Below are 70899 nucleotides of genomic sequence, written 5' to 3'. Positions count from 1 at the left end.
GAGGCGGCAGTTACTGGACTTTTTTATTAGTTGGCTTCAGCCAATGGGAGGTGGGAGCGGGAGGAAGGGAGATGTCACAATATTCCCCACATTGTTCCTTTCTCCGACATAGGTTGCATTTCTTCAGTGGTTCCAGCTCACCCTACCCTGACTAGACGCACTGTGGTTCCAGCTTCCTATGGGAGACCTTGGCTCCTGGGTTCTAATCATTCTGTCTCTTCCTAGGGATGGTGGTTACTTATTACCGTTCATCTGTCTTTGGGGTCTCAGCTCTTCCATTACTTGCTAATTCTCTGTGTTAAATTCCATGTTTTAAATTAATAGAGTAGTTTCTGTTTTTCTTGTGGGATTCTGACTGATATGGGACAAATCCTGTATATATCGACAATACTTCATATTTTGCCAAAAGTATCAAAGCTTTCAATGATAGGTCAATTTCCAAACTCAAATGGATAGTGGCTCTAAAGACCTAACTAACTCTTCAGGCTATAAATAAGTGTGAAGCTAGCCTGTACTCCCAGGCTGGTGTCACCCTTGGGTTGGAAATTATGTTTGTTTGTTTTTAAGAATATTTTGTTTTAGTTTTAGTTTTTATTTTTTTCTTGTTTGTTTGTTTTAGATATGCTAGTGTAGTGGTGACATCATGGCTCACTGCAGCCTTGACCTCCTGGGCTCAAGTGATCCTCCCACTTCAGCCTCTGGGATAGCTGGGACTATAGGTGCATGCCACCACACCTGGCTAATTTTTTGTATTTTTTTGTAGAGACAGAGTTTCACCATGTTGCCAGGCTGGTCTTGAACTCCTAGGCTCAAGTAAACCGCCCGCCTCCGCCCCCCGAAATGTTGGGATTACACGTGGGAGCACCATGCCCAGCCAGATGTTGCTTTTTTAAATCCAGTATTGATTTCTGGTAATATGTCAGATCCCTCAACATTAAGGTGATACTTTACCCACCCATCATATTTTCCGATCTTAGACTGTTTTTTTAAGCCTGTTATTCAAGGATGTTAGTCATCCTAATTTACCTCGGAAAATTGTCATTGCCTAATGTCTGGGGTGAACAATTTCTAACTTGTTCTGTTTTTACGGAAATAAAGGGGGAAAACCGTGGTTTCTTTCTGTTTTTAAACAGCTGCCATTTATTGAGTGCTTATTACATACCAGCCACTCTGGTAAGTGCTTTGCATACATTATTTCTTTTAATCCTTGTAGCAATCCATTGCCTGTCACAGTCACATAGTAGAAGCTCCATAAATATATTTTTTAACATTTTAGTTTGAAAAAAATTAATCATATTTCTAAGAATAGTGTAATGAACTCCCCTGTATCCCCCACCTTGATTCACTGTTGGGAGACAATTCTTCATGGATATCCATTTTCTATACATCTCACTTTTTGTACAAGTGGAAGCATTGTCAGCCTTTCCAAGACTTTTCTGGACTATCTTTTCAAGGTTATTCCACTAGTGAACAACCTTAGAAAACAGTGTCTCTGCTTGGAATGAGGGACAGGTGTGTTTACTGTTCAGTATAAGTATAATGTCTTAGCTGGTCCAGCGACTCACATCTGTAATCCTGGCATTTTGGGAGGCTGAGGCATGGCATTTTGGGAGGCTGAGGCAGGAGGATCACTGGAACCCAGGAGTTCAAGACAAGCCTGGGCAACATGGCAAAACCTTGTCTCTGCAAAAAAATACAAAAATTAGCCGAATGTGGTGGCACATGCCTGTGGTCCCAGCTACTCGGGAGGCTGAGGTAGGAGGATGGCTTGAGCCTGCGAGGCGGAAGCTGCAGCGAGCCGAGATCATGCCATTGCACTCCAGTCTGGGCAACAGAGTGAGACCCTGTCTAAAATAATGATAAGTATAATGTCTGTTTCTGGTGCAAAGGTGTTCAGGGTTGCTCAAAACTCATTATAAAAGATTGGGGGTCTTGGTCAGGCATGGTGACACACTGTGTAATTCCAGCACTTTGGGAGGCCAAGGCAGGAGGATTGCTTGAGCCCAGGAGTTCAAGACCAGTCTGAGCAACATGGCAAAACCTCATTTCTATAAAAAAATACCAAAAAAATTAGCCCAGAGTGGTGGCATGCACCTGTAGTCCCAGCTACTTGGGAGACTGAGGTAGGAGGATTGCTCGAGCCCAGGACGTTGAGGCTGCAGTGAGCCAAGATCACACCACTGCACTCCAGCCTGGGCAACAGAATGAGAGCCTGTATTAAAATAAATAAATAAATAAATACATACATAAATAAATAATAAATAAATTAGGGTTTCCTAAGCTCATGATTTCTCATTTGTGACCTAACTACACGGAATGTGCAATATTTAGTTGGGCCATTTTCCATCACTCTGATGTGACATGAGAAGTGAGAGCAACGGACATGAACAGAAGATCATGCTGCTTGCAGTGCCATGAATAATAAAGTCTTTAATCGGTGACCTAGGAGTCTCATGTCTTCTGCCAGTATTCAAAAAACTGTAGCAAGGCTGGGCGCGGTGGCTCAAGCCTGTAATCCCAGCACTTTGGGAGGCCGAGGTGGGCGGATCACTTGAGGTCAGGAGTTCAAGAACAGTCTGGCCAACATGGTGAAACCCTGTCTCTACTAGAAATACAAAAATTAGCCAGGCGTGGTGGTGTGCACCTGTAATCCCAGCTATTTGGGAGGCTGAGGCACAAGAATTGCTTGAAACTGGGAGGCATAAGGCAGAGATTGCAGTGAGCAAAGATTGCGCCACTGCACTCCAGCTTGAGTGACAGAGCAAGACTCTGTCTCAAAACAAAACGAAACAAAAAACAATGGCAGGCTGACTTTTTTTTTTAATTTTTAATTTTTTTTAGACAGGGTCTCACTCTGTCGCCCAGGCTGGAGTGCAGTGGTGCAATCTTGGTTCAGCGCAACCTCAGTCTCCTGGGCTTAAGCCGTCCTTCCACCTCAGCTTCTGGAGTAGCTGGGACTACAGGTGTGTGCCACCACACCCAGCTAATTTTTGGTATTTTTTGTAGAGACAGGTTTCCCCATGTTGCCCAGTCTGGTCTCAAACTCCTGGGATTACAGTTCTCCATGGCTGGGGAGGCCTCAGGAAACTTATGATTACGGCAGAAGGTGAAGGGGAAGCAAGCACCTTCTTCACAGGCAGCAGGAGAGAGAAAGGCCAGCCAGCAAGGAAGTGCCACACCTTTAAAACCATCTGATCTCATGAGAACTCCCTCACTATCACAAGCACAGCATGGGGGATACTGCCTCCATGATCCCGTCACCTCTCACCAGGTCTCTCCCTCAATACCTGGGGATTACAATTTAATATGAGATTTGGGTGGGGACACAAAGCCTAACCATATCATTCTGCCCCTGGCCCCTCCCGAATCTCATGTTCCTTTCACATTTAAAAACCAATCATGCCTTCCCAAGAGGCTCCCAAAGTCTTAGTTCATTCCAGCATTAACCCAAAAGTCCAAGTCCAATGTCTCGTCTGAGACAAGGCAAGTCCCTTCCACCTATAAGCCTGTAATACCAAAAACAAGTTAGTTACTGCCAAGTTACAATGGGGGTACAGGCATTGAGTAAATGCTCTTATTCCAAAAGGGAGAAATTGGCCAAAACAAAGGGGCCACAGGTTCTGTGCAAGCCCAAAATCCAACAGGGCAGTCATTCAATCTTAAAGCTCCAAAATAGTCTCCTTTGACTCCATGTCTCACATCCAGGTCAGGACGATGCAAAGGGTGGGCTCCCATGGTCTTGGGCAGCTCCACCCCTGTGGCCTTGCAGGATACAGCACCCTCCCGGCTGCTTTCATGGGCCGGCGCTGAGTGTTTTTTGCTTTTCCAGGCACACAGTAGAAGCTGTTGGTGGACTTACCATTCTGGGGTCAGGAGGACAGTGGTCCTTATCTCACATCTCCACTAGGCAGTGTCCCCACATTTCCCTCCTGCATTGCCATAGCAGAGGTTCTCCATGAGGGCTCCACCCCTGCAGCAAACGTCTGCCTGGACATCCAGGCATTTCCATATATCCTCTGAAATCTAGGCAGAGGTTTCCAAACCTCAATTCTTGACTTCCATGCACCTGCAGGCTCAACATCATATGGAAGCTGCCAAGGCTTGGGGCTTGCAACCTTTAAGGCAATGTCCTGAGCTGTACACTGGCCACTTTAGCCACAGCTGGGATGCAGGGCACCAGGTTCTGAGACTGCACAAAGCAGCAAGGCCCTGGGCCTGATCCACAAAACCATGTTTTTCCTCCTAGACCTCTGGGCCTGTGATGAGAGGGGTTGCCATGAAGACCTTTGACATGCCCTGTAGACTTTTTTCCCCATTGTCTTGGCAATTAACATTCAGCTCCTCATTAATTATGCAAATTTTTGTAGCTGGCTTGAATTTCTCCCCAGAAGATGATATTTTCTTTTCTATTGCATCATCAGGCTGCAAATTTTCCAAACTTTTATGCTCTGCTTCCCTTTTAAACATAAGTTCCAATTTCAGATCATTTCTCTCAATTTCAAAGTTTCAGAGATCTCTAGGGCAGGGGCAAAATACCACCAGTCTGTTTGCTAAAGCATAGCAAGAGTGACCTTTGCTCCAGCTCCCAATTAGTTCCTCATCTCCATCTGAGACCTCAGCCTAGACTTCATTGTCCATATCACTATCAGCATTTTGGTCAAAACCATTCAACAAGTCTCTAGGAAGTTCCAAGCTTTCCCACATCTTCCTGTCTTCTTCTGAGCCCTCCAAACTGTTCCAACCTCTGCCTGTTACCCAGTTCCAAAGTTGCTTCTACATTTTCAGGTACCTTTATAGCAGTACTCCACTCTCTGTTGTACCAATTTACTGTATTAGTCTGTTCTCAAACTGCCGTAAAGAACTGCCCAAGACTGGATAATTTATAAAGGATAGAGGTTTAATTGACTCATTTCTCCAAGGCTGGGGAGGTCTCAGGAAATCTACAATTATGGCAGAAGGCAAAGGGGAAGCAAGGCACCTTCTTCACAGGCAGCTGGAGACAGAAAAGCCAGTGATCAAGGAAGTGCCACACTTTTAAAACCATCAGCTCTCATGAGAACTCCCTCACTATCATGAGAACAGCATGAGGGAAACTGCCCCCATGATCCAATCACCTCTCACCAAGTCTGTCCCTCAATACCTGGGGATTATAATTCAAGATGAGATTTGGGTGGGGACACAAAGCCTAAGTATATCACCATTCAAATAATTTGTTATGAGTACTATTTATGTTTGGGTTATAGATTGGACAATAAAACCACATTTAGTGAAAATAGAGAAGGGTAGGCAAGTTGAATTTTAGTTCTCTGAGTTTGAATTATGAATATACTACAGAAAAGGGTTGAAGTCTATAAATGATGCATTCTTTTGAATAAAATTAATATTCAATTATGTAAGAAAGTTGGACTTCCTCTGGGCATTTGCTCCAGGGTAATAGCAATTTTATCACTTGTTTAAACATTATTCGTGTACTTAAAAAACAATAGTTGATAACCTCAGAGTGCCCTCCAGATTAACACTGGATTGAGGCCATATTATAGTCATGCATCACTTAATAATAGAGAAACATTCTGAGAAACGTGTTATTAGGCGATTCCATTGTTGTGTCAACATCATAGATTGTACTCATTCAGACCTAGAAGATATAGCCTACTACACACCTAGGCTACATTGTATAGCCTATTGCTCCTAGGCTATTAACCTGGATAGCCTGTTACTGTGCTGAATACTATAGGCAATTGTAACACTGTGGTAAGAATTTACATATCTAAACATATCCAAACATAGAAAAAGTACAGTAAAAATACAGTATAAAAGATAAAAAATGGTACACTTGTATAGGACACTCACTATGAATGGGGCTTGCAGGACTGGAAGTTGCTTTGGGTGAGTCAGTGAGTGAGTGGTGAGTGACTGTGAAGGCCTAGGACATTTCTACACACTACTGTAGACTTTATAAATATTATACACTTTAGCTACACTAAATTTATTAAAACATTTTTTCTCCAATAATAAATTAACCTTAGCTTACTGTAACTTTTTTACTTTATAAACTTAAAATTTTTTTTAAAGTTTTGACTCTTTTGTAATAACATTTAGCTTAAAATACAAAAACACAAAACCTTGTACAGATATACAAAAATATTTCTTTTCTTTATATTCTTAGTCAGTACATTTTTTTTTTTCCAGACAGGGTTTTGCTCTGTTGCCAAGGCTGGAGTGCAATGGTGCAATCACGGCTCACTGCAGCCTTGACCTCCCAGGCTCAAGTGATCCTCCTACTTCAGCCTCCTGAGTAGCTGGGAACACAGGTGTGGCCACCATGCCCAGCTAATTTTTAATTTTTTTGCAGAGATGAGGTCTTGCCCTGTTGCCCAGGCTGGTCTCAAACTCCTGGGCTCAAGTGATCCTCCTGTCTCTGTCTCCCAAAGTCCTGGGATTATAGGCATGAACCACTGCACCAGTTTTTTTTTTTTTAATATAGTTTTTTTTTCTTTAAAAACTTTTTTGTTAAAAACTAAGACACAAACACACACATTAGCCTAGGCCTACACAGAATCAGAATCATCAATATCACTGTCTTCTACCTCCACATCTCATCCAATAGAAGGTCTTCAGGGGCAATAACATGTACACAGCTGTCATCTCCTATGATAACACTACCTTCTTCTAGAATACATCCTGAAGGACCTGCCTGAGGCTTTTACAGTTAATTATTTTTATAAGTAGAAGGAGTACACTCTAAAATAACAATAAAACATATAGTATAGTAAATATATAAACCAGTAATACAGTCATTTGTTATCATTATCAAGTCTTATGTACTGTACATAATCTTATGTGCTACACTTTTATACAACTGGCAGCACAGCAGGTTTGTTTCCATCAGCATCACCACAAACATGTAACACGTAGTAGCTATGTAGACAGCTATGATGTCATGAGGTGAAAGGAATATTTCAGCCCCATTAAAATCTTCTGGGACCACTATTGTATATTCGGTCTGTCATTAACTGAATTATACAGTGCATAACTGTATCTGCATACTTTCTTTCCTTAAAATAATTATTGAAAAATAGTTTTTGGAGCTGGGTGGAAGTGGCTCACATCTATAATCCCCGTGCTTTGGGTGGCTGAGGTGGGAGGGTCACTTGAGCACAGGAGTTCAAGTTTGAGGATGTAGTGAACTATGTTCACACCACTAAACTCCAGCCTGGGTGACAGAGGGAGAGCAAAACCCTGTCTGTAAAAAATATAAAATAGGATAAAAAAATTTTTTTAAACTATGGAGCATATGGTAAATGTAGAGACATAAAAATAGGGGAAAATTTTCATTGCACCCGTTAATCACTGTTAATTTAATATATATTAGTTTCCTTTCAATCTTTTTCCATGTATTTAAAAAAGATATTGTATAGGGTATGTATCCAGTTTCGTATTATGAGTAACATAAACATTCGACATTAAAAAACATATAAGTGTAGTTAGTCTAATAGTATTTTTGAGTGTATATATCATTGTTTACTTAATAATTCCCTTATTATTTGATATTTTGATGGTTCAAACTATTGCTAGAGATATTTTTGTATGCTATTTTTTAATATATAAAAAAATCTATTTTCTATGCTTAGAATTATTTTGAAGATGCTTATTATACTGAACTAGACTCCCAGCTACTAGAGACAAGGGAGGCTTGCCAACATTAAATACTTTCATTTATTTAAAGTATTGCCTAACTAAATTGATCCAAATGGCTGTCTTTCATTTCCAACTTGCTTTTCTTTGATTACTAGACAAGTGTTGACCATTTTTTTCACATTTTTTTTTAACGCTTTTTAATCAATTACAAGGCAAATAGTGTGATCCTGTCCTTTGTCCATTCATAAACTAGGGTTTAGTGGAAATGATTTTAGTGAGCTTTCAATGTACTTAACACTTTGTCTTTTTCTTGCTGGCAATATTTCTGTTTCCCTTTTTTTTTTTTTTTTTTTTTTGAGATGGAGTCTCGCTCTGTCACCAGGCTGGAGTGCAGCAGTGCAATCTCAGCTCGCTGCAACCTCCGCCTCCCGGGTTCAAGTGATTCTCTTGCCTCAGCCTCCCGAGTAGCTGGGACTACAGGCATGTGTCATCACATCTGGCTAATTTTTGTATTTTTAGTAGAGATGGGGTTTCACCATGTTGGTCAGGCTGGCCTCAAACTCCTGACCTCAAGTGATCCGCCCGCCTCGGCCTCCCAAAGTGCTGGGATTACAGACAGGAGCCACCACGCCTGGCCTCTGTTTCCTTTTTTATTTTGGTGTTTTATGTTTATAATTTTTATGCATAGTTGAATCTGTTTGTTGGGTATCTGTTATTTTTAATTTTGGGGGGGTGGGTGTAATTTACCAATTTTTAGTTCAGAAAGTGTGCCCATGCTCAGAACTCTTCTGTGTTCTGTCAGTTTCTGACTAGCCTTGGATTTACCTAAGTTTATGCTATCACTAGAGAATTTACAGTAATAATTTACCTCAACAAAGGTCTAACACTATTACAAATATTTTTCTCAATAATTTGGGGTGACTCCTTTAAAAAGTATACAATTCTTACATGGAATGGGGTCTTTTCTGGAATAATTATGTTAATATGTGGATAACTGTTGATTCTTGTACCTCGTCTATACTTACAATGATTACAACTTTATAGAATGTGTTTCAAATTTGGTAAGGCTAGTTTCTTTTCACCTTTCCTTATTTTTAAATATTTGTTTGGTATTTTCATGTATTTATTGTTAAGGTGATCTTTAGAATAATTTTGTTCCAAATCTCTTAGGGATTTTGATTACAAACATGGTAATACAGATCAATTTGAGAGAAAAATGACATCTTTATAAACTTCCATCATGGAAAATCTTTTATTTAGGCCTTTTGTTTTTCTCAATGAGGTAGTAAAATGTTTTTCACATTGATAGCACACACTCCTGTTGAAGCTTCTGGCTATTCATTTTAATCAAGCTCTTAAGATTGCCAGGAATAAAGATTCACTTGGGCAACTTTTAGTCCTGGGATTAACTATGAGATTACTCATCATAGTAAAGAGACTGAACCTAGGGGTGGCTGTACAGCCAAGCCTCACAGGAATTTGAATGTGGGGGTGGGTGCAGTGGCTCATGTCTGTAATCCCAGCACTCTGCGAGGCCAATGTGGGTGGATCACCTGAGGTCAGGAGTTCGAGACCAGCGTGCCCAACATGGTGAAACCCTGTCTCTATTAAAAATACAAAAAATTAGCCAGGCATGGTGGCAGGCGCCTATAATCCCAGCTACTCGGGGGGCTGCGGCAGAAGAATAGCTTGAGCCCGGGAGGCGGAGGTTGCAGTGAGCCGAGATCGTGCCACTGCCCTCCAGCCTGGGTGACAAGAGTGAAACTCCATCTCCAAAAAAAAAGAAAGAAAAGAAAAAAAATTCTAATGTGGCCTGGGAACTGGAAGCATCCAGCTCTCGTTGCAGACTCATTTTTCTCATTTTCACTTCAGATGCAGAAGTTTGTTGATCATTTGTCATTAGAGTAATAAATCATTTCCCTGTCTAGTTCCACTATTCCTGCAGACAAATCACCTCAACCTCTACTTTGTTTAATAGTTTCTTCATCTTATTGCTTTGGCTTACTCAAAACCAACCTGCTTTCCCTTCACTCACAGTCCATTTTAGTCCTCCTGCCTCATTGCCTTTCTTGGAATATAAATTCTCTTTAATACTTTTAGGCCTGAGTGGTAATGGCTTCTGGCTATTGGGGCCACAGCGTACCGCCCCCTATTAGTTTCCTCCTACTTTGCTCACACGCTTGCAAACAGTTCAGTGCATTGCAATGTGGTACATGACTGGGCTGGCACCTGCCTCAGGCCTATCCTGCCTAGGATGCAGCCAGTCTTCCTTAGGTAAGACTCCTTATAATGCTGGAAGTGAGAGATGCAATCTCATCACTGTTCTTCTGGCCTGTGGGCCTGCCTCTCTGAGAAACAGAAATGGAATTAGTCTAATTGAATCAGAGGCAAATGGTTCTTCTTTTAAAATTATGACATTTTTACTTAAGAAAGTTACAAATATTCCTAATAATAGAAGTATATAAAACTTTAATGGCCAGTCACAGTGGCTTACACATGTAATCCCAGCACTTTGGGAGGCTGAGGCAGGAGGACTGCTTGAGCCCAGGAGTTTGAGATCTGGGTAACATAGCAAGACCCCATATTTACAGAACATTAAAAAATTAGCTGGGTGTGGTGGCGTGTGCCTGTAGTCCCAGCTACTCGGGAGGCTGAGGTGGGAGGATCACTTGAGCCTGAGAGATGGAGGCTGCAGTGAGCCATGATTGCACCACTGCACACCAGCCTGGGTGACAGAGTGAGACCGTGTTTCGGGGAAAAAAAAAAAATTAAAAGTCTACAATTTAAAGATTAATCACAGAAGAGTGTAAAATTTAAAGATCAATGGCGGGGCACAGTGGCTCATGCCTGTAATCCCAGCACTTTGGGAGGATGAAGCAGATAGATCATGAGGTCATGCGTTTGAGACCAGTCTGACCAACATAACGAAACTCTGTCTCTACTAAAAATACAAAAAATTAGCCAGGTGTAGTGGCGGGTGCCTGTAGTCCCAGCTACTCAGGAGGCTGAGGCAGAAGAATCGCTTGAACTGAGGAGGTGGAGGTTGCAGTGAGCTGAGATGGCAGCACTGCAGTCCAGCCCAGGTGACAGTGCGAGACTCCATCTCAAAAAAGAAAAAAATTTTTTTTAAAGATTAACAAAGATAAAATATACACTCATGCATCATTATCCAACCGAATTACCACACATAGAAGCACTGAGAAGGGTTCTCAGCATCAACTGAATGGCACCTCCATGCACTAGGACATGCTGTTTTACATATGCAGAGGTTTGCTCTTTTTTTTTGTTTTCTGAGCCTGTTGAGGTACTAGACTCCCAAAGTCAAATTCTATGATGCTTCAAGATCTAAAGAGGTTGGCCTAAATTGACATGAACAGGAGATGTAAGTGGCAACCAGACAGTGACATCAAACATATTTGCAATAGTCTGAATGTTTATGTCCCAGCCCAAGTTCTTATGTTGAAATCCTAAGCCCCTAAAGTGATGGTATTAGGAGGTGGGGCCTTTGGGAAGTGAGTAGGTCGTGAGGGTGGTGCCCTTGTGACTGCGGCTAGTGTCCTTATGAAATAGGTTCAAGGGAGTTCATTTGCCCCTTCTACCACGTGAGGACACAGCTAGAAGGCCTTATTTATAAATCAGAAATTGGGTTCTCACCAGATACTGAATCTGCCAGCTCCTTGATCTTGGACTTCCCAGCTTCCAGAACTATGAGATAACAGACTAAGGCAAGATTGAACCTTTGACTATTATTGATTCCGAATAGCTTCCCACTTTTTTTTTTTTTTTTTAAGACCGGTCTCACTCTATCACCCAGGGTGGGGTGCAGTGGCACAATCTTGGCTCACTGCAAGTTCAACCTCTTGGGCTCAAGCAATCCTCCCACTTCAGCCTCCTGAGTAGCTGGGACTACAGGTGTGCATGCACCACTATGCCTGGCTAATTTTTGTATTTTTAGTAGAGACAGGGTTTTCACCCCATGTTGCCCAGGCTGGTTTGAACTCCTGGGCTCAAGCGATCCGCCTGCCTTGGCCTTCCAAAGTGCAGGGACTACAGGTGTGAGCCACCATGGCCACATTCTTTTTAGGAAGGCAAGCAAGCGCCTGTCGGGGAAGTGGGCTGCTTCTGCTTAAATGTGGCTATTATTTAGAGTTTCAGCTTAGTCTGGGATTGCGCATACTCCTGGGCTCTGTGAACTGCTTTCTCTTTGAGTATCTCTCCACCTGTGGCCTTGCTCACAGTTACTGAGTGTCCTTGTATGTCTCACAGTCAAACTCCCCAAGAGACAAAGGATCTGTGTGTTCGGCTCTGGGGTGTTGTATGGCAGATGCATCTGCTGAGGCAGAGCATCACGGAGGTGGCCTCCACCACTGCTGCTGTGTCCTTGCTCCTGGGGGAGCTGGTGGCTTGATTGGCAGGCCCAGGCATAGCCTGGGTCCAATCAGCTGTCACAGGATGGTTGCATGGTCGGTTTTCCTCAGAAGACGCTATGAGTTTGGCAAGCCTTCATAACCTAATGAACTTCTCTTTAAGTTAGTGAATGTCTGAACATGACCTTGGATTTCTTTCTGGGTGTGGATAAACGTCTTTCTCCTAAATATACATTTTTTTCACTTGGGCTCTGAATCTCACCTCCTCCCTTTTTATCTTTGCTTTTGCATTGAAGTTTTCTTTCGTCAAACATACTGAGTCTGTTGTCTTCTTGGCAGGGATTACTAACACTTTTATTTATCGGAGCTGAACACCTTTATACCTCATTGAATCCTTAAAACAACTTTATGAGGTAGGTGTTATTATCTTCCACATTTTTCAGAAAATGAAACAGACTTTGAGAGTCAGAGTTACTTCCCCAAGGTCACTCTAGAGTTATGAGTAGAGCAGTGATTTTTGACTCCAGTGGTGCCCTTTTAACCTTCAGCAATGCTTCCCCACATCTGGTTTCAATGTCGATGTCTAGTTCTTCCTTAATAAGGAACTGGTGGTGATGACTCAACCCACGTGGCTAGGGGAACAGTTTAGGTGGTAGCTTGATTTTTCTGTTTGCAGCTACTAGGGATTTTCTAGAAGGTCCTACATTGTAGTCTCATTTCCCACTTACAAGGCTGGCATTCAGAAGCTTTTATTATTCATAGAGTTTTTCGGTTTTTGATTATGTATGTGTTCAACGTTAAAATTCAGAGTCTTTATGGATCAATGTTTCTGGAAAGCTTGGCATCCATCTTAGGTGCTCTGCAAGCTGCTGGCTGCCAGCTTAACCTAAGCCCATGCTATGGTTTGAATGTGTCCTCTCCAAAATTCATGTTGAAACTTAATCCCCATTGTGGTGGTATTAGGAGCTGGGGCCTTTTGGAAAGTGATTAAGTTATGAGGGCTCTGCCTTTACGAATGGATTCATGTTTTATGAAAGGGCTGGAGGGAACTAGCCTGGGCTCTTCTTGCCCTTCCTTTCTTTCCATCAGGTGAGAACACAGTGTTTCTCCCCTTCAGGGGATGCAGCAATAAGGCGCCATCTTGGAAGGAGACAGCAGCCCTCACCAGACACCAATCCTGCTGGTGCCTGAATCTTAGACTTATCAGCTTCGAGAATTGTGAGAAATAAATTTCTGTTGTTTATAAATTATTCAGTGTAGCAGCACAAATGGACTAAGACAGCCCAGAAATTGCTGCATGATGCTGTAACGTCAAGTTTGCTAAGGTGGGTCTAGGTTCCTATGTGGGTTCAACACTCTCTGAGTTCTATGGCCCCTGAAAGCTGCCCCTGGGCCTGAGATAATGTTGTTACCATAGGGATGTGCCACTGGAATGAGGGACAACACATGCTAGTCACTCAGAGGCTCTCAGGTTCTGGGTCACTGGCATTCCAGAGTCTTTTAAAAGGCTATTTGCGAAGGCTGCAATCCCTTCCTAAGCTCCTCGACTTCTGAGTGTGTCCTTATGGTCTACCTCCGTAGAACGATAAAACCTGGGCATGACTCTTTTCCTTGCAATCCCAATGAGCCTGACTAACCCACTCACACATCAAATGGTAAAATCTTCAATAAAGGAAATTAGAGAGCAATATGTCCCATAGAATCATTTAGTTTCTTTCAAAGATTTCAAAACTTCTTTCATTCAACAAAGAGGACATTCAGTTTACAACTTCAGGAAATCAAATGTGCAAAACTACCAAAAATAAGATTGAGTACTCCCTGGTACTTAAAAGGTGGCTAAATCATTTCTTGAACTAATTATTGGTGTTTTCCCCTTGTGTTCCTCTCTCCCTCCACACTTTGACAGTGATGAATCCCTTTAGGCTTCCTTGCCTTGGGAATTTTTGCAGGAAGGACAGAAAGAAGAAGCCATCTGATCAACAGCTCTTCTTGCCTCCTGTGAAAGCCCTCATTGCACTGAAGAGAATTTCCCAGGTGTCCCAGAGTGGGAGGATGGTGAGTGAAGGCTTTTGGGGGTCTAGGAGAGAGGAGGGAGCAGCTAATTTCCTAAACTGGGAAGGGATCAGAGAGAGAGATCTGTGAGTCCTGCAGGCAGTAAGGATCCGTCCCCTGTTCTGTAGGCTGTGGGGAGGCAGTGGCATCATAGAGAGGACAACCCTGGGGTGCCAGGAGGTACCGGAGTTCCCAACCTTGGCAAAGATTCTAATATCTGTCCGTTCTGCTACAGTGATCACATACATTTCCAGGACACTAGTATGACTCTCCGAAGGGAGACCACCAATAATGCCTGAGACAGAATTTTTCACTAATCCACTGGAAAGGGAAATGGAGTTGGAATAAAGTTACTTAAACATAATAAAGAATATAGCACCTTTGCCATAACCCAGCAGTTTCGCTCCTATGTATCTGCCCAAGAGAAAAGAAAATACATATTCAGAAAAAGACATGTACAAGAATGTATGTTACAGATTTGTCTATAATAGCTCCAGATTAAAAATAGCCCAGATGTCCATAAATAGGAGAACAGATAAACAAATTGTGATATATTCATACAGTGGAATGTTACAGAGCAATGAAAAAAAACCCTGTGAAAACACAAGATGGGTGAATTTCAGAAATATGCTGAATGAAAGAAGCCAGACAAGAGTACATACTATATAATTTCAATGATATGATGGTCTAGAAAAGACCAATCTAATCTATAATGCCAGAAAGCAGATGAGTGGTTGCCTTGGCTGTGGGTTAGGAAGCACCATGGTGGAAATTTTTTGGGTATTGTAAATGTTGAACATTTTGATTGTGGGTGGGTGAGTGTATAATTTTCCATACACTCATTGACTGTGCCCTTAAAATGGGTAAATATTATTTTCTGTAAATTATACCTTAATAAAGTTGATTTTTAAAAAGTGAATGAACTGCTGATACATGCAGCAATATGGATGAATTTTGAAGAGAAAACCCCAAAAGATTATGCTGAGCCAAAACAAAGCAGACACCAAGAATACATATCATATGATTCCATTTAGTGAAGTTGAAGGACCCGTAAAACTCATCCATGGTACTAGAAAGCAGAACAATTGTTGCCTAGGGGGTAGGTCATGAGAGAACTTTGTGGGGTGATGGAAATGTTCTCTGTCTTTAGGAGGGAGGTTACGTAGGTGTATATGTGTATTGAAACTCCTTGAATTATACACTTAAGATCTGTGCATTTCACCATCTTTAAACTATGCGGCTTATGAAAGACACATACAAATTAAGAACAATAGCCCTGGCGTGGTGGCTCACGCCTGTAATCCCAGCACTTCAGGAGGCTGAGGCAGGTGGATCACCTGAGGTCAGGAGTTCAAGACCAGCCTAGCCAGCATGGTGAAACCCTGTCTCTACTAAAAATACAATAAAATTAGCCAGGCCTGATGCCATGCACCTGTAATCCCAGCTACTCGGGAGGCCGAGGCAGGAGAATTGCTTGAACCTGGGAGGCGGAGGTTGCAGTGAGCCAAGATCACACCACTGTACTCCAGCCTGGGGGACAGAGTGAGACTCCGTCTCAGTAAATAAATAAATAAATAAATTAACCGGGCATGGTGGCGGGTGCCTGAAATCCCAGCTACTCAGGAGGCTGAGGCGGGAGAATTGCTTGAACGTGGGAGGCGGAGGTTGCAGTGAGCAGAGATCGTGCCACTGCACTCCAGCCTGGGGAATAGAGCGAGACTGTCTCCAAAAACAAAAACAAAACAAAACAAAGTGACTTTTTTTGCACATATGAAATTGTTAAGTCATTTCTGTACATTAACTCCCTTCATCATGGTTGTGTAACAGGCACTCCCAGTGCAAAGGGCAGAATGGATGACACAGCCACCAATATTGAGAAACTACATCCTGCTGGGCAGCCTGAAGCTCTCTACTTGCATGCTGCCGTAACCCAAGGTTTTGGAAAGGTACATAGTGAGCAGAAAAAAACATGAACACATTGTCAGCTCTGCCACATACAGAAAATAACTGAGAATCACACATTGTTCTGGAGGGGCAGAGCTACCTTTTCTCAAAAAAAAAAAAAAAAAAAAGAGAATCCTGGGAAAGGCTTCTCTTCTGAGTATGTGGCATAGGGGGCATAAAGCCTTGAACAAACTCTGAGCTCTGCCAACAAGAAAGAAGTGGGAGTGGGTTTGGGAGCAACCAACACTTTCGGTTACGCATCCCATTTTCCCCAGCTTCATAACTATTCTTTCCAAGTCTTATGTCTGAGTCACATGTCTAGATCCATAGCCCACCCACAACCACCACTAATTACCAGGTGAAATTGCTTCTTCCCCAATTACACAAACATCTTCTGGAAGACTGGGGACTGATGACCTATAGTCTTCTGTGCCCAGGGTTCTTTCCTCTTGGAAGTGCCTCATTATTCAAGGCAAGGGCCCAGATCATCCGAAAGCATAGTGGATTGCATATGGCATTTGTAACTGGGATGAGATGTTCTCCTATTATTCTCCCTTTGTGGGAGTCCTCACTAGTTAGTTGGTTGAGGATAAATTTACACCAATGCAGAGCTTTCCCTTTTATGTTACCACCATGTCTCTGAGCATCCTACGCCCCCACCTGCCCTGCCCTTGGCACTGGAGGAGTGCTGGGCAGAGTGCCAAGCCTCACTCCCACCTGGATGATCAGTGGTGAAGTATGGCTTGCTGTCAATTGGCAGAAACCCCGAGCTGAGCTGCCAAGCAACTCCCTGGAGTTTGGCAAGGTGGTGCTTGTTTCCTTAGAGCCTTGCAAGTTTCTTGAGGTCACGTTCTCCTAACTGCTCAGCGCCTCCCCCTTCCCTTCCTCAATACCAGCTTTATCTAGTTGGGGGTTGGGGAGGGTGCTGGAAAATTTCTCAGATGTGTATCTGAACTTTTTCTGTGTATCTGAAGTTTTTCTTAGACTAGATGCTTTGTATTTGCGGGCTTTGTTTTCCAGGGCTCCAAGCAGCTGACTTGTGTCTAGCTGTCCAGATTGGGAACATGGCTAGTGGGGGCAGTGATGGTAAATTGATGGAAAGAATTTGAACAAAGGAATTTGAGGGAAGGAGGAGGGGAAAGAAGGAGGGAGAGAGAGAGAACAAGCATATAAATTAATCCTTCTTTGAAATATTATCCAGCCCCATTCATACATGCAAGTCAAAGCAGGAACTTAATTCAGTATTTACTGCAAAAGTACTCCCATGGGCTAAAAGAATTAACGCAAATTCCAAAGAATACTAGGAATTGTTTGAACACAGAGAGTATAGATTTCTCACTGTCTATAATGGTCCTCCAAAATGTCAAGTAAACTCATTATTTTCCTCACTACCTTGTCTATGGTTGGTTGATCCAACTAGCTCTTTATCCTCTTTCAAAAGGGTGTATTCTCTCACAGATTATAGCTGCTTAATATTGTCTAAAGTACTGCTGCCCAGTAGAACTTTCTATGTTGGAGGTATCCTATATCTATGCTGTCTAATATAGTGGCCACATGAGGCTATTGAATACTGGAAATATGAGCGCTGGAAATATGGCTAGCGTAGCTGAGGAACTGAATTTTAAATTTTGTTTTTATTTTTTAATTAAAAATTTTTTTTGGAGACAAGGTTTCATTCTGTCACCCAGGCTGGGGTGCAGTGGCGCAACCATGGCTCACTGCAGCCTCCAACCCCATGGCCTCAAGCAATCCTTGTGCCTCAGCTTCCTGAAGTGTTGGAATTGCAGGTGTGTTCTACCTTGCCCAGCTTAATTTAAATTTAAATAGTCACATGATTAGTGGCTCCTGTATTAGACAGCACAAGCCTAAAGTTTACCTGTGTGCTCTGGTAATATGTGAAGGGGGCTTCATCCTACTGCAGCTTATATAACTGTGTGAATCAGTCAGCACTCCACCTGGCATAGAACAGGTGCTCAACAAACCTTTGTTGAAATACCTAAAATGCTACCCTTGAAGAAAGTTGGTGGGGAACCTGGGTTTTATGTAACCGCTGTAGGGGTTGAGGCAGGCAAAATTTCTCTTACAAATTTCCTTTCTCCTCAGGTGAAATAGGGGTAGCCCCTTCTAATTAAGGGTGGGTGCCTGGGAGACAGTTTCATTCTATGAGATAAGGTGCTAGCCTAGTCAGCAGAGAAGGAAAACACACATTTCAAGTGAAGCCGGAGAAAAACTTGTTGCCAAAAGGTAGGATTTCTTGGTATCTGGTGATGAAACATCATTTCCCAAGTTGTAGATGGGATTCATCTGGAAAAAGGGGGTTCGATTTCATGGTTTGGCTTGAGTAGTTCCCTGCAAACTCTCTCTCCCGAGCCCAGAAAGCTGCATCTGCCTTTCATTAGATTGTGAGTTCTCTTGCATAAATATTGCCTGATGCTGCGTTCTGCCGTGCCCGTGGCCTTAAGTACTGAATTAAATATCATTTGCCTCCTTCTTCGCTTTCACCAGGGCATCCAGTTAATCAAGTTCAGCTGAGCTTGTCTCCCAACTACTATCAAGCATGTTTACCCCTTTCCTTCCCACCTTCCACTGCTCTAGTTCAGATCCATAGCAACTTTTGCTTGGACCATTGCCGTGGGACCCGATTTCCAATCTAACACTCCTCTAATCAGGGTCATTGTGCACAGTTGGGCAGTTTGTGCACTGCACATAGGTGCACGACCAGGGTTGGTGGGGCTGAAGTATAGCTTGTGTTCCTACACTCTGGGGTGGGCCTCTGTCCATCTGCAGAAAGTAACTTTACAAAAAATGTTATTGGATTTTATTATTTTAAAAAAGAAATAGAGATGAGATTGTGCCTGGAATTGGTGGGTTCTTGGTCTGACTTCAAGAATGAAGCCACGGACCCTCGTGGTGAGTGTTACAGCTCTTAAGATGGCGCGTCTGGCGTTTGTTCCTTCTGATGTTCGGAAGCGTTCGGAGTTTTTTCCCTCCTGGTGGTTCGTGGTCTCGCTGGCTCAGAAGTGAAGCTACAGACCTTCGCAGCGTTACAGCTGTTAAGGCGGTGCGTCTGGAATTGTTCGTTTCTCCCTGTGGGCTCGTGGTCTTGCTGGGTTCAGGAATGAAGCTGCAGACCTTTGTGGTGAGTGTGACAGCTCATAAAATCAGTGTGGAACCAAAGAGAGAGCAGTAGCAAGATTTATTGCAAGGAGCGAAAAAACAAATCTCCCACACCATGGAACTGGACTTCAGCGGGTTGTCCCCGCTGGCTCCGGCAGCCTGCTTTTATTCTCTTATCTGGCCCCACCCATGTCCTGCTGATTGGTAGAGCCGAGTGGTCTGTTTTGACAGGGCGCTGATTGGTGCGTTTACAATCCCTGAGCTAGACACAAAGGTTTTCCATGTCCCCACCAGATTACTTAGATACAGAGCATCCACACAAAGGTTCTCTAAGGCCCCACCAGAGTAGCTAGATACAGAGTGTCCATTGGTGCACTCACAAACCCTGAGCTAGATACAGGGTGCTGATTGGTGTGTTTACAAACCTTGAGCTAGATACAGAGTGCTGATTGGTGTATTTACAATCCCCGAGCTAGACATAAAGGTTCTCCAAGGCCTCACCAGAGAAGCTAGATACAGAGTGCACATTGGTGCATTCCCAAACCCTGAGCTAGACACAGGGTGCTGATTGGTGTGTTTACAAACCTTGAGCTAGATACAGAGTGCTGATTGGTATATTTACAATCCCTGAGCTAGGCATAAAGGTTCTCCACTTCCCCCCGAGACTCAGGAGCCCAGCTGGCTTCACCCAGCATATCCCACACCGGGGCTGCAGGTGGAGCTGCCTGCCAGTCCCGCGCCGTGCACCCGCACTCCTCAGCCCTTGGGTGGTCGATGGGACTGGGCGCCATGGAGCAGGGGGTGGCGCTCGCTGGGGAGGCTTGGGCTGCACAGGAGCCCATGGAGGGGGTGGGAGGCTCAGGCATGGCGGGCTGCAGGTCCCGAGCCCTGCCCCGCGGGAAGGCAGCTAAGGCCCGGTGAGAAATCGAGTGCAGCGCCGGTGGGCTGGCACTGCTGGGGGACCCAGTACACCCTCTGCAGCCACTGGCCCGGGTGCTAAGCCCCTCATCACCCGGGGCCGGCAGGGGCGGCCGGCTGCTCCGAGTGAGGGTCCCGCCAATCCCACGCCAACCCGGAACTCCAGCTGGCCCGCAAGCACCCTGCGCAGTCCCGGTTACCCCTCGCGCCTCTTCCTCTACACCTCCCTGCAAGCTGAGGGAGCTGGCTCTGGCCTTGGCCAGCCCAGAAAGGGGCTCCCATAGTGCAGCGGTGGGCTGAAGGGCTCCTCAAGTGCCGCCAAAGTGGCAGCCCAGGCAGAGGAGGCGCCGAGAGTGAGGGAGGGCTGTGAGGACTGCCAGCACGCTGTCACCTCTCAAGATCTCATTACCTTGTCCAGGCTGGTCTTGAATTCCTGAGCTCAAGTGATCCTCCTGTCTTGGCCTCCCAAAGTGTTAGGATTACAGGCATGAGCTGCTGTGCCTGGCCAAAAGTAACTTGATAATTTGCACACAGGTGCCACATAATCCTGGTGGTACAGGTTGTACTGTCCAATACACTAGCCACATTTTACTTAAAGTGATGTGAAATTTAAAGTTCAGTTCCTCAGTCATGCTAGACAATTTACAAGTGCCCAATGGCCACATGTGGCTAGTGGCTACTGTATTGGGCAATGTTTAGGTATCGAAAATTTTCACCATCACAGAAGGTTCTATTGCACAGCACTGGACAGACCCTGCTTCTAAACTATTCTACGCAATTTGCTAGGTGAACGATCTTTAATGCAAATCTAAACATGGTCTTCTTTTGCTCAAAAGCCTTCAATGATTTTCTCTTCCATCAGCAGCAATCAGTTAATAGAGTTTTTTTCTTTTAAAAATGGTTGTAATGGAAAGTTAAATCAATTTTGAATCAATTTTGTGTGTTAAGACCAGCATTAAAAACAAGTAGCAAAAGAGAGAAGGGAAAGTACTTATGGATCATTAGTACAGTTTTGTGAAATTTTTGTTTTGGTCATATCTATATTTCTTTGCCTCTATAACTAGATTTCCACCTCTTCATAACTTGATGTCTGTATGATATTCCACTGGGTTGCAATGAAAAAAATCTTTCTAGTTGTGTGTGGTGAGCAAAAAATTTGGGCTTATGGGATAAGAAGTCTGAGCTCCGTAATGAAGCATTATAAGGCCCTCTATGATCTGATCCCTTGCTAATTCATTTCTAAGTCTCACCACTGTCTTGCACTTAGGTTCCATTAATACAGAATTGCTGCTGGTTTCACCTGAGACACGAAGCTTTATTTTTCTTTTCTTTTTTCCATCTCTGTTGCGTTTCCTCATTCTGAACTGTTTCCTTGGACTGCCAGTTCTACCTTCTTTTTGCCTGGAGAACTTATCATCATCTAAGGCCAACTTAGGAAACACCTACAGCAGGAATCCTGCCTAAATGCTCCAGGGCGGGCTGGCTGTCCTTCTTTGACCTTTCAGAGCATCCCACACACATCCGTTTACGGGGTTATAATAACGTAATTATTTATTTAGGTGTTCATTTCCGGCACTATACTAAGTTCTTTCAGTGCAGGTACTATCTTATTCATCTTTGTATCTGAAGCGAGAAGCGCGGTACCTGTAACAAACTAGGCATTCATTCAATAAATATTTGTTGAAAGAATAAACGCAAGAAGGAAGGAAAAATCAATCAACAACTGTGCGGACAATGTCAGTGCAACGCAGACTCCGGCCATCAGAGGGCGCCGGGGCGGCTGGGCTGGTGCGCAGGCGCGCTGAGAGGGCTGGCGCCGCGGCGGTAGCGGTGGCGGTCGCGGCTGTGGCCGGGGGAAGTGAATGGTTTTACCCAGAGGGCCCTGCGCCGCCTTTCTCCGCTGGCAACGGCGCCGCTCCCCGCTCCTCCTCCCCAGCCATGGCGTTCACGTTCGCGGCCTTCTGCTACATGCTGGCGCTGCTGCTCACTGCCGCGCTCATCTTCTTCGCCATTTGGCACGTGAGTAGCTGGGGCTGGGGAAAGGAGGGCGAGGCGGCAACACAGCCTCTTTTCGCCCCGGGCCCGCGGTCCGGGCCGCCACGGCCGCCGGGGCTTTGCGCGTCGGGGATGCGGCCCGGCTGGCACGGGCCGCGCGGCGAGGGGTCTGGGGGCCGCGGGTACTGGAGGAGCCGGGGCGCGCAGTCGCCAGGTGGACGCGCCCGCGTTGCCTCGGCACAGGCCGCGCGCACCGCTACTCCTCCCCTACTGGATGGGGCGGCCGCGGTCCAGGCGGGCGCCCGCGGTTCCGCGCTGCGTTCGCACCGACCTCTGCCGGCCCGCGGCCCTGCATTCCCGGGGAGGATGTCGACAGCGCGGTGGGACGGCCGTAGTGTGAATGAAGTTTTCCGAATTTTTGTTAATACAGATTGACTTTCTTTTAGGGTTTCCACAGAACTGTGGCCAAAATGTAACCTACTTAGGGTGAATTTCCAACTCTACTTTTCAGCACTTGTTCGGTGCTCTTCAAATCAAATCACTTTTTTTCTCTTTTTCCAGATTGTTGTTTCCTGGTGAACTTTGATGCAAGTTCAATTGATTACTTTGTTGATTGCATGTGCGCGTTTCCCCCCCAAATCATACTTTGACCGCTGGAGTTTCAACAGGCAGCTTTCCAAGCCACCCTTATATTCAGGATTGCTTGATTTAGTAGAGGGAGTTTTCATTTGATTTTGAGATGCTCAGAAACCTTAAGCTTTTCTGGGGCAGTATTTATTTCTGTTACACACATCATCATCACTATTGCAGGGTGGAAGCACAGCCTTACTGGTCCCTCTAAGGAAAAAGTCGTAAGTTCCCTGTGACATAGTTCTACAGAGATAAGAATTTCTGTTGCTTTAGCACAAAATTAAAAGCCTTGAGAGCCTTCTGGAAATCATTCATTAAAAATTTATCTCATACTTGCTTCTCTTTTCCCCATATTCCAGTGCCTTCTGGAATGTTGCTTTTAATTTGAATGACCGCGTTCACTCTTACGTAGATTTTAAGTCAGGTTTCATCATGCCAGTAACAAGGATTTCTATGAAACATACGGAGGGGCAGAATGATTAAACAGCAGCAGCGTCTTGTGCAAAAAAGTCTCGAAAGTGGAAGCATATCACAAATCCATTCCTTTTTGCTAAGCAGTGTGATTATGTTTACAATTATTTTAGGACCTGACTGCTTATTGTAATCAGGAATACTTATGTAGGCTATTAACTGTGTCGGAAATAACTGCTACCTCAGAATGCTTGTCAGTAGGAGCAGTAATTTGAAGAGCATCTTCAGCCCTGCTTTGATGGAAGAACAATACCTAAGATAATTTGGGATACAGACTAGCTCAACCTTAGTAGGCCTCTGATGAAAATGTGTGGTTCCATGGCCGGGCGCGGTGGCTCACTCCTGTAATCCCAGCACTTTGGGAGGCCGAGGCGGGAGGATCACGAGGTCAGGAGTTCGAGACCAGCCTGGCCAACATGGTGAAACCCCGTCTCTACTAAAAATACAAAAAAATTAGCCGGGCATGGTGGTGGGCGCCTGTAATCCCAGCTACTCGGGAGGCTGAGGCGGAGGAGAATCACTTGAACCCAGGAGGCAGAGGTTGCAGTGAGCCGCGATGGCGCCACTGCACTCCATCCTGGGCGGAGACTCCGTCTCAAAAAAAAAACAAAAAAAAAGAAAGAAAGAAAGTGTGTGGTTCCATTCCATCTGTAGATGTAGCTTTAAGTCATTCTGCTTGATGGGTATTCCTTTTTTCTGGGATGATGGGGATTCTTAGAGTGGTGGGGTAGGCTTTTTCACATTTTTACGTTTTGAACCAGGTTGTGTTTGGCTTAAGGAAAACCTGAACCGCACTTTCAAAAAATGGGTAATTTCAGCTTAAACAAATGCGTGTCTGGGTGAAGTAAATAATTTTAAGTCGTGTTATACAATGAAAAAAAAATTATACCGCAGATTCGTGGAGAGCTTTTATGCTTAGGGATTTCTTCATTCAGAGAATTAGTATCCTTTTGGAAACAATTCTAAATAAATAGATAGTTTTAATTTTTCTATTACCCATATAACCTTATGTTTATCATCTTAGGTAGTATCTTAGTCCATTCCTTTATAGTGTTTATAGTGTTGCTATACAGGAATACGGGAGGCTGAGTAATTTACAAAGAAAAAAGAGGTTTATTTACCTCAGGATTCTGCTGACTATAAGACTGGGCATCTGGTGAAAGTCTCAGCCTGCTTCCACTCATGGTGGGGGAGTAGTGTGTGGAGATCCCATAGTGAGAGAAAGCAAAGGAAAAAGAGGGGGAGGTGCCAGGCGCTGTTTACAAGCCAGTTCTCTTGGGTCCTAATGGCAGGAGAACTCACTTATTCCCTCCAAGATGACACCAAACCATTCATGAGGGATCTGCTCCCATGACCCAAACACCTCCCGTTAGATCCCGCCTCCAACATTGGGGATCAGATTTCAACCTGAGATTTGGAGGAGTTAAACCAAACTCTAGCAGGTAGTTGAAGTATCTTTCAGAAGACTCATTTTACAATTTTTAAATTACATTCCAAAAATCTTATTTACATTAATCACTGTATTAGAGAATGTTTTTTATGCTGATGATTATATCTGTCAATTTAGTCCTAATTCATGTCATTGATGCTCTGTGGAGAATAGAGTCGGGAGCATAGATTGTTTGAAAAATTAAAAGCTTAAAAGTCATTCCTTAAAGATGTGTATTAAATTGGAAGGTATTCTGAATTGTGTACTTGGGCATCTTTAGGGATTTATCTGTTTTATTTTTGTTATACTTCTGTAGGAAATTTTGTGGGTGTCTTTGCTCAGCCACATAGCTGCAAAAAGATTTGAAAATCATTAAGAATATTCTCAGAAGAGGTTCGAAAACCCTAGCCTATAGCACTCAAAGAGAAACCCATTCAACAACATAGTTAAAAAATCCCTGTGACCAGGCACAGTGGCTCATTCCTGTAATCCCAGCACTTTGGGAGGCCAAGGCAGGTGGATCACCTGAGCTCAGGAGTTTGAGACCAGCCTGGGCAACATGGTAAAATCCCATCTCTACAAAAACTACAAAAATTAGCCAGGCATGGTGGCATGCACCTGTAGTCCCAGCTACTCCGGAGGCTGAGGCAGGAGAATCATTTGAGCCGAGGAGGTGGAGGTTGCAGTGAGCCGAGATTGTGCCACTGCACTCCAGCCTGGGTGACAGAGTAAGACCCTGTCTCAAGAAAAAAAAAAAAAAAACCCTTGAAGTCACCTGGAGAAAATGTCCAATTAAATGTCAGTTTTAAAGACAAGTTTTGTATTCTGTTAAGTTGGATCTTGTTATAGACAAGTACTTATGATTATCATCCTTGTCTTGAGCTTTATTACTAAAATGCATTGGGGTTATATACCACGGCTGACGTCAAGTAGCAGACTAATAACGTCCATAAGTAATCAGAAATTAGTATTTTCTAATTACACATGTATGTTTTTAACATTTGTGTTAGGTGTCATTAGCCAAGGGAAATCCCCCTGGTGAGTTCTGCATTTTTTTTTTTTAATCCCTAGTGCTATTTTTTTCACCCCCTCCTTCCAGTTAATATTTATTGAACACTTAACTATGTGCCAGGCACTATTTTATATTTTAGGCCCTGGGACATAATAGTAAATACAACAATCTTTGTTCTTTCAGAGATTACATTCTAATGTTTTATTATTTTCCTTCTATTGTTGTTTGGTTGGAGTTTTTATTAGGGCAGGTGGGTGAATTTTATGGAACTCTAGAAATTAAAAAAACCGTCTTTTTATGAATCTAAATTTTAACAGGGAAATAAACAGTCATGTTAAAAGATGGAAATATGTAACTTTACTGATTACTGATAATATTGAGCAACACTTTCACATATAAAGATACTATTCCTAACTCATTAAGGGAAGGGTAGCTTAGTTTGTGTGTCCCTGGGGTGAGTAGTGTTAGCAACTAAAATGGCTCCCCCATCAACTTGCTGCCTTTGTTTTCTTTCTTTGTCACCTGAAATGATGCCACAAAGTGGTGCAGAGTCCCTATTTTGACTCTTAATGTACATTCTAGTGACCCTTGAGGTTGAAGCCACATTCCTCCAGAGTGTGGACAAAAGCATCCTTACAAATGTATGTGTTTGGGCACCAATGGGAACACATTGAAGAGTTCGAATCCATCTCTAGTGTCCCACTGAGCACTGTGCCAAGGGAGGAGGAGCATGCACAGATAAATAAAAATGGTCCTTCTCCCTGAGAGTGTAGAGGGGCAGACAGACCTGTGTGTAAATACCACACTCCAGGGTGAGAAAAGCCATATCGATGGCATTATAGAGTCCCATGCTGTGTGGAGATGTGGGCAATTACTTCTGCCCAAAGGAGTTAGGAAAGCCTGCAGAAAGAAGTTGACCTAGGAAGGTTTGTTTTTTTTTTAGGATAAAGAGGAATTTGGATAAACAGTTGAAATTATTTTTCTACTCAGAAGATTATTTCGAGTAGAGATAAGTTGAAATAACTTGAGCAGAGGCATTGACGAAATTGAAAATTGAAGGTATTTATTACAGTAATACCAAATTTTAGTGATACTGAGATAAGAGTGTTTTCACTTTAAATCGCATTCTGGTTCTTTTTGTCATATATGAGTTTACTGTAAATTGGTATTTGGGATCTTGGTGTACTTTTGTTCTTGTTTTATTAACTTTAATAATTATTTGAAGATGGGGCAGGTTTGTTGCTGCTTTTAATTAAAGTGAGTGGTCCTAACTGTTTTAATTTTATTTTAGATTATAGCATTTGATGAGCTGAAGACTGATTACAAGAATCCTATAGACCAGTGTAATACCCTGAATCCCGTAAGTTATAATATAGGATTTATCTTTAGATTTTAAAAATATGTTTGTTTTTAACTTGAAGTAATTTGAAAATGGCCAGTATTCTGAGTAGCATAATATATTTGTACTTTTTGAAGTAGGCAGAATTTAAAAAATCTTCTTTTTCCTGTCGTGCTTGACTATTCTATTATTAATCTGCTGGTGATCTTGTCAGCTGTCATACTAACATTCTTCCAATCTGCTTTTTACATTGTCGGCCAAAGACAGTTGAAAAGGTCAAAAAGATTAAAAGAGTCAAAATTGCATTAAAGGTGTGTACTGCTTTTTAGTTAAATGTTTTAATGCTATATTCATTTCATGGGGAGGGTTAGGGCATTTGTATTTGTAACGTTTTGTTCAGTGTGCTCGTTCATATGCCTGTTGAGGTTTATGATTTCATGAAATTTCATATTTTATGCAAATATATGCTTGCTGGCCCAGTCAAGTAGGGAAAGCTGTTAAATGCGTATGCGTTTTTTTATGTTATAGCCATAGGCACTTCTATGTGAAATTATTTGGTGTAGTACTTGAAAGTTGGTTAACATAAAATGACTAATAGATGGTGAGATGATTCTCGGGTTGTGACTTATTGTGAGGTAGTATGTGAGTGAAATCTTTAGTATGGACTTATCTGCCATATCTAGTTTTATCTTTGGTTTGCATATTCTGGAATAAATGAGTCATTCTTTCAGCTGATGTTTATTCAGAGCCTGTTAGGTGGATAGCTCTGTTCTGGGGGCTCTGGGATCTCGCAGCAATGCCATTCTTTGGACTTAGGGTGCCATAATTTTGTAGATAACAATTTGTATACAAATGTCTATGTGGTTATTTCTAGTGTGTATCTACTTTCTGTTTCTAAAACAGGCCTGAATTACACTGAGTTCTGAGCCATCATGAATTTAGTGATAATGTAGCTCCATTGTGCTTAGGGTTTTTGAAAAAATATATATGTATGTATTTTTAAATTTTCTTTTGAGATGGGGGTGTCTCTATATTGCCCAGGCTCTTATCAAACTCCTGGGTCAAGTGATCGTCCTGCCTCAATCTCCTGGGTAGCTGGGATTACAGGCACACACCAGGGTACCCAGTTTGTTTTTTTGTATTTTTGCCTGCATTTAGGAAGATACTCTTTTAGCCTGTGTATTTGATTTTGCCTGACTGGTCAGTAATTGAAAGGTTGGTTGTTTATAAGAAAGCAGTGGGTATGTCTTCAAGAAATAAAATACAGTAATTCAGCTTTAAAAATTACTTAACGAAGGGGAGAGTTTGTGTAGATTTTAATTGTCTAGCATACTAGTGTACTAGCACTAGGTGCTAGAGGGATTTTATTTGGAAAAGCATCTAGAAAGTTAGTTTGGTACTTTATTATTGTTTCCCAGATAAATGTGGATGGTGGAAGAGATTTCTAGTTTGTCTTTAGAGAACTGTTACAGTAAGAGTTGATGTAGGTACAATTAAAAGTATTAACTTATTAGCTGTTTCTTTGCTCTTATGAAACAAGACATAAGAAGATGAATTTGCCTTCTCTTGGAAAGCATTAAGTGTTAATTTTAAAACATCTTAACCTAAGTAGTTGAAGTTGTTACCAGGAAATGAAGAAACTGAAATTTCCCCTTTTGATAGCTGTTTATTAATAGTATTCTGTGCTGTTTGTCTTTTCATTACTTCAATAACCAAATGATGATGAAGGTAAAAATATTTGAAATCAGATGAGGATTTTCCTGGGTGCTAGGCTCTGTGGTAAGCACTTTGCCTGAATTTTTAAATTTAATTCTCATGACAATCCTGAGGTAGGTAAATTGTTATCTCATGAATAGGAGAGTAAACTGAAGCTTTGCCAGGTTAAAGCACTTTGCCGAATGTTATACAGCTAAGATAGAGTCAGAACTTGAACTCAAGACAGCCTAATTTTTGAAGCTCAAGTTCTTGTATTTTCCTAATGTATTGTAAATTTAGGAGGGACAGGTTTCATTTTAACAGGTAATGTGCGATTCCTGGCTTTTCTTAACGGAAAGAAATTCTCACTGAGAAGAGACATGTGCTTGGGACATCCTAATGCTGCAGGAGGTTGAAGGACGTTTTTATAGCAGCACAGGTTGCCTTTTGGATAGGGTGCCAATAATTGGCTGAATAGCAGTGCATCTGACAGTTTTCCCTATTTAAATTTGTTTTGACAGTTCTGCCAAAGTATGGGGGAAGACAAATATCACTATTTTTTAAATTGTGAACTTTAACAAGAGAATATTATATTTTGCATGTTTAAATGTTATCATTTCAGCCATATTTGCTTGAGGTTTTTTTTCTGGATACTAGTTTCTGTTTGAACCTTGGTTCCTAAATTGAATAATTTTTGTGTCTCTTATGGGGAAATTTTGTCATTAAAGAATGCTCGGAGAGGGTTGGTTTTTAAGAGAGATGGGTAGTAAATGTTTCTGGACTCCTTTTGAGGAGAAGGGAGGGAATGGCATTGTTTCATATTAGAACTGGTAGAGTTGTAGATTATCTTTATTAACACTTTTATTAAAGTAATATTAAGAGCGGGAGGGGTTCATGCTTTCAAAATCATTCTTTCCATACTTCATTCTGTAAGTGTAGGATAAAACCTTGCATGAGGATTTGTTTGTTAGGTATCAGATGGCTTTTTAGGGCTGAAATAGGCTTATATTTTAAAGACAACGTCTGTAATTTAAACAAGTATTATAAAAGCAACTCTAGTGGAATTCTTAATAAAATGTATATTTTTCTTGGTTTGTTCTGGTTATAGTCCTTGAGTTTCAGAGTCCTATGGCCCTTTTCTTGTTTAGAGAACTTTGATCTTAAATAGATGCTGGCTTAAATGTTATTTAGAAGTTTAGGTACATATGCCGAGTTTATCCTTTGTTATTGTATTGCTTAAGTTTGTAGAAAATATTTGGTTAGTGGTGTAGATGAGTTGTTTACCTGGATTTTTTTTAAAAATAGTATTCATTAGAAAGTCCCCTCTACAGCTTTAAATTGGAAAGAGTAATTTGGGAGTATGAGAAAATGGGTCTGAGTATGTAGTGTGATTACAATATCTACAGCCATGGTTTCCCCTCAGGAGTGATCTGATGATGATAAGTATTCATATGATTTCCATTTGGTATGAAGTAAACATTTGAGAAACTGGCTTTGTAGCTGTGACTTACAGGAGATACTTCGGCTGAAACTTGCAATGAGAGGTTTTGGTATTTTTATTTAACAAAGTCCTCAGGCTGAAATCTTTAGGATGAGAAAGATAATTTAACATAAAGCATTAACTCCTGGTCATTTTATAAAAAGCATTTTGCTCGAATTAATTTTTCTTCACTTAATATTACCTAGTACCAAAAGGTTTATTTTGTTTTTGGGTTCTGAGCTTCTACTGGTCTTCTGTTGTGTCTGTAGCATTTTGTTGGCAAGCAGGGGTAAAGAAACGGAAAGGCCACCTAAGAATGAGAACTTGGGAACCTGGAAAATCTTAATTTCATGGTTAAGAACTCAGTCTTTTCCCTCCTACATTGCAGAAAGCGAATCTTTTACATTTGCGCATATTAGTGTTCTTCCCCTCACTGTGCTGAGATTATTGGCTGATTGGCTTTCCATTAAAAAATTACTTCTGTGGGAATGCAATGTGGTTTGCTAAATATTGTGTATGTAGCATTTCTGGTTTTTGTTAAAGGCTTAAAAACACTGATATGTAAAATTCCAAAGGGGAGTTTTGTTTCTGTGGAATTTTTAATATGTTGCATGTGATCAGATATCTCATTTTTGTACTTCTATCATTGTTGAATGGTGAAAAGAAAAAGTATTCTAGTTGACTAGCATATTGTTTAACAATCTGGGTGGTAACTTTATATAATTTGATCTGTTTCTCTAAGGATTTGAGCTTTGAATTTTAAGTCATGTATCTTACTATGTTAGTGCAAGCTATATGCTCTGGTCAGTTTGCCTGTAATCCTACTTTTGGTAAAAAGTTAAACATGGAAATAAAACTCAGTAGCATCTTTTATTTCTGAGTCTAAGAAAACAGTGATTTTTCATTATGGAAACTTGGTTGCCACCTGCTTTCCAGATTAGTAGTTGACTTAATGCTGAGGCATTTTGATAACTGGCTTGTGTTTTCCTTCCAGCTTGTACTCCCAGAGTACCTCATCCACGCTTTCTTCTGTGTCATGTTTCTTTGTGCAGCAGAGTGGCTTACACTGGGTCTCAATATGCCCCTCTTGGCATATCATATTTGGAGGTAATATTTAGATACACTTTTAATATTTTTTTAAATTAAAACTTAAATATACTGTGGTTGATATGGTTATCTTACATGCTAGTCACCTACATAAAAATGGAAGATCAGTTGGCATTTATTTTTTTAAAAATCAAGTGGGTGAACAAAAACTATTTCAATACCTCATATAGAGCTTACTTTATTTTTAAAGGAATTTTTTTAAAAAGTGAAGTATAACTTAGTGTTGTGCACAAGTCTGAAGTATATAGCTCAATGAATTTTTACATACGTATACACCTGTTAAACTACCACCCAGATCAAGATACACAACAGTTGTAGCCTCCAGAGCATTCACTTATGCCCCATCTTAAGTCAGTTACCCTCCACACCTCCCAAGACCACTGACCTCTATCAACTTAGATTAGCTTTGCTTGTCCTTGAACTTCAGGTAAGTCAAAATGTACAGTATGTGTCTAATTTCTTTCTGTGTTTATGACTAATTTTGGTTATTTGTAAAAGATAATATTTTATAACTTCCATAGTAATATCTGCCGTATATAGAGTTAGAAGTTTTTGTTTTAAATAGGCATGTCAAAACCTTATTGCCCTTGATTTTAGGAGACATATACTGAAGAAGTATTTAGAAGTAAAGTGTTATCAGGTCTACAATGGACTTTGAAATGATTCAGAAAAAAATGTACTTGGCCGGGCGCAGTGGCTCACGCCTGTAATCCCAGCACTTTGGGAGGCCGAAGTGGGTGGATCACAAGGTCAGGAGTTCAAGACCAGCCTGGCCAAGATGGTGAAACCCTGTCTCAACTAAAAATACAAAAATTAACCAGTAGTGGTGGCGGGCGCCTATAAACTCAGCTACTTGGGAAGCTGAGGCAGAGAATTGCTTCAGGCTGGGAGGCAGAGTTTGCAGTTAGCCAAGATCGTGTCACTGCACTCCAGCCTGGGCAACAGAGCAAGACTCTGTCTCAAAAAAAAAAAAATTTACTCAGGGCCAGGTACAGTGGCTCATGTCTGTAATCCCAGCACTTTGAGAGGCTGAGGCAGGTGGATCACTTGAGCCCAGGAGTTGGAGAACAGACTGGGCAACGTGGCAAAACCCCCCTCTACAAAAAAAATTAGCTAAGCATGGTGGCGTGTGCCTGTAGTCCCCGCTACTTGGGAGGCTGAGGCAGAAGGATTGCTTGAGCCCAGGAATCTGAGATTGTGGTGAGCCAAGATTGCACCACTATATTGCAGCCTGGGTTACAGGGTAAGACCCTGTCTCAAAACAACAACAACAAAAAAACAAAACAAAAAACCAAAAAAAACCAGTACTCAGAATGAGAAAGAGAAGGAGAAAGCAAATATAGTAAAAATGGACATTTGGAATATCTGGGTGAAAGGTTCTTGTATCTTTTCTGTAAGTCTAAAATTATGCCAAGATAAGTAAAAACAAAACACCTATTTTCTTTTTACAGTTCTTCCTATTTTTCATGGATTTCTGAAAAGGCAGAGACTAGAAGAAACTTGTTTAGCTATCTCATTCTGCTCATTTAGGGGCTCTACTTTTAAAATTAAGATGGTAAAAGGAAAGCATTTTACCCATAAGTAAAAGAATGCTTCCCTTTATGGACCACCTCTCGTAACAGATGTTTTAGAAGAAAGACCTGCTTTCTTATCTGAACATTTACTGCCCTTTCTGAATGCCTAATAGACTGTGTTTATTCCAGGTATATGAGTAGACCAGTGATGAGTGGCCCAGGACTCTATGACCCTACAACCATCATGAATGCAGATATTCTAGCATATTGTCAGAAGGAAGGATGGTGCAAATTAGCTTTTTATCTTCTAGCATTTTTTTACTACCTATATGGGTAAGTTGAAAAGGTAAAATGAAATATGCTTTCACTTTGCTGCTTTAAAAGTTTGCAGGCATTATGGTTTTCACACCTCAAAATCCATTTGAAGAATAACTTAGTGTCTTAAGTGTGCATGGTGCACACCAGCAAATTCGCACACATTCAGTGTGGCCCACACTGGTGCTTGTCAAGGCAGTAAACCAGCCTGCCATCAGAGGCAGAAGGTTTGGTCAGGGATGCTGCTTCATAAGTTTTCAGACACATTCAGTCAGTAAAGGATGGTCCTCATTCTCCATGGCAAAGTGATGTCATTGAAGGATAGGGATGTGTGAGTTTGCAGAAATTTCTGCTTGTCTTCAGGGTCTCTCCAGACATTATGTTTCATTTTTTCCTTATCATTCTTCATAAGTGGTGTGCTCTGCCCTTTATTTTCTGATTTGCTTGATTTGAGTGGTATGAATGAAAGAAGTAGTTCTACCTTACAGGGTGGTGCAGTTTCCGATTTTTGTTCTTTTTTTTTGAGTCGGAGTCTCTGTTGCCCAGGCTAGAGTGCAGTGGCGCGATCTCTGCTCACTGCAACCTCCGCCCCACCAAGTTCAAGCAATTCTCCTGCCTCAGCCTCCTGAGTAGCTGGGATTACAGGCGTGCACCACCACGCCCGGCTAATTTTTGTATTTTTAGTAGAGACAGAGTTTCACCATGTTGGCCAGGTTGGTCTTGAACTCCCGACCTCAGGTGATCCGCCCACCTTGGCCTCCCAAAGTACTGGGATTACAGGCGTGAGCCATCGCGCCCAGCCTGATTTTTTTCCTTTTATACTCTCATGGACTCATTGTTCCTCTAGGTCAGGGTGTCTCAGCTTCGGCACTGTTGACGCTTCTGGGCTGTGTGGGAATTTCTGTGGGAAGCTGTCCTGTATATCATGGGACGTTCAGCAGCATCCCTGGCCTTTACCCACTAGTTGCCATGAGCACCCTCCTGCCCCCTCATGACAACCAAAAATGTCTCTGGACATTGCCAGATGTCCTGAGGGGCAAAATTGCCCTGGGTGAGAACCACTGCTGTAGGTGTGTTGTAGGTGCAGTGAAATGACTGCTTATTAAAACTAGAAAAGGACACTGTTAAATGTAGAATTATATATTTCTTTAAGCTATGTGAATATACTTTTACACATCACTTATATAAAATACTTTCTCATTTTTTATTAATACATACTCAACTAGAGAGGACTTTCTCCTTGATTTTCAGAATATTTCCAAAAAAGCTGTAAGCTTTAAAAAACAGCATAAGCTTCCCTTCTCTTTTTCATTACTTGAAAACTTGCTAAGATAGGCTTATATTCATATTCATATTTCTCTTCATACATAAGTTTCCATCATAGAAAAGATGAATGGTTAGACTGAAATTTAGGAAAAAGGTATTTTTGGTATTTTTATGCCTTTAGAGGCTATTACTGTGAAAATGAGTATCCTTTAGTGCATATGCAGATATTACTCATCTATGAAACAAAGAAGTGCTCTGAAAAGTGAAATTCTATGTGTCACTTTAATTTCCTGTTAATTTTCATTTCATAAGTTTCCATAGCAAATGTCTGGAACGGGCTGGTGTATGATAGGCACTTCATACGTATTTGTTGAATGAAAGAAATGAAATGAATGATTGAATAAATGATAAAGTTGGAGATGTGCAGTTGTGGGAAAATGTTCAGCAGGATATGGTAGCACCAGGACATTTGTTGTGTTTTAAGGTTGTCTATCAAGCTTGTTCAACTCCTTTGTATTTCTGTTTAGAGTTATGTGCTTTTTGAATCATGCCCCTATGCCGTTCCCATAGCACTCTGTAGAATTGCCCTTGGCAGTTCTTAAACCTAAATCAAAAGGTCATTGCCTTTTATTTTGCTGTTTTCCCCCCTTTTCTTTTTTAACCACTTCCTAAAAGTTGCTATTGCTTAGATCCTTTCTGTAATGGGAAAGATCCTTGATTGATCATTCCTTTCTATACAATGGGGATACACATGGTACCTGCCTTCTAGGACTCCTTGAAGGATTAAGCAAGGTAATGTATATAAGAGACCTAACAGGGCCTGGCGTGAAGTGAGCCCTCCAGAGATACTCATTCTATTATTAGACACAACTCCAGAGTGTGTGATGTTTGGATGGCTTCTCTAAGCTCTGATCCGCCATTAAGCTTTCAGCTGTGCCGTTCTACTTGCTAAAATTGGAAGGGAATAGGGGACAACTACAGCATATGCACTGAGCCAAGTCATATGTTAGGCAAAAGTCCATAAATGCAAATTAAAATCACTGTGAACTTGTCATTAGTCTTGTCATTTTCTGTGATACTAGTTTGCTATATAAAGCATACTCTCTCATGCTCTGAGTTTTTTTTTAATAATTAGTAATGTTCAAATTAACATCTTTTTTCTTCTTTTCAGCATGATCTATGTTTTGGTGAGCTCTTAGAACAACACACAGAAGAATTGGTCCAGTTAAGTGCATGCAAAAAGCCACCAAATGAAGGGATTCTATCCAGCAAGATCCTGTCCAAGAGTAGCCTGTGGAATCTGATCAGTTACTTTAAAAAATGACTCCTTATTTTTTAAATGTTTCCACATTTTTGCTTGTGGAAAGACTGTTTTCATATGTTATACTCAGATAAAGATTTTAAATGGTATTACGTATAAATTAATATAAAATGATTACCTCTGGTGTTGACAGGTTTGAACTTGCACTTCTTAAGGAACAGCCATAATCCTCTGAATGATGCATTAATTACTGACTGTCCTAGTACATTGGAAGCTTTTGTTTATAGGAACTTGTAGGGCTCATTTTGGTTTCATTGAAACAGTATCTAATTATAAATTAGCTGTAGATATCAGGTGCTTCTGATGAAGTGAAAATGTATATCTGACTAGTGGGAAACTTCATGGGTTTCCTCATCTGTCATGTCGATGATTATATATGGATACATTTACAAAAATAAAAAGCGGGAATTTTCCCTTCGCTTGAATATTATCCCTGTATATTGCATGAATGAGAGATTTCCCATATTTCCATCAGAGTAATAAATATACTTGCTTTAATTCTTAAGCATAAGTAAACATGATATAAAAATATATGCTGAATTACTTGTGAAGAATGCATTTAAAGCTATTTTAAATGTGTTTTTATTTGTAAGACATTACTTATTAAGAAATTGGTTATTATGCTTACTGTTCTAATCTGGTGGTAAAGGTATTCTTAAGAATTTGCAGGTACTACAGATTTTCAAAACTGAATGAGAGAAAATTGTATAACCATCCTGCTGTTCCTTTAGTGCAATACAATAAAACTCTGAAATTAAGACTCACTTTCAGTGCATTGTTTGAGATTAAAAATAGTATTTCTTAAACTTGCTTAATCCATGATAAAGACATGTTGCTGTCATTTTTAAAAAGTGACGTACTACATTATGGGTTTTCTGAAAAATACCATGCCTAGATCTAAAAAGGAAAATTTTTAAATGCCGAGCACATTAACCTCTTTTGTCATTTGACAAGATTCATAAACGTGGATGGCATAGCATCATCATTTCTCTTACCAATTAAGAAAAATTATGGTGGCACTTAAAATATTTTACTTTGATTTTTCCTTTTTGGAACAGTCAGTTTTAAGGTAAAATGGCTTGTAAATTTGAGTTTTTGCTGCTGCTTGTAAGGCAGGTAAATTATGGCTTGCATGTTTTCATAAGCATAAATAAATCTTGTGCTTTATTTGGGATGAGGAAGTTAAGGCAGTTGAAAATAAAATAAGTGGTTTGGAAGTTTCTTGAGAAGAGGATCAAAAGAAAGAGAACCAATATATAGAAATTTCACATGATCAAGGAAGTTTATGGATGCGTTTGTGGAAATCTTACTCTATGAACTTGTTGGATTAGATGCTGTTTTATTCTCTACTAAGTGAAAAGTGCTTTATTTCAGTGCTTTCCCATGGTTGGGAGAGAGTAGCTGTTAACTATTCTGGGTAATGGGGGTGAGTATGTTGAGGAAGAGATTTAGAACCAGAAGAGTGAAGAGACTCAAACTGTTCCATAACAAGGAAAGCTTTAAAGACCTTGTATTTCACAGTCTGGAGAACTAGAGGGATCTGACTCTTGGTCAGTTCATGTAACAAATTATTTATTGAGTACTTGCTGGGCTCTCAAGATTCATGCTTTGAGCACAGGCAGTCATTCAGTTTCCAGTCCACCTGATTACATCAGCATGCACTTAGTTTTCTTTCTTGTTCACAAGGACTTTTGATCATGCAAGACCTGGCCAAGTCTTCTATAATCCAGATGGGTTTCCTGGGGCTGTTACTTGAGTATTCCTGTCAAAATATTTTCGTGAACCCTGCCTCTCTTAGCAAACACTACTTCATAAGTGTTAACAAACATCCTTTTAATAATCTATTCCAGAATATTCTCCAGGAGTAAGTTTACTGGTTGGGATTTGTGGAAGCCATTTTCTCATGTTTCCCAAATAAGATATGTAGTCTTCAGCTGATTCCTCAAAGATGATTGACAGGGAGTTTCACCCATCTTTGTGGTAGTTTGTGAGTTCCTAGGCATGTAAGTGATTAAAAGATTGAGTACCTGCTCTCCTAATATCTACCCACTTTTACCATGTCAGTGTTTTATGAATTAGATCACTTACCAAGAGAAAGCAGAAACGAAATACTTGAATCTGACAATATCCGACTGGCTCTTTTCATTGCTCTGGATTTATTTTCCACATCAATCTCTTTGGGGTGGCCCTAGCCTATTATTCCTGTGGGTTCAGCTGAGGCATGGTTAGCCTGGGTTTATAATTCAGTTTACGTTAAACATTCCCTGTGCAGCAACAGCTGTTCATTTAGGTACTCTTTTTTTTTTTCTCCTTATTACAGTTACTTTTGGTATTATGTGCTTTATCTTTAAAAGCTTTCTAGCTCTAGGAAATTGTTTTCCCTGTTTGTGTCTATTTTATTGCATCTTGTGTAACACTGTGGTTATATCTATACCAACAACTTTTTGTTGCTATGGATACCACAGATTGTCCTGAATTAAAACCCTAACATAATAAATGTCTGTTTAGCCGTTACTTTACTGAGTAATAATACTATATTGTGGCAGTATGGCCCTTTAATACTAAGGAGGTATGGTGTAGAAATTATTTGAACACTCATATCCAAATGTTATTAATGATGTTTGACAGTTTTCTCAATGCTTAATGATATTCCTCACTCCTCATTCCAGGGTAGAGGAGGGTTTGGTCCCAGGCTATGGACAAACTGCTAATTTGTTTGAAGTTTGAATTATTTTTCATGGGAAAGGGAAGTGATAGGAAATGACCAAGACCATCCACTTTTGACTTGAGTATGGATCGAGTATAAGTAATAGTTTCCTAGCCTCACTGATTGTACCATGAACTGACAGACCTACCAGTCAAATTCATGTACCCAGATAATGGTCTCTCACATGGCAACAAAGTACACAGCAGTTTGCAGTATGTGTCTCTTTTAAAGCCAGTTCAGTGTTTTCACCTTGACGACCACTCCTGCAAACAGTTCTCATAGAGCTCTTCTCTGCTCCCCAAATCAATATATTTTGAAGCTATGTCAAATATTTACATAGAAAGGAAATAAAGTTGTATGTGCTTTGAAACCAGCAAAATCCTTTGTACAACACCTCTCTTCTCCTTCTATGTTTATGAATAGAGTTCGTGGAATATTGCCATAGTGCAAATAATGACTTCCGTGTATCACTTATACCCTGTAGGGGTGAGCTTTCACCTTAGGTGTGGTTATATCCTAGCAGTGTATCAAGCCCACTCAAATAATGGTCTATATTTAAAAGTATGTGTCTAGTTTACTTATTTATGTCATTTAACATCCATAAATGTACATCTCTCAGTTGTATATCATGATTGTAAATCAGAAATTTTGATGGCAAAAATATTCTAAAACAACATTCTTCAGGGGAAAGAAAAACATGGATACCTTATCTAGCATTGCTCATAAAAGTACTCATGTTCATCCTTTTTGGAAACTATTAATCATGCTAGCCTTAGATCATTTTAAGCTCCTTTGCTCAAACCAATCATTGATGTGCAGTATGACCAGCAGCTAGTAAGTCTGTGGTGCTACCAGTATAGCTTGGAAGATGGTTCTGAATTAATACCTCAGAATGATATCAAAAGTAAAAGAGTGGTTCTATTGCTAAATATATTGACTAGCTTTCTTATAACAATTTTACTTTGAAATTCAAAGTTCCAAAGCTAAATGTCTAAAAGAAGTAACTGCAGCTTGTTCTGCTGATTTTGGAAAATAGTATTAACCATGTAAGATCTTTGGGGTTGGAGTGAAGGTCTTATCTGCATTAATTTTGTTAATGCACATTGTAGATGTGGAGAACATCTTGACCTGCATAAGGATTGCGTCTCATTTTATTGTGTAGTGCTTTTTCGAAATATTTACATTTCTTTGGTTCCCATGTTCATGTATTCTGGAGAAGTAAAATTTCTTGATTACTGGGCAGACCCTAAAACTACTAAGAGAAACATAACATGTAGTTAGCTGTCTGCTCATGGTTTGTTCAAATCTAAGCTAACCTTAATGGTGCTGTGTCCGCTGTCCACAGAAAACGCCCTTAAGTAGCCCTACCTTACTCCTTAGAGCTTATTTTGCTTTTGTATTTAATAAAAGCTGTCTTAAATGTTTCCTTGTGTAGTTTATGCATAATGGTTGAGTCTGTGTGTTAATTCAATTTCAAATGCCACTAGTTTGTGAATGACCAGGACTCTGATTCTCTCTCCGCCCTCTTTCCTCATTGTTTTGGGGAATATCACACAGGTTAGGTAGAGAAAATACTTTTCCCTGGAATGCTGGAATCTTTAACTGGACAATTATATTTTAGTAACTGACATCTCATGTTTCTTTGTTATAGAATAGTTGATGTTTTCCCGTATACTTAATATTAAAGTGGTTTAGTCGAGCATTTTAAAAAATTTTTAAATTTTTTTTTGAGACAGGGTCTCACTGTCTTCCAGGCTGGAGTGCATTGGTGTTATCATGGCTCACTGTAGCCTCTACCTCCCTGGGCTCAAGTGATCCTCCAACCTTAGCCTCCCAAGTAGCTGGGACCACAGATGCATACCACCACACCTGGTTAATTTTTGTATTTTTAGTAGAGACAGGGTTTCATCATGTTGCCTAGGCTGGTCTCGAACTCCTGAGATCAAGCGATTTGCCTGCCTTAGCCTCCCATAAGTGCTGGGATTACAGGCATGAGCCACTGCGCCTGGCCTACTGAAGCTTTTTAAATGTAGAGGCTTAAATAGCACTTGCCGTGGGAATTGAGAGATGCAAGTACTTTCAAAATTCAGTTGATTATTAAAGTATTTGATTAATCCATGCCAATATTTTCTCTCAATTTTCTAAGTATTCATGAATAAGTTATGTATTTATGTTGAGAGAATGATAATATATATGCTTCTCAACTTGCAATGGAATTATCTCCGGACATCATAAGTTGAAAATGTAAGTTGCAAATGCATTTAATGCACCTAACCTACCAAGCATCATAGCTTAGCCAACCTTAAACGTACTCATAACATTTACATCAGCCTACAGTTGGGCAAAATAATCTAACACAAAGCCTATTTTATAATAAGGTGTTGAATATCTCAAACATTGTACTGTACTGAAAGTGAAAACAGAATGGTTGTGTGAATACTTGAACTATAGTTTCTACTGAATACATATTTCTTTCATAGCATTGTAAAGTTGAGAAATCCCAAGTTGAACCATTGTAGATTGGGGACTGTAAAAGATTGGCTAATGTAAATATCAATGACTGTCTAAAGTTTAATAGAAATTGTGATTTTTAAATTGTGTATGGTTATAATACAAAAATCATGAAGAAGGCCAATCTGTTATTACAGTGTGTACTTAAAAAACATGCCTTCCTTGGGCCGGGCACGGGTGCCCACGCCTGTAATCCCAGCACTTTGGGAGGCCTAGGCGGGCAGATCACGACGTCAGGAGATTGAGACCATTCTGACTAACACGGTGAAACCCTGCCTCTACTAAAAATACAAAAAATTAGCCAGGCATGGTGGTACGCGCCTGTAGTCCCAGTACTCAGGAGACAGAGGAAGGAGAATCGCTTGAACCCAGGAGGCGGAGGTTACAGTGAGCCGAGATCATGCCACTGCACTCCAGCCTGGGCGACAGAGCGAGACTCCATCTCAAAAAAAAAACAACAAAAAAAAACTTTTCTTGCTATAACTTTTGGTATTAATTATATGAGAAAATGAAATCCCTAGGTTAACCATTTAGATACTGCTGGGATATGTGATCCTCCTACCTTCCTTAGTATCCTCATAAAATGTTAAGTTCTAGAAGCAGCGTTATGTATAAAAGTACAGTCAGCCGTCTGTATCTATGGGTTCTAAATCCGCTGACTCAACCTCAGATTAAAACTATTTGAAAAATAAATACTACAAATAAAACCAATACAGTATAATAACTACACATCATTTACATTGTATTCGGTATTATAAGTAACTAGAGATGATTTAAAGTATACAAATACTATGCCATTTTATATCAGAGACTTGAGCATCCATTTATTTTGCTGTTGGGGGTGGGGTGGGGGGTCCTGTAACCAATCCTCTGAGGATAACAAGGGATGACTCTATTAATATATTGATTTTATATTACAATACATACTAGTGCTCTGAAATTCCCAAACAGGCTGGTCATTGTTTTGCATTATTTTGTAATGAAATTCAAGCAGTTAATCAGCAGCAAGAAGAGTAGTGTGAGACAAAATAAGATGTTTAGTCATTGTATGATTTTTTTTTTTTTTGAGACAGAGTCTCTCTGTCGTCCAGGCTGGAGTGCAGTGGTGTGATCTCGGCTCACTGCAACCTCTGTCCCCTGGGTTCGGCTGACTGCAACCTCTGCCCCGCCGGGTTCAAGTGATTCTCCTACTTCAGCCTCCCAAGTAGCTGGGATTACAGGCGTGCACCACCACGCCTGGCTAATTTTTGTATTTTTAGTAGAGATGGGGTTTCGTCATGTTGGCCAGGCTGGTCTCAAACCCCTGACCTAAAGTGATTTGCTCACCTTGGTCTCCCAATGTGCTGGGATTACAGGCGTGAGCCATGACGCCCAGCCAGTCATTGAATAATTATTTAAAAATGAAATTTTGATGTAGTGAAACTTTGTCTTTTGTGGAAGTGCCTATGAGTCTGCAACCTGGTGGTCATTGCCAAATTGCCATTGGTTCACACTTGTAATTACCAGTAGCCAAGAGAGCCATGTGACTACTGTAAGCCCTACTGAAACCACTGACTGTTAAAACAAGTGTGTTTGTTTGACACATTGTGTGTGATCCTTGTCTACAGCCCAAATGACTGTTTTGGGTAACTCAAAGTTGAATTTAAAGATGAAAAAAGATAGGTTTCATAGTATAGGGGGAAGTGAAAGAGTGAGAGAGTTGGAAATTGTTAATCTGTAGCTAAATTCTTTATGAAATAAATGTGAAAGGATTAAGCTCATTCCGTGTAGTTCCTAGGGCGGACAAAAGGTGGAGCAGCTGTCTGAACCAGTGAATTCCTTGTCTCTGAAAATGTTCCAGCCCATAGTGAATAAACACCCTTGGGGCTGATCCAGTACTGGGAGGGGGCGAGTGGAAGACTCACAGGATCCTTTTCAATTCCGGAGGTCTATGAAGTAAAAAGCGGAAGAAGTTTTGGGAGGAATAGAGAGGGAGGGGGACATCATTTAAAAGTAAGTTTGGGCACTCATACCAATTCTCATACTTACTACTTTGTCATATGCTACCCAGTGGTTACAAACAGTAAAATGAAGTAAAAGTGCAGTACTAAGTATTAAAAATAGGCATTCAAATATTTTTCCAAATGCATGTTTTCAGCATTACCTCCAGGTAGAATATACCAGAACAACCAATTCATTTCTAAAAGGAAAATTGCATACCAATTTTCCTATCCCAATTTTCCTATTCCTATAAGAAATGAAAGAGACACAACGAGTTTTGTCAATAAAACTTTAGGAATATCTGCACATGTACATTTACATTCAAGTTGATAACACTGGTGGTTTCATTTCAATACAAATTATGCTAGAGAACTGACATTTCAGACATGGTCATATATATGCTATTTGAATTCCTTTATCTTGATACAGATCTTGATTGTGAATCTCTTGATGATAGATGTGCAGCTAATTTGTCCCGAAACTCATGAAGATAATTGTATTGCTGAAAAAAGTAAAGATACATTGGAATACACTGTAGAAAACTAGTTATCAGTGTGGGCACAATATTAGCAGGTATCAGGAATAAAAAAAAATACTTGCTAAGCACAATTCTACATCTTTTTGGGTAAGGAAGCATTTGCATCATGGGGAAGTTTTATCTTTTAGTAAAGCCATATAGTGTGAAAAACTATTGTTCTACAAGTCTCTAAAAATCAGAAGGTGAAATGAAATGTAGATGGATATGTTTTAAGTCTAAAATTCTTTCTCTCTTTACTTACAGGACCAAATAAGATTAAAACAGTACATAATGGCATTATTTTTGCTAACATTTTTCCCCCCTGGTAAGAAGGACAGAGCACTTTCTGTAGCAAGTAACTGGTATATTTAACAAAATCCATTTCTCAATTTATAGAAGCCCTAGTCTTCTGCTTTTTTGTGATGACATAATGCACTAGGGATAATTTTCATAGACAATATTTTTTAAAAACAAACTGTATTGCTAATCTCAGCAGATAAGCAAAATAAAAGCTTTAAATAATTTATTTGGAGTTTTAATAGCCTCCCAAAAGATATTCTTACTCTGCCAATCATCTCATTTCATATCCTTATTGAGATGTGGAAACTGCATTGCTAACACCAGCAAGCCTGTTTGCCACAGAATGCTGAGGTGATAAACTGAGTCTGTAGTAATATGGACTTAATTATCTGCAATGTTAAAGATGTAAAACATATGGATATTCATATATACATCTGGCCATGGCCATGTAGTTTGTTTTCAAGAGAAGAGAGGTGAACTTTTTGGATTTGAAGCATCATTTGATTTTTTTTTTTTTTTGAGACAGGGTCTCACTTTGTCGCCCAGGCTGGAGTGCAGTGGTGTGATCTCGGTTCACTGCAACCTCTGCCTCCCAGGTTCAAGTGATTTTTGTGCCTCAGGCTCCCAAGTAGCTGGGACTACAGGCACACATAACCACCCTGGCTAATTTTTGTATTTTTAGTAGGGACAAGGTTTCGTTATGTTGGCCAGGCTGGTCTCCAACTCCTGGCCTTAAGTGATCCACCCAGCTCAGCCTCCCAAAGTGCTAGGATATAGGCATGAGCCACCGCGCCTGGCCGCATCGTTTGATTTTTAACATAAAGAGAGTTGTCTGTTTCAGACCTGTACAGTGGAGTGGATCTTGTATGGATTGTCCCGTTAATGACCTTATTTAAGCCCTAAGAATCAGGTTGCTTGGTGAATTTATCAGTAATTATGATAATTCACTGTTAATGACACTGGATTAGACCTCCAACCCTGGGAAGATGGGCTCTCAAGTCTAGGGAGCTGCCTAACAGCCAGGATTCTTTGGTGCCCACTCCTCTGATGAGCGGATTCTAATGCTGAGAGGGCACGCTTCTGAAAAGAAGGCACATTAGCTTTACAGATCTACAAAATGAAGTGACATCTGCAGAATCTTTTCAGTAACATGATTAATGCAATATCCTTGGCATTGCTAGTGCAGTGTTTTGAAGTGTTAGGGGAATGTACATGTGGAAGATGTCCCCAGTTATCTACTGCAAAGGATAATTAGCACTGCTTTCCATTTTTTGTATTATAGTCATTCATCTGTCTTTATTAAATGTTTTGGTGATATAACAAGATCTTCCATAGATTTTTTTTGGCCAAGAATCTACCCAAGAACGTACCAAGTTTGTATTAACAATAACCATCTCATTGTCCTAGGTGAGAGGATCCATTCCCAAAACGGACTGGGGCAAAAACTGAGAAGTAGGTAGATCCTGGAAAAGTAAACCAGGAAGTTCAAATTTTCATTATCTTGTTTGAAATCCTGTGTGCTTTTTTAGACTACCTGGATTATATTTACTTGTAAATTTTTAAAAACTAAAAGCATAAGCAAGTGGTATTTGAATAACAGAGTGCTTTGGATTTTCATTTCACTGCCCTTTTGGATTTTCATATGTAACCTTTTGGTTACACATGAATCTGTATTTGTAACAACGACCCCAACCACAACCAAGCAAGCACCGCCCACCTCCTCACCTTGATGGTCTGTATTGCCCCGGATCCTCTTAGGTCTCGCAGGCTGTCTATGGCTTGCTCTGGTGATATTGTGTCAGACAGGTATAGTAGGAGACAAGCAGCTACTAATGGAACATGACAGAAAAATAATATGTTATTAAATAACTAGTGACAGGGTACAGCATTTTATATTTAATAAGACTTCTGTTGATACAGAAGACTGGTGTAATTGTTCCAAATGAATTAAAAGACTGAGACTTTTAGTGTGTGTTTTTGACAGTTAAATTATGATCTTAAATGACCGTATGGTTGAATTAGAGTTTAACACTGGCTTCATTCTTTCATCCATTTAAAGTGTTCATCCATTCAGTGATTTAGTATATTTACAGATATGTGCAACCATCACCACAGTCAATTTTAAAGCACTTCATCACCTCAGAAAGAAGTGTACCCTTTTGCTGTCATCCTCTATTCCCCATCAACCCCTGCCATAGGCAACCACTAGTGTACTTTGTCTCTGTAGATCTGCCTATTCTGAGCAATCACATAAACGGAAACATACAATATTTTTTTGTGTGTGTCTGACTTCTCTTAGCATAATGTGTTCAGGGTTCATACATATTGTAGCATATGTCTGTATTTAATTCCTTTTTATGATCAAATAATATTCCATTGTATAGATATGCCACATTGTGTTTATCTGTTCGTCAACTGATGGACATTTAGGCTGTTTCCATTTTTTGGCTATTATGATTAATGCTGCTATAAACATTTGTATACAAGTCTTTGGGTATATACTTTGGAGTGAAATTGCTGGGTCATATGTTAATGTTTACTTGTTTGAAGAACTACTGCTAGACTATTTTCCAAAGCCGCTGCACCATTTTACATTCCCACCAACAGTGTATGAGGGTTCGAATTTCTCTACATCCTTGCCAATACTTGTTATTTTTCATGTTTTTATAATACCCTTCCTAATTGGTGTCAAGTGGTATCCACTGTGGTTCTGATTTGCATTTCCTGATGACTGATGATGTTGAGCATCTTCTCATGTGCTTACTGACTATATGTGTATCTTGCATGTAGAAAGGTTTATTCGGATACTTTGCCCATTTTTCAGTTATGTTGTTTGTTTATTATTATTATTTTTTCTTTTGAGAGAGACGATCTCACTTTGTCATCTAGGCTGGAGTGCAGTGGTGTAAACTCGGTTCACTGGTGCCTTGACCTCCTGGGCCCAGGCAGTCCTCCAGCCTCAGTCCCACAAGGAGCTGGGACTACAGGCATGCACCACTATGCCTGGCTAATTTTTGTATTTCTTGTAGAGATGGGGTTTCACCATGTTGCTCATGCTGTTCTCAAACTCCTAAACTCAGGTGATCTTTCTGCCTTGGCCTCCCAAAGTGCTGAGATTACAGGCATGAGCCACGACGCCCGGCCTATCTTTATTACTGAGTTGTAAGAGTTCTTTTTATATTCTGGATACAAATCCCTTATCAAATATATAGATTGCAAATATTTTTTCCCATTCTATGGGTAGTCTTGTCATTTTGATAGTATTCTTTGAAACACAAAAGCTTTCAATTTTGATATCATCCAACACTAAAAAAATAACTACTACTCCAGTGTGGCATTTCACGAACTCTTTTTTGTTTTTCTTAGTACATTAAAACATTTTTTAAATTAACATATAGTAATTAACTTTGGTATTCATAAATAGTTACCCATGGAAACTATTTGGAAGTTACTCTATTATAACACCTCCACAGGAAGAACATCAAAAAATGTTAAAAAATAAGAATGCAGGTGTTAAGACTTGTAAATGATGTTTTGCCAGAATCCTCCAGAACAATGCTGAAAATACCTCCCACTCCCACCCAAGCTTTCCAGGGAACACCATGTTTAGGGCCTTAAGTAATCCTTTGAGTCTTAGCAAACTTATATTTTGCTTGGTTCCATTTTAATACAAAATGAACATATGGTCTGGAAACAGAAGTTTGTCTATTTGGCGGTTAAAAAAATAATAGAAATATATTTCTTACCAAGACAAGATCTCCCAAGTCCTCCATAGCAGCTGAAAGGGAAATACAGTTTTGAAGTTTGTACATTTCATTCCATCCCTAGTTACAACTAAAGACTTGCTCTTTCTGCCTTCTATTTACAACTCTAATGCCTAGCACAGTGCCTTGCACACGAAGATTAATAAATATTTTTGATTTAATCAACTGAGAGCAAGGTGTGCTTATTTCTTTGTTGGGAGGAATTCTGAACACCTCTAAGCATCAAGATAGGCAGAGTCTTCTTATTGACCTCTTTAGGTTCCAAGATCCACATCTGAGAAATGGAGCATGTTACCAATAGATAGAAATCAGACTTTTACCAACTGTCACTTTGATTATTCCTCTGTCTAAACAAAATCTGAGTGGTTACTGCACAAATGCCATGTAGATAATAACCATTCATGTATCTAAAGGAGTCCAGAGATAGGGTATCACCGAAGTCTGGAGCATGGGCTCTGGAGCACCACTGCCTGGGCTTCAGTCCTGGCTCTGCCACTTATTAGATGTGTAAAGCTAAGCAAGTTATTTAATCTCTCTGGGACTCAGCCTTTTCACCTTTAAAATGGTGATAGCAATAGTATGTACATCAGAGTGAGGATTAAATGAGGCTCACAAATGAGTGAGCATTTGCCAAGGACTTAGAACACAGCTTTGTGCAGAGTAAGAAGTAAATGAACATTAGCTGCTGTTATCTAGCACTGTAAAGAAATTAGCAGTTTTGTATAACTGGATTTTCCAGAAAAATGGAGATTAATCCTCAGTAGCAAAACTATTCATTTAAGTCATTTTCAAAGATCCTAAAAAATGTATTACATGCTTCCTAATGTACTTAGAGGGTATACTGAGCCTAATTTAGTGTGGATGACTTATCGTTATGGACATCAATTACTGTATTGTATTGTATTGTATTGTAGGTAAAGCTGTAGATATATATTTTGCTTTAGGATGTGAAATAGAGGACTGAATAGGTATTGACCCCTAGTCTTACTCGTGAACTTGCTTTCCACAAAGTGTTCCAGACATAGAACTGTTTCAGAGATCTGGATCTACCATATAAAGGGAGAGGCTGGGCATGATGGCTCAGGCCTATAATCCCAGCACTTTGGGAGGCCAAGGTGGGAGGACTGCTTGAGTCCAGTAGTTTAAGACCAGCTTTGGCAATAAAGTGAGACCCTGTCTCTCCAAAAAAAAAAAAAAAAAAAAGCCTGGCACGGTGGCGCACACCTGAAGTCCTAGCTACTCGGGAGCCTGAGGTGGGAGGATCGCTTGAGCCCGGCAGTTCAAGGCTACAGTGAGCTATGACAGTGCCACTGCACTCCAGCCTGGGTGACAGAGAAGAGACAACTGCCTTATTAAAAAAAAAAAAAAAGATCAAGATAGAACACTTCAGTGTCTTTTTGCAAGATTAATACTATTTTATACCTTTTGCTATTTTCATCTTTTTTCTTCTATTTGATGAATTCCTACTTATCTTTTAAAACCTCAAATTTCATTTCCTAAAATGCCTTTGTGCTCCTACAGAAAGGATCATTTTCCTGTGTGCTGCCTCTCCTGTCTTATTGCAGTTAAATGGTAGTGTTAGTTATAGGTTCCTCGAAGGTGGGGACTGTGCCTCGTTTGGTAGTCTTGGCGTGTGGTACACGGTAGGTGTTACTGGTTGAATTATGTCCCCCCAAAAGACATGCTGAAGTCCTTATCCTGTACCTGTGAGTGGGACCTTATTCAGAATTTGAGTCTTTGCAGGTATATTCAAGTTAAGACGAATTAGAGCAGGCCCTCATCCTAGATGACTAGTGTCCTTACACAAGGACAACACCATGCAAAGACACAGACATCCGAGGAAGTGTGTGATGACAGAGGCAGACTGGAGGGATTCAGCTGCAAGCCAAGGCCTGCCATGGATTGATGGCCACCACCAGAAGCTAGGAAGAGGCATGGAAGGACTCTCCTCAGTCTCAGAGGGCATGGCTCTGCTCTCATCTTAATTTTGGACTTACATCCTCTAGAAATGGGAAAGAAGAAATTTCTGTTGTTTTCAGCTACCTGGTTTGTGGTACTTTGTTACAATAGCCCCAAGAAACTACAAAATACAGTAGGCAAGCAGTGTTGTTCACTAATTTTATAAAGGGCTGCAAATGTCCAGGCAGAACCAGTGAGACAGCACTGGTAGACAACAGGTCAGTGAAAAAGGTTTACCAGATCCTGTTGCTGAAGGATAAGCTCTATAGCTGTCTAGAAGTGTGGGTCCTCAAAGATGGCAGAATGGATAGAAAATAAACTAGTCACCGTAGGACACCTTCGAAAGCTCTAGGACAATGAAAAATGCCAGTTGTCAGATGCTTTATTTTATGGGAGACTGAAACATTCAGCATATGCAAAGTCACCCATCTACTGTCTATCCTGTTTGTACTCTGCACAAACATCAGAGCATTTGGGTTGCCAGAACCAGCTACAGTAGAATTTGTTAAGCTTCACTTCACTAAACAGAGCTAGTTTGATTTCTGGAAACTTTTCAGTAGAGGCTGCTTTCAAAAATTTATTTGAAAAAAAAAAAAAAGATCTCAAAATGGTTTGAAAAATAGGGCCCTATGTTGGAAAATATTTTTCCCCAGCTACATTTAACTATCTAATACTATTTTACCTATATGTATCAGAAACTTTCACATCATCAACTGGATCTATTTGAAATTTAGCTTTTATAATTAGTACTGGTTAAGTGACTATGCTTTTTCCATAGAGGAAGATGGGAAACAATAGGATGTAGAATGGCTTCTAGTTCTCTACTGCATATTCTGCAAACTATATTTCTCTGTATGTCAGAGTTCAGTTTGGCCACAAACAGGTGTGTGTCCCCAAAGACCCTCGTACTAGTTGGTTTGCCTTCAGAACTGACACTGTTGGCATGAGGCCCCTGGGCTATAGGTTTAAGAGGAGAAGTTGGCTGGGCTTGTCCTATGACTAGGTGCCCTGAGAACCCCATGGCTATTTGATATAATTTCTATACTTCTAGCTCAAAGCAATGTCCTTAAGGAACTTGGGGCTTTTGAGGTCGTAAACTATTTAATACCCTACCTTATTCGAGAAAGGATTAAGCAGGTTATTAGAATATGAAATATACATTATGCACGGCAAAGTCCAGTTTCCTCCCCATGGCTGGCTCTCTGTTGCTTTGTGTGTTTCACTTCCGGCAGAGCATCTCTTGTTTTTTATCCACATCGCCCCTTTGAATCTTTGCCATGCTACTATCTACTGCCCATTGCCACTCTCTCTGGCCTTCCTCCAAGCTGCTTTTCTTTCCTCCTCATTTTGTCCCCTTTCCTTAACCCATCTTCTTTTGTTTTAAACTTTCACACCAGCAGCTTGTGTTTTTATAGCCACTGACACACAATGAGAGGCCCTCTTTCAATCTGTTAGCAGTCATATCATCAAATGTAATTTTCAAGTCATATTTTTAGGATTGCTTATTGCTTAGAGGTAACTTTTTTGGTAGCTAATTTTGAAAAAATCGACTTTCTTTATTTTTTTTTTTCTAGATGGGGTCTCCCTGTCACCCAGGCTGGAGTGCAGTACTGTCACCTTGGCTCACTGCAACCTCTGTCTCCCAGGCTCAAGCAGTTCCCCCACCTCATCCTCCTGAGTAGCTGGGACTACAGGCACGTACCACCATGCCTGGCATGTTCTTTTGTATACTTTTTGCGGAGATGGGGTTTTGCCATGTTGCCCAGGCTGGTCTTGAACTCCTGAGCTCAAGTGAGCCACCCACCACAGTCTCCCAAAATGCTGGGATTACAGGCGCGAGCCACTGCACCTGGCCAAAAAATTGATTTTCTTGCTATTGAAAGCAACTAAGCAATTGAAAAGCTAATAAGTGAGGCAGTGATGGTGATGAGGGGAAAGGAGGGTCCCAAAATTGCAACTAAAGGTCTAAGACTAAAGGAAAGAAATAAAAAAGAAAAGCTTGTAACCTTGTTCTAACAATTTCCAAATCTACTCATTTATTGTCCCTACTCTTGAAAAGTAATAACAGCACGTATTTGACTACTTACCCTGTACCAGACATTGTGCCAGTGCTTTCCTAGTGCATTATTACCTTTTAATCCTTACAACAAACTATGAAGTAGGTGATAACTGAATAGGGCTACCATAATTCCAGAAATCATTTTGACTGAGACATTTCTCACATAGTGTATGGAGAAAAGAACGTACTGTATTAAGGTTTTTCGGTAATTTTTAAGGCAGGTTGTAAGCTCTTCCATTATTTCACAGCAGCTGGCTATGTCAGGAGTCCCTCCATCTGCGATTGGATGATGATGGGTGATAATTCCACATTGCTGGTAGAGATCCAGAAGGTTTGGGACTCTATATTTTGACAGTTCCCCTCTGGTGCAGAAAACAAATATGTCTTGTATACCACAGCTCTTTAGTTCTTCTGCCAATAGACCAGGATACACAGACACACACACATAGAAAACATCACACATTTAAATACCATCAAGAGGGAGAATATGAAATTAAATTTCTTAAGCCAAACTAATACCAAATGACAATCTATAAATCTGAAGTGCCTATTGATATGTCTGAATCAAAAGGGGTCTAGAATTAAACCTCATATTACAAGTCAAAATGCCTTTTACTGAATTTCAAAATAAGTCAATTGCTGTTCTTGCAAAAAATTTTTTTTTGCAATGAATACTGCTTTAAAATAACCCCCCCTCTTTTTTTTTTTTTTTTTTTTTGAGATGGAGTCTTGCTCTGTCACCAGGCCGGAGTGCAATGGCACGATCTCAGCTCACTGCAACCTCTGCCTCCCAGGTTCAAGTGATTCTCCTGCCTCAGCCTCTCAAGTAGCTGGGATTACAAGCATGTGTCACCACGCCCAGCTAATTTTGTATTTTTAGTAGAGACGGGGTTTCACCATGTTTGTCAGGCTGGTCTTGAACTCCCGACCTCAGTTGATCTGCCCGCCTCCGCCTCCCAAAGTGCTGGGATTACAGGCATGAGCCACCATGCCTGGCATAAAATAACTCTTAAAACACTTAAAATTGAGTAGCAAATATGGTTGATTTTGTGAGAAAAAGAAAAAAAGTGCTATCAATTAAGGTATGATAGATCTATGTTCAATTAAGGATGATAGCACTTTTTTTCTTTTTCTCACAAAATCAACCATGTCTGCTACTTCATCACTTAGCTGTTTGCTTGACTCTGAGTATTGTATATAAAATCTCCAGCATGGCCATGGTGTCAGAGGTGCTAGTATTCTCCCTCATATCTGCACTGTAACACATCCTTGTGTATTTAATTTTATAGACTAGGTCGCCAGTAAATAAAACATTACCTGTATTAAACTTCTGTGACCTAGCTATTCTCATTATAATGATATGAATACTATAGGCATTCTATACACTAGGACTTCTTTATGGCAATATTAACTATTGAGCATTTGGTTTAAAATAAATAACTGGATGATCTAAGTGCTCCCAACTCCAGCCCTCTCCCTGTCCCTTAAATCCAAGGACATGTAGCTATTTAAGTACAAAGTACCTTCTCATGAACTAATCCCTGAGATGTACAGTACTATACATCTATTTGCCTTTTGTACACATTTGGTAATTTTTATTATCCAGTGATTTTCCAACTTTCTGAGAAAGGGCTAAGAAAGTATCTCAGGAACTGCTGCAGGGAGATTCTAGGTCTCCAATCAAACATATTGACCTGTTTTATGTACTGGATTCCATTTAAGATTTCATTGCAGAAAAAAAAGTATTTTGAAAAAAATTGGAAACTGTTTTTATAGAAAATGCTAAATGAATATGACATTCCAAAATGTACAAGACTGACTTTGAACCAATGATTTAAATTACATATATTTTGCTTATGACCTAAATGTTCTCCAAATAGAAATTTCCTAGCATGGTGGGTGTGTCTAAAGCAGAAAAGTTTTATAAATACTATAAGGGTCAACTATCTATTACTGTCTTTAAGTCTTTTTTTGGTAGGTAAGGAATACTTTTTTTTTTTTTTTGAGGCAGGGTCTTGCTCTGCCACCAGGTTGGAGTGCAGTAATGCAATCTCAGCTCATTGCACTCCAGCCTGGATGACAGAGCAAGACCTTGTGATCTCAGCACCATCTCAGCTCACTGCAGCTTTGACCTCCTGGGCTCAAGTGATCCTCCCATCTCAGCCTCCCAAGTTGCTGGGACTACAAGCACGCGCCATCATGCCCAGTTAATTTTTGTATTTTTTGCAGAGACAGGGTTTTGCCTTGTTGCCCAGGCTGGTCTCGAACTCCTGAGCTCAAGCGATCAACCCGCCTCGGCCTACCAAAATGCTGGGATTACAGGTGTGAACCACTGCACCTGACCAGGAATAAATTTTTAAAAGTACATTAGCAAACTGATGTTCTAGAATAACCACGAAAAGTTTTTAAGATTCAGAAAATCTATACTAGTTAGAATCAAGCAATATATACATTTTAATTTGCCATACTATAAGGATATCGGTAGGACTAGTAGGTTTGAGACATTCCAGGCCAATCAGAATAAAATCTTTTGAAAATCCACATTTGTTAGTATCATGCAATATGTAAATTCCAAATTGGGGCAGATTATGAGGATTATTAGACTTGTGGCTATAATGGTATGAACATCCTTGAGCAGGCAACAACCAGTTCCCATTCTGTCTTTTCCATCTAGATGCTGGCTCTCAAAATTTTCCATCCAGGATTCACAATTTCACTGCTAACTTGGAGTTCCCAGCTCATGTTTAATTTCTACTACCACAGTCAAGTCTGCAAGGAACAGTAAAGACCTGGGGGGAGCAATATGTCAGTTTCCTATTTACATACTTTTTTTCATGCCAACTTCTACATTCTAACCTCAAATGTAGTTTATATGTATAATATAACTACAACAATCAGTGAAAAGCAACTCCATGGTTAGGTAAATGATGGTCTTCACAAATACCTCTTTACATATCAGAATAAGTCTATAGTTTGGAACTTCACACAATATTGAAAACTTATTTTTATATTAAAAAAAAACTGATTTGTTCTTTTTGACAGAGAGTTTTTCAATGCTATTCATTTAAAAAACCCATGAGTGTGGTTGCGTGATATTATACCTACCTGTATCTTTTTGGACATTTCTTCTAACATCTTTAAATTTACAACCTATAAGTAATAATAAAGCAAGTAAAAAAGTCAGTTTTTCGTCATATGTAACAGGTATGTTTAAACACTTATATAGCTACTTTATAAAGTCATTTCACGTAATCATTTATATGTTTCAATTATATTTTGAATATGAATTTCAATTTCTTATATTTCTAGGAATATAATTACAGGGATTCATCCTAAGCAAGGATTCTGTATTCTGTGTTTCTTCTGTAACAAGTACCTGGTTGTAGTCCTCAGCCTCATTTGTACTCCAGGCTTTAAGCTTTATTAAGATTGGCAAAGTACAAGTGTAGGGCTGTGACTGCAGATCTGGAAGGGCTGAAAGGTAGATCTATGTTCCTTTAACTATAGTCCACCATGAGGGCTTCGCAAAGTGTGTTCCCCAGTGCTGATGGTCTGTGAAATTTACTTATTGCCCAGTATAGAGAATGATGTGTTAGTTGACCAAATACTTGTTCTAAATATATTGTTGGCACGGATGTGGTGAAAAGGGAACACTTTTACACTGCTGGTGGAAATGTAAACTAGTACAACCACTATGGAAAACAGTGTGGAGATGCCTTAAAGAACTAAAAGTAGAACTACCATTTGACCAGCAATCCTACAACTAGGTATATACCCAGAGGAAAAGAAGTCATTATATGAAAAAGATACTTGCACACACATGTTTATAGCAACATAATTTCCAACTGCAAAAATGTAAAACCAGCCCAAATGCCCATCAATTAATGAGTAGATAAAGAAAATGTGGGATTCCCGGGCAAGATGGCTGAATAGGAACAGCTCTGGTCTGCAGCTCCCAGCAAGACCAATGCAGAAAGAAGACGGGTGATTTCTGCATTTCCAACTGAGTGGTACTTGGAATGCCAGCAAGACAGAACCATTCACTCCCCTGGAAAGAGGGCTGAAGCCAGGGAGCTGAGTGGTCTTGCTCTGTGGATCCCACCCCCAACGGAGCCCAACAAGCTAAGATCCACTGGCTTGAAATTCTCACTGCCAGCACAGCAGTCTGAAGTCAACCTGGGATGTTCCAGCTTGGTGGGGGGAGGGGCATCCACCATTATTGAGGCTTGAGTGGGCAGTTTTCCCCTCACAGTGTAAACAAAGCCAGTCGGAAGTTTGAACTGGGTGCGGAACCCACCACAGTGTGGAAAAGCCATGGTAGCCAGACTGCCTCTCTAGATTCCTCCACTCTGGGCAGGGCATCTCTGAAAGAAAGGCAGCAGTTCCAGTCAGGGGCTTATAGATAAACTCCCTTCTCCCTAGGAGAGAGCACCTGGCGGAAGGGATGGCTGTGGGCACAGCTTCAGCAGACTTAAACATTTCTGCCTGCTGGCTCCGAAGAGAGCAACAGATCTCCCAGCACAGTGCTCGAGCTTTGCTAAGGGACAGACTGCCTCCTCAAGTGGGTCCCTGAACCCCGCGCCTCCTAACGGGGAGACACCTCCCAGCAGGGGTCGACAGACACTTCGTACAGGAGAACTCCAGCTGGCATCCGGCAGGTGCCCCTCTGGGACGAAACTTCCAGAGGAAGGAGCAGGCAGCAATCTTTGCTGTTCTGCAGCCTCCACTGGTGATACCCAGGAAAACAGGGTCTGGAGTGGACCTCGAGCAAACTCCAGCAGACCTGCAGAAGAGGGGCCTGACTGTTACAAGGAAAACTAACAAACAGAAAGCAATAGCATCAACATCAACGGAAAGGACGCCCACGCAGAAACCCCCATTCAAAAGTCACCAACATCAAAGACCAAACGTAGATAAATCCGCGAAGATGAGGAAAAACCAGAGCAAAAAGGCTGAAAATTCCAAAAACCAGAATACCTCTTCTCCTCCAAAGGATCACAACTCCTCGCCAGCAAGGGAACAAAACTGGACAGAGAATGAGTTTGATGAACTGACAGAAGTAGGCTTCAGAAGGTGGGTAATAACAAACTCCTCCAAGTTAAAGGAGCATGTTCTAACCCAATGCAAGGAAACTAAGAAACTTGATAAAAGGTTAGAGGAACTGCTAACTATAATAACCAGTTTAGAGAAGAACATAAATGACCTGATGGAGCTGAAAAACACAGCAGGAGAACTTCGTGATGCATACACAAGTATCAATAGCTGAATCGATCAAGCAGAAGAAAGGATATCAGAGATTGGAGACCAACTTAATGAAATAAAGTGTGAAGACAAAATTAGAGAAAAAAGAATTAAAAGGAATGAACAAGGCCTCCAAAAATATGGGACAATGTGAATCAACCAAACCTATGTTTGACTGGTGTACCTGAAAGTGACGGGGAGAATGGAACCAAGTTGGAAAACACACTTCAGGATATTATCCAGGAGAACTTATCCAACCTAGAAAGACAGGCCAACATTCAAATTCAGGAAATATAGAGAACACCACAAAGATACTCCACGAGAAGAGCAACCCCAACACACATAATCATCAGATTCACCAAGATTGAAATGAAGGAAAAAAATGTAAAGAGCAGCCAGAGAGAAAGGCTGGGTTACCCACAAAAGGAAGCCCATCAGATTAACAGCATATCTCTCTGCAGAAACCCTACAAGCCAGAAGAGAGTGGGGGCCAATATTCAACATTCTTAAAGAAAATAATTTTCAACCCAGAATTTCATATCCAGCCAAACTAAGCTTCCTAAGTGAAGGAGAAATAAAATCCTTTACAGACAAGCACATGCTGAGGGATTTTGTCCCCACCAGGCCTGCCTTACAAGAGCTCCTGAAGGAAGCACTAAACCTGGAAAGGAACAACTGGTATGAGCCACTGCAAAAACATACAAAAATGCAAAGACCATCAACGCTATGAAGAAACTGCATCAACTAATGGGCAAAATAACCAGCTAGCATCATAATGACAGGATAAAATTCACACATAACAATATTGACCTTAAATGTAAATGGGCTAAATGCCCCAATTAAAAGACACAGACTGGCAAATTGGATAGAGTCAAGACCCATTGGTGTGCTGTATTCAGGAAACCCATCTCACGTGCAGAGACACACATAGGCTCAAAATAAAGGGATGGAGAAATATTTACCAAACAAATGGAATGCAAAAAAAAGCAAGGGTTGCAGTCCTAGTTTCTGATAAAACAGACTTTAAACCAACAAAGATAAAAAAAGAAAAAGAAGGGGATTACATAATGGTAAAGGGATCAATGCAAAAGAAGAGCTAACTATCCTAAATACATATGCACCCAACATAAAAGCACCCAGGTTCATAAAGCAAGTTCTTAGAGACCTACAAAGAGACTTAGACTCCCACACAATAATAGTGGGAGACTTTAACACCCCACTGTCAATATTAGACAGATCAGCGAGACAGAAAATTAACAAGGATATCCAGAACTTGAACTCAGCTCTGGACCAAGCAGACCTAATTGACATCTACAGAACTCTCCACCCCAAATCATCAGAATATACATTCTTCTCAGCACCACATCGCACTTATTCTAAAATTGACCACATAATTGGAAGCAAAATACTACTCAGCAAATGCAAAAGAACAGAAATCATAACAAACAGTCCCTCAGACCACAGTGCAATCAAATTAGAATTCAGGATTAAAAAACTCACTCAAAACTGCACAACTACATGGAAACTGAACAACCTGCCCCTGACTACTGGGTAAATTAAGGCAGAAAAAAAGAAGTTATTTGAAACCAATGAGAACAGAGACACAATGTACCAGAATCTGCAGTGTTTAGAGGGAAATTTATAGCACTAAATGCCCACATGAGAAAGCGGGAAAGATCTAAAATTGACACCCTAACATCACAATTGAAAGAACTAGAGAAGCAAGAGCAAACAAATTCAAAAGCTAGCAGAAGACAAGAAATAACTAAGATCAAGCCGGGTGCGGTGGCTCAGGCCTATAATCCCAGCACCTTGGGAGGCCAAGGCGGGTGGATGGATCATGAGGTCAGGAGATCGAGACCATCCTGGCTAACACGGTGAAACCCCCGTCTCTACTAAAAATACAAAAAAATTAGCTGGGTGTGGTGGTGGGTGCCTGTAGTCCCAGCTACTAGGGAGGCTGACGCAGGAGAATGGCATGAACCCGGGAGGCAGAGCTTGCAGTGAGCCGAGATTGTGCCATTGCACTGTAGCCTGGGCGACAGAGTGAGACTCTGTCTCAAGAAAAAAAAAAGAACTAACTAAGATCAGAGCAGAACTGAAGGAGATAGAGACATAAAAAGCCATTCAAAAAATCAATGAATCTAGGAGCTGGTTTTTTTGAAATGATTAACAAAATAGATAGACCACTAGCCAGACTAATAAAGAAGAAAAGAGAGAAGAATCAAATAGACACAATAAAAAATGATAAAGGGGATATCACCACTGATCCCACAGAAATACAAACTACCATCAGAGAATACTATAAACACCTCTACAAAAATAAACTAGAAATCTAGAAGAAATGGATAAATTCCTGGACACATACACCCTCCCAAGACTAAAGGGACTTCTTCCCTCCCAGGAAGAAGTCGAATCCGTGAATAGACCAATAACAAGTTCTGAAACTGAGGCAGTAATTAATAGCCTACCAACCAAAAAAAGCCCAGGACTAGATGGATTCACAGCTGAATTCTACCAGAGGTGCAAAGAGGAGCTGGTACCATTCCTTCTGAAACTATTCCAAACAATAGAAAAAGAGGGAATCCTCCCTAACTCATTTTATGAGGCCAGCATCATCCTGATACCAAAACCTGGCAGAGACATAACAAAAAGGAAAATTTCAGGTCAATATCCTTGATGAACATCGATGCGAAAATCCTCAGTAAAATACTGGCAAACTGAATCCAGCAGCACATTAAAAAGCTTATCCACCACGATCAAGTCAGCTTCATCCCTGGGACGCAAGGTTGGTTCAACATATGCAAATCATTAAATATAATCCATCACATAAACAGAATCAGTGACAAAAACCACATGATTATCTCAGATCTGGAAAAGGCCTTTGATAAAATTCAACACCCCTTCATGCTAAAAACACTCAATAAACTAGGTATTGATGGAACGTATCTGAAAATAATAAGAGCTATTTATGACAAACCCACAGCCAATATCATACTGAATGGGCAAAAGCTGGAAGCATTCCCTTTGAAAACCGTCATAAGACAAGAATGCCCTCTCTCACCACTCCTATTTAACAGAGTATTGGAAGTTCTGGCTAGGGGAATCAGGCAAGAGAAAGAAATAAAGAGTATTCAAATAGGAAGAGAGGAAGTCAAATTGTCTCTTTTTACAGATGACATGATTGTATATTTAGAAACCTCATTGTCTCAGCCCAAAGCTGATAAGCAACTTCAGCAAAGTCTCAGGATACAAAATCAATGTGCAAAAATCACAAGCATTCCTATACACCAATAACAGACAAACGGAGAGCCAAATCATGAGTGAACTCCCATTCACAATTGCTACAAAGAGAATAAAATACCTAGGAGTAAAACTTACAAGGTATGTGAAGGATTTCTTTAAGGAGAACTACAAACCACTGCTCAAGGAAATAAGAGAGGACACAAACAAATGGAAAAACATTCCATGCTCATGGATAGGAAGAATCAATATCATGAAAATGGCCATACTGCCCAAAGTAATTTATAGATTCAATGCTATCCCCATCAAGCTACCATTGACTTTCTTCACAGAATTAGAAAAAACTACTTTAAATTTCATATGGAACAAAAAAAGAGCCCATATAGCCAAGACAATCCTAAGTAAAAAGAACAACGCTGGAGGCATCACGCTACCTGACTTCAAACTATACTACAAGGCTATAGTAACAAAAACAGCATGGTACACATGCCAAAACAGATATATAGACCAATGGAACAGAACAGAGGCCTCAGAAATAACACCATACATCTATAACCATCTGATCTTTGACAAAACTGACAAAAACAAGCAATTAGGAAAGGATTCCCTATTTAATAAATGGTGTTGGGAAAACTGGCTAGCCATATGTAGAAAACTGAAAGTGGACCCCTTCCTTACACCTTACACACAAATTAACTTAGGATGGATTAAAGACTTAAACCTAAGACCTAAAACTCTAAAAACTGTAGAAGAAAACCTAGGCAATACCATTCAGGACATAGGCATGGGCAAAGACTTCATGACTAAAACACCAAAGGCGATTGCAACAAAAGCCAAAATTGACAAATGGGATTTAATTAAACTAAAGAGCTTCTGCACAGCAAAAGAAACTATCATCAGAGTGAATAGGCAACCTACAGAATGGGAGAAAATTTTTGCCGTCTATGCATCTGACAAAGGTCTAATATCCAGAATCTACAAGGAACTTAAACAAATTTACAAGAAAAAAACAAACATCCCCATCAAAAAGTGGGGTTGTAAAGTATAATAAAAAAAGAAAATGTGAGATATACATACACACACACACACACACACACACACGCACACACATGCCATGGAATACTACTCAGCCATGAAAAGGAACAAAATGGCATTCACAGCAACCCGGGTGGAACTGGAGACTATTATTCTTTTTTTTTTTTTTTTGAGACAGAGTCTCGCTCTGTTGCCAGGCTGGAGTGCAGTGGTGCGATCTCGGCTCACTGCAACCCCTGCCTCCTGTCAAAGCAATTCTCCTACCTCAGCCTCCCAAGTAGCTGGGACTATAGGCACGTGCCACCATGCCCAGCTAATTTTTGTATTTTTAGTAGAGACGGGGTTTCACCATGTTGTCCAGGATAGTCTCTATCTTCTGACTTCGTGATCTGCCGGCCTCGGCCTCCCAAAGTGCTGGGATTACGGGTGTGAGTGACTGCACCCGGTCACTGGAGACTATTATTCTAAGTGAAGTAACTCAGGAATGGAAAACCAAACATCATATGTTCTCACTCATAAACAGGAGGTAAACTTTGAGGACACAAAGGCATAAGAATGATACATTGGACTTCGGGGGCTGGTGGGGAACAGGTGGAAGGGGGATGAAGGATAAAAGACTTCACATTGGGTACATTGTATACTGCTCTGGTGATGGGTGCACCAAAATTTCAGAAATTGCCACTAAAGAACTTATTTATGTAACCAAACACCACCTGTCCCCCCAAAAGCTACTGCAATAAAAATATATTAAAAAATATATACATATTGATAGGAAGCCCATTATTGTGTTACCCACCTGGAAGAGCACATAAACCGAGAAACTGAGAACAATTCACTCGTGACAAAGATAGCCTGAAAAGAAGAAAAATTTTTCATGTTTAGTTAAGTTTTTAAAAAGTTATAAATGGAAATTCAGTTTAATCAATATGGGTGCTTGCCACCAAATAAAGTTGTGTTAAAGTTTTACAGTAGTCACAAAGTAAGAATTCACAGTTAAGTATCAATATGTTGGTCACAAAAAAAAACATAGAAAGACAAAGTTTTAAAACAGGGACTTATTTGCTTTGTTATTATTTAAGTCTTAAAAATGACAAGTTAGGCTGGGTGCAGTGGCTCATGCCTATGATCCCAGCACTTAGAGAGGCCAAGGCAGGCAGGCTGTTTGAGTCCAGGAGTTCAAGACCAGCCTGGACAACAAGGTGAAATCCTGTCTCTACAAAAAACAAGAAAACAAAAAACCAAGTTAATTTAAATTTACCTTAAAGATAATAATGCCTAGATTGCCAACCGGTAGTATACGGTGTACTTATGTTATCCTGTGGTATATTACCTGAGATAATTTGTATTAGTGATTTAGGAAAATGAATTGGAAAATGACTATTGGACAATTTTCTCCCCAGCATTTATTCTACATTACTATTTTAAGATTTTTAAATAGAACTTCCTTAACAGATATAATTTCATATGATGAAAACCACAGGTTTTTGGTTAAAAAGAAATAATGTGAAGAAATCATATTCCCAGTTTGCAGTACTCAGGGACAGAGGCTCACCTTGTCTGCATGTCAGAAGATGATTTAAAGGAAAACAGGAGGCATCATCTAAATACCACCTGACTTTGAAAATTAGATGAATTTTTGTGTTTAAATGGGAGTTTTAAGTGGAAATGGAAAGTAATGCTATTTGATGGCAGGACAAAAGACCTTTAGGACACTCTTTCTCTTCTGACAGTAGGGATAGTGCTTTCTTAAGAAGAGAGACTATTATATTTGCAGTGATGAGAGAAAGCATTTGATTGCTCATTGTAAAGAATCTGGTATAACCATAAGTCACTTGCCAAGATTAAAAGGCTGATTTTATGTAGAAACTTTTTGTTATTGCATTGATGTGGCTTTTATCTTAAACAGAGTCTGTTGATAGATGCATTACTGTGACATTACTTCTAAGTATTACCTAGGATTTGATTTAATGAGAAATGATTAAATATCTCATCTCATATTTGGTATATTATTCTTTTGTCATAAAAGAATAAGTAGATTTTGATACTAAATGGGAGATTATTTCAATCCTACCTCTATTTCCTACTTACTTCCTTCTACTAAGTTAGTAGAAGGGCCAAAAAAAAAAAAAGGGTCTTATAAAGAGTAAATGAATCATGGAGTTAGAATGTATAAAGAAGGGCCAAAAAAAAAAAAGGGTCTTATTCTGTATTATAGATAGTAAATGAATCATGGAGTTAGAAGATCCTTTAATGATTAGAATTATATAATCAGAGGGGGATAATCCCTTAACATTTTCAATATGTGAACTACATTCTACTAAGATTATGATGTAACTAAATTTACATTTATGATGTAGATTGTGATTTTAGCTCATCATTGATCAGAAATGCTAACATACCATGATATATGAATTGGAGTCTGTTCATCTTCAATAGGCTCTTCATCTGATGAGTCAAACTCACTTGTTTGTATTGAACTGGGCTTCAAAAGAAATGTTATGTTAAATAACTGTAAAGAATTTTTTTGTAGTTTTAGGATAGCTAATCCTTGTCTAAACACACACTGAATTCATATTTGCAATGTATTCAGCCATCAATCCAGAATATTAACGAGATCAGCAATATTAATAATAAATGACTGCTATTTACCTTCCTATTAATAATTATAGCACTGCATAGTGGAAAGAGAGTTGGATTGGGAACCAAGAAATCTGGCTTCTGATCTTGGTTCTGCCACTTACTGTATACTCTCTGACAAGCCACTTCAGTTGGTTCTGGATCTCGATTTTCCTCAACTATAAAGTGAGGAGATTTATTCATTCACAAATATTTCTTGGCCACCTTCATTTGCCAAGCACTGGAGATGCAAAAGATCTATAAGATAAATAGCCTGCCTTCAGTATGGCTGGAGAGACAGATGTGTGCATAGATTACAGAAGAAAGGTATTATATAAGTGCTGAAATGGAAGCAGAACTATACACTGTGGAACAGAGAAGAGAGTGACCACGTAGGTAGCTGGAGAAGGCTTCACAGAGGAAACGCTTTAGCTGGGTTTTGAAGGAAGAGCAGGTTTTAAAGAAGATAGGAAAGGGAGGGTGCGGTGGCTTATGCCTGTAAATCTCAGCACTCTGGGAGGCGAAGTTGGGCAGGTCACCTGAGGTCAGGAGTTTGAGACCAGCCTGGCTAACATGGCAAAACCTGGCTCTACCAAAAATACAAAAATTAACCAGGCATGGTGGCACATGCCTGTAATCCCAGCTACTCGGGAGGCTGAGGCAGGAGAATCCCTGGAACCCAGGAGGCAGAGGTTGCAGTGAGCCAGGAACACACCACTGCACTCCAGCCTGGCTGACAGGGCATGACTCTGCCAAAAAAAAAAAAAAAAAAGGAAGAAGAAAAAAGAAAGGAAAGAAGTTAAGCCAAGGGCTTGTGTATTGAGGAACTGTGATATCAAAATAGAGATGGAGTAGAGGAGATGAAGTAGTTTTGCCCACCCCTTTTCTCAAAAAACATCCCCACATGGCCTAGTAGTTTGGTGGGGGTGGTGTAGGTGAAATAACCTGCCTCCAACTTTATGAATCACTAGACTAGAGAGATTGAGATAGACTTCGTATGCTGATCTAAGCAGTTGGAACTTAATCCTGCAGCATTTTGACATGGAAGACTTCTACACTCCTTGTTGAAATTTTAAGGAATCAAAAGAAAAAGAAAAACAAAAACAAAACAGAACAAAACCCATACCCTTTTCTCACTCCCTAGTTGAAACCAATTGAAAGATAAAGAAATGGAGTTTTATTATTGTATATCAAATGGAGTATGCAGCTTAAAGCTGTTGCCACGTGGGCTTGCCCCTTGTTCACCCCAGAATTAGACAAATGTATCCACCCAGTCACAGGTGGCCATGGACAGTCTGGGGCTCCTGTGTGCCAGAGAGTGGACCAGAAAGCACCTTCTGCAGGCAGGCAGGTAGATCCCAAGAAAGAAGGAAAGAAAAAGTTGAGATACTGGTGTTCAGTTCCTTCCAAACTCGGGGATCAGATAACTCAATGGGGACAGGTGGAGAAAGAGGCCAGGAGTGAAGGACAGCTGATGTCCCTCCACATGGCAACATAGGGATTAGCAATTGTAAGCACCTAATGCTCTTTCTAGCTCTGAAGCTATATTCTACAACGGTCTTGGTACTAGAAGATCACAGGACGGCTAATTTAGGCTACGGACTTTTTTTTCTTTCTTTCTTTTATCTTGAGATAGGGTTTTGCTCTGTCGCCCAGGCTGGAGGGCAGTGGCGTGATATCCGCTCACTGCAACCTCTGCCTCTTGGGTTCAAGCTATTTGCGTGGCTCAGCCTCCCGAGTAGCTGGGACTACAGGCGTGCACTACCACGCTCAGCTAATGTTTGTATTTTTAGTAGAGACGGGGTTTCACCGTGTTGGCTAGGCTTGTCTCCAACTCCTGGCCTCAAGTGATCCGCCCGCCTTGGCCTCCCAAAGTGTTGGGATTACAGGCGCGAGACACCACCCGGCCCTAGGCTATGGATTTCTGTTGCTTTGGCTCTATCTGAAGTATTATAATCAACTGCACCCAAAGGAAAGGCTTCCAGTAGGTTGTCAAGCCGGGCAGTAGGAAATATGGGTTAGGTGGGGGATCTTCAGCTCCTTGCCTGCATCTGTTTTTTCTTTAAAGCAACTTTGATGATTCATATTTCAAATTTGTGTGGCCCATTCACCAGGTTTATTAATCCTAACAGAGCTGGACGTTTCTGCTTCCCCAGGCCCTGTGATTCTGAACGTCACGGGAAAAGAGCAGCATTGCCAGGTGGCCCTGGGGCATGGTGACAGCGGTGGTGTCGCCCACAAGCCGCGGCGTGGCATTCGTACTCAAGGTTTCCCCAGGCCCTGTGGGCGCAGGTAGCGCCCGGCCACCCTTCGGGGCTGGGGTATCGCGCCCACTCATCGCTGACACTCAAGCTCTTCGGCTCGGTTTCCTCGGTACAACGAGGCTCGGCCCTCTTTGGCTGGGCGGCTGGGAGGCTTATGAGACCCCGCAGGGGACAGGTGACAGCCCACAGCAGGTGCACAGCGAATGTCCGTCTTTCCTTCGTCGGCCACCGACCCTGCTCCTTCGTCTCTCGTGCCCGTGCTGGGCCCGTGCGAGTCACCTCCCCGACCCGCAGAACGGTTACGGCGCCAGTCGCACTGCTACCAGGCTAGGGCTGCCCTCCGGCCCAGGATCGGGTCCCCGGGACCGCTTGCGTCCCTGCCGCCTCGCTCCTCCAAACCCCAGCACGTCCGACTCACCGGCTTCATCGCTGGCCGCCCCACGTCGAGACCAGTGCCGCCTCCCTCTGCAGCGCCGGCGACTCACCGGTGCCCCGGCCGAGCCCGCGCCCCGCAGCTTAGCTCACTGGTTCGTCCTTCTGTGAGGTGGGCGCGGCGTCTTCCAGCAACCAATCAGATCCGCTTCTGGTTTCTTACTCCGCCTTTGGGTGGCCGAAGACTCGGCCTCTAATCGCTGACTGGTTCCTAGAAGACCTTTGAAAGACGCGCGGGAGGCGGGCCCTGTGGGACGTTGATTGGCTGGGAGGGCGCCCTCCTCCCGCCAGTTGGGAGAGTGCAGGGGGCGGAGGCGGGGCGGAAGAGTCAGAAGGCGGCCCTAGCGCTTGGGGGACGCTGGAAAGCTTTGCTTCTTGATGGCAGGATGTCAGCGTGGTCCATACGGTTGGGAGGTGATTTTTTTTTTTTTCTTGAGACGGAGTTCGCTCTTGTTGCCCAGGCTGGAGTGCAATGGCGCGATCTCGGCTCACCGCCACCTCCGCCTCCCGGATTCAAGCGAGTCTCCGCCTCACCCTCCCGAGTAGCTGGGATTACAAGGATGTGCCACCAAGCCTGACTAATTTTTGTATTTTTTGTAGAGACGGGGTTTCTCCATGTTGGTCAGGCTGGTCTCGAACCCGGGTTGGGAGTTTTTGTGTTTGTGACGGAAGTCTTACTATGTTGCCCAGGCTGGCCTCGAACTCCTGTCCTCAAGCAATCCTCCCGCCTTAGCCTCCCTTGTAGCGGCTACGGTAGGGAGTTTTTGTTTCTTTAAGTTGTATTTTTATTTTTTATTTTTTAAGGGCTCAGGGAAGCACTGTATTGGATCGTCACATGAAAAACATCACATAGACTTTGTAATTATATCTAGACATACAAATACTAGGGAAAAAACTAAAAATTTAGAGTATAAACATATTTTATATGCTTGAAGTTTTAGTTTATCGTTCCAGAAACTAGACAAGTTACAGTGTAGATCAATATTCCTGTCCCCCAAATATGAATTAAATTATATTGTGTGAAAGGGAAATTATAAAATGCCAGGTAAGATAGGTCTAAGGGCCAGTGTGTCTACATAATTAGCTGTAATCTTTTAAAAATGTGAGTATTTCTCCGCCTTCTCCAGTCCCCATTTAACTAGCCATGGGAAAGGAAGTCGCCTGGAGCAGATCTGAGAAAAATATGCAGAAATTTCAACCCCTGATTCATGTTGTGAAAGCCAATGGGTATAGAGCTATTAGAAGGAATTCCTTAGTAAAGAAGGTACCACAGTTTGATTTAGAGACTGTATTAGCTAGTCATGGTTGCCCAGAGATAAAGAATGAATAGGATGTGTATATATGGATATAGAAACAGATTTATTTTAAGGAATTGGCTCCTGTGCTTGTGGAAGCTTGGAGAGTCCAAAATCTGATGGGGGGAGGCCAGTGCGCTGGAGACTCAGGAAAGGCTGTACTTCGAGTCCAAAAGCTGTTGTAGAACAAAGAAGAGCCAATATTGCATGTAAAGTCTGAAGGCTGTCTACTGGCAGAATTACCCCTTGCACAGGGCAGGGTCAGCCTTTTGTTGTATTCAGCTCGTCAACTGATTGGATGAGGCCCATCCATATTATGGATGGCAGTCTGCTTTACTCAACGTTTCCCAATTTAATGCAAATCTCATCCAAAAACACTTTCACAGAAACATCCAGAATAATGTTTGTCCAAATAACTGGGCACCATGGCCCAGTCAAGCTGATGCACAAAATTAACCATCCTAGACACCCACAGAGATTTTCCATACTCGGGAAATCCTTTTAGATCTGTGCTGTTCAATATGGTGACCATATTGGCTGATTATCTCAGGCCAAATTAGAAAACAAAATCAAATCAAAGGCCAAATTAGAAAACAAAATTTTTGTGTGAACTCAAGGGCTACTTGGGAAATACTGCTCTCTTTTAATATAGATCTGCTTCCTCAGATGAAGGCCTTAGTAGGGTTAAGGAACAGACCACACCCACCACGTATTTATAGCTATTGTTTTGATATGTAGGTTTCCATTTCATATTAGAAACGGCCATGGTACTGTGTACAAGAGAATGTAGGTGGGTATGCATGTCTAGACGTAGAATCCCGCCTTTGGTCAAATAATGAACCCGTATTTAGGTGCACCTATCGACAGGTGACAACGTGCTAGCAGCCCTCACTCGCTCTCAGTGCCTCCTCGGCCTTGGCGTCCACTCTAGCCACGCTTCGGGAGCCCTTCGGCCCGCCGCTGCACTGTGGGAGCCCCTCTGTGTGCTGGCAGAGACCAGAGCTGGCTCCCTCTGCTTGCGGGGCAGTGTGGAGAGAGAGGGAGGCGCGGGCGGGAACCGAGGCTGCGCGCAGCCCTTGAGGGCCAGCGCGAGTTCTGGGTGGGCGCGAGCTGGGTGGGCTCCGCACTCGTATGGCCTGAATTGGTGGGTTTTTCGTCTCACTGACTTCAAGAATGAAGCCACGGACCCTCGCAGTGAGTGTTACAGCTCTTAAGGTGGCACGCCTGGAGTTTGTTCCTTCCGGTGTTCGGAGTTTTTTCCTTCTGGGTTCGTGGTCTCACTGGCTCAGGAGTGAAGCTACAGACCTTCAGTGAGTGTTACAGCTCTTAAGGTAGCGAGTCTGGAGTTGTTCATTCCTCCCGGTGGGCTCATGGTCTCGCTGGCTTCACAAGTGAAGCTGCAGACCTTCATGGTGAGTGTTACAGTGTTACAGCTCGTAAAAGCAGTGCGGACCCAAAGAGTGAGCAGTAACAATATTTACGGCAAAGAGCAAAAGACCAAATTTTCCCCAGTGTGGAAGGGTACCCCAGCGGGTTACCACTGTTGGCTCGGGCAGCCTGCTTTTATTCTCTTATCCGGCCCCACTCACATCCTGCTGATTGGTAGAGCCCAGTGGTCTGTTTTGACAGGGCGCTGATTGGTGCGTTTACAATCCCTGAGCTAGACACAAAGGTTCCCCACGTCCCCACCAGATTAGTTAGATACAGAATATCTACACAAAGGTTCTGCAAGGCCCCACCAGAGTAGCTAGATACAGAGTGTCGATTGGTGCACTCACAAACCCCGAGCTAGACACAGGGTGCTGATTGGTGTATTTACAATCCCTGAGCTAGACGTAAAGGTTCTCCACGTCCCCACCAGACTCAGAAGCCCAGCTGGCTTCACCCAGCGGATCCCGCACCGGGGCTGCAGATGGAGCTGCCTGCCAGTCCGCCGCCGTGCACCCGCACTCCTCAGCTTTTGGGTGGTCGATGGGACTGGGCGCCCTGGAGCAGGAGGCGGCGCTCATCGGGGAGACTCGGGCCGCACAGGAGCCCACGGAGGCTGTGGGAGGCTCAGGCATGGCGGGCTGCAGGTCCCGAGCTCTGCCCGCAGGAAGGCAGCTAATGCCCGGCGAGAAATCGAGTGCAGCGCCGGTGGGCTGGCACTGCTGGGGGACCCAGTACACCCTCCGCAGCCGCTGGCCTGGGTGCTAAGCCCCTCATTGCCCGGCCTGTCTGCTTGGAGTGCGGGGCCCGCCCAGCCCACGCCCACCCGGAACTCCAGCTGGCCCGCAAGCGCCATGCGCAGCCCCGATTCCCGCTCTCCCTCCACACCACCCGGCAAGCTGAGGGAGCCGGCTCCAGCCTTGGCCAGCCCAGAAAGGAGCTCCCACAGTGCAGCGGTGGGCTGAAGAGCTCCTCAAGTGCCGCCAAAGTGGGAGCCCAGGCAGAGGAGGCGCCGAGAGCGAGCGAGGGCTGTGAGGACTGCCAGCACGCTGTCATTTCTCACTCGGAGCAGCCGACTGGCACCGCCAGCCCTGGGCAGTGAGGAGCTTAGCACCTGGGCCCACAGCTGCGGAGGGTGCGCTGGGTCTCCTAGCACTGCCGGCCCGCCCACGCTGCGCTCGAATTCTCGCCGGGCCTCAGCTGCCTGCCCGCAGGGCAGGGCTCGGGACCTGCAGCTTGCCATGCCCGAGCCCCCGCCCCCTACTCTCCGTGGGCTCCTGGGCGGCCCGAGCCTCCCCGATGGGCGCCGCTCCCTGCTCCAGGGAGCCCGGTCCCATCCACCGCCCAAGGGCTGAGCAGTGGCGGCGCGCCGCACGGGACTGGTGGGCAATTCCGGCCAGGGCGCAGGATCCACTAGGGGAAGCCACCTGGGCTACTGAGTCGGGTGGGGACTTGGAGAACTTTTATGTCTAGCTAAAGGTTTGTAAATGCACATCAATCAGCACTCTTGTGTCTAGCTCAAAGTTTGTAAACACACCAATCAGTGCTCTGTGTCTAGCTAATCTAGTGGGGACTTGGAGAACTTTTGTGTCTAGCTAAAGGATTGTAAATGCACCAATCAGCACTCTGTGTCTAGCTCAAGGTTTGTACATGCACCAATTAGCACCCTGTCAAAACGGACCAATCAGCTCTCTGTAAAATGGACCAATCAGCAGGATGTGAGTAGGGCCAGAGAAGGGAATAAAAGCAGGCTGAGCGAGCTAGCACGTAACTTGTTGGAGTCTGTTTCTGTGGTGAGGGGGCTGCCGGTGGTTTGTTCTTTCAACTAAATCCTGTTGTTGCTAGCCGTTTGGGTCTATACTGCGCTTATGAACTGCAACACTCCCCGTGAAAGTCTGCAGCTTTACTCATCAAGCCAATGAGACTGTGAATCTGCTA

The 70899-nt window shown here is 41.6% G+C and overlaps 2 protein-coding genes across 4 annotated transcripts, besides 7 other annotated features; one reads left to right on the top strand and one right to left on the bottom strand.

The window, feature by feature from the left end:
• Positions 21521 to 22319: an enhancer, noted in NCBI's record as "H3K27ac hESC enhancer chr14:54907701-54908499 (GRCh37/hg19 assembly coordinates)". NCBI's record gives its function as "activates a minimal SCP1, AML or CMV promoter by ChIP-STARR-seq in primed H9 embryonic stem cells {active_cell/tissue: H9 hESC(primed)}" and the evidence as "EXISTENCE:reporter gene assay evidence [ECO:0000049][PMID:30033119]".
• Positions 21521 to 22394: a biological region, named in NCBI's record as "H3K27ac hESC enhancer GRCh37_chr14:54907701-54908499".
• Positions 21585 to 21644: an enhancer, noted in NCBI's record as "active region_8410". NCBI's record gives its function as "activates an Ori minimal core promoter by ATAC-STARR-seq in GM12878 lymphoblastoid cells {active_cell/tissue: GM12878}" and the evidence as "EXISTENCE:reporter gene assay evidence [ECO:0000049][PMID:35858748]".
• Positions 21725 to 21994: a silencer, noted in NCBI's record as "silent region_5763". NCBI's record gives its function as "represses an Ori minimal core promoter by ATAC-STARR-seq in GM12878 lymphoblastoid cells {active_cell/tissue: GM12878}" and the evidence as "EXISTENCE:reporter gene assay evidence [ECO:0000049][PMID:35858748]".
• CNIH1 (cornichon family member 1) lies at positions 21928 to 39741 on the top strand. The gene is made up of 5 exons (NM_005776.3): positions 21928 to 22055; positions 26865 to 26933; positions 31082 to 31194; positions 32898 to 33041; positions 35461 to 39741. The coding sequence occupies exons 1-5, from the start codon at positions 21975 to 21977 to the stop codon at positions 35486 to 35488; spliced, it is 435 nt and encodes a 144-aa protein (NP_005767.1). The 5' UTR covers positions 21928 to 21974; the 3' UTR covers positions 35489 to 39741.
• Positions 22035 to 22394: a silencer, noted in NCBI's record as "silent region_5762". NCBI's record gives its function as "represses an Ori minimal core promoter by ATAC-STARR-seq in GM12878 lymphoblastoid cells {active_cell/tissue: GM12878}" and the evidence as "EXISTENCE:reporter gene assay evidence [ECO:0000049][PMID:35858748]".
• Positions 22405 to 22454: a silencer, noted in NCBI's record as "silent region_5761". NCBI's record gives its function as "represses an Ori minimal core promoter by ATAC-STARR-seq in GM12878 lymphoblastoid cells {active_cell/tissue: GM12878}" and the evidence as "EXISTENCE:reporter gene assay evidence [ECO:0000049][PMID:35858748]".
• On the bottom strand, positions 43084 to 66295 carry CDKN3 (cyclin dependent kinase inhibitor 3). 3 transcript variants are annotated; one of them, NM_001330173.2, is made up of 9 exons: positions 66225 to 66295; positions 63326 to 63408; positions 61723 to 61778; positions 54513 to 54557; positions 51596 to 51818; positions 47372 to 47403; positions 45351 to 45454; positions 44996 to 45088; positions 43084 to 43310 (listed from the first exon to the last, which is right to left on the bottom strand). In NM_001330173.2, exons 1-8 carry the CDS (start codon positions 66231 to 66233, stop codon positions 45029 to 45031), a joined length of 612 nt encoding a protein of 203 aa, NP_001317102.1. In that variant the 5' UTR covers positions 66234 to 66295; the 3' UTR covers positions 43084 to 43310; positions 44996 to 45028. The 3 variants fall into 3 exon arrangements, with proteins under 3 accessions (NP_001317102.1, NP_005183.2, NP_001124323.1); NM_005192.4 differs by lacking the exon at positions 44996 to 45088; NM_001130851.2 differs by lacking the exons at positions 44996 to 45088; positions 61723 to 61778 and having other exon boundaries at positions 63390 to 63408.
• Positions 69174 to 69673: an enhancer, noted in NCBI's record as "H3K4me1 hESC enhancer chr14:54860347-54860846 (GRCh37/hg19 assembly coordinates)". NCBI's record gives its function as "activates a minimal SCP1, AML or CMV promoter by ChIP-STARR-seq in naive H9 embryonic stem cells {active_cell/tissue: H9 hESC(naive)}" and the evidence as "EXISTENCE:reporter gene assay evidence [ECO:0000049][PMID:30033119]".

Source organism: Homo sapiens, chromosome 14 (genome assembly GCF_000001405.40).
Source record: "Homo sapiens chromosome 14, GRCh38.p14 Primary Assembly".
In the NCBI taxonomy this organism is placed as follows: domain Eukaryota; kingdom Metazoa; phylum Chordata; class Mammalia; order Primates; family Hominidae; genus Homo; species Homo sapiens.
The sequence above is the reverse complement of the archived record's forward strand: the minus strand, read 5'-3'. Positions and strand labels throughout refer to the sequence as shown.

Bases quoted from the DNA above. Each gene is read 5' to 3' on its own strand.
- CDKN3 (NM_005192.4), bottom strand. The intron at 47,404-51,595 runs GTACGTTCTTTT...TTTCCCTTTCAG, and splicing joins TACCGAAAAACCTTAATACA to CTGCTATGGAGGACTTGGGA. The intron at 45,455-47,371 runs GTAAGAAATATA...ATGTTCCATTAG, and splicing joins ACTTGGGAGATCTTGTCTTG to TAGCTGCTTGTCTCCTACTA.
- CNIH1 (NM_005776.3), top strand. From the start codon at position 21,975: ATGGCGTTCACGTTCGCGGCCTTCTGCTACATGCTGGCGCTGCTGCTC. The intron at 26,934-31,081 runs GTAAGTTATAAT...TTTTCCTTCCAG, and splicing joins AGTGTAATACCCTGAATCCC to CTTGTACTCCCAGAGTACCT. The intron at 33,042-35,460 runs GTAAGTTGAAAA...TCTTCTTTTCAG, and splicing joins TTTTTTTACTACCTATATGG to CATGATCTATGTTTTGGTGA.